This window comes from Apium graveolens, chromosome 6 (genome assembly GCF_009905375.1).
Source record: "Apium graveolens cultivar Ventura chromosome 6, ASM990537v1, whole genome shotgun sequence".
In the NCBI taxonomy this organism is placed as follows: Eukaryota; Viridiplantae; Streptophyta; class Magnoliopsida; order Apiales; family Apiaceae; genus Apium; species Apium graveolens.
Window position 1 is genome coordinate 83,277,139 of NC_133652.1, and position 72,089 is coordinate 83,349,227.

At 38.1% G+C, this 72,089-nt stretch overlaps 2 non-coding genes across 2 annotated transcripts; both read left to right on the top strand.

Annotated features, from left to right (window-relative positions):
- The first annotated feature begins 18,036 nt into the window (after positions 1 to 18,036).
- On the top strand, positions 18,037 to 18,143 carry LOC141669374 (small nucleolar RNA R71). Its single transcript, XR_012553660.1, has one exon. It is a non-coding gene; the product is annotated as a small nucleolar RNA R71 (small nucleolar RNA).
- Positions 18,144 to 30,863: 12,720 nt separating this feature from the next.
- Positions 30,864 to 30,970, top strand: LOC141669572 (small nucleolar RNA R71). The gene has a single exon (XR_012553845.1). It is a non-coding gene; the product is annotated as a small nucleolar RNA R71 (small nucleolar RNA).
- The last annotated feature ends 41,119 nt before the right edge of the window (positions 30,971 to 72,089 follow it).

Sequence of the window (72,089 nt, forward strand, 5' to 3'; positions counted from 1 at the left end):
GAGACATCCGTTGAAGCTTTGTTTCTCATCCGTTGAAGGTCTTTAAGATATCCGTTGATACCACTTCATTTATACAAAATTACAAGGCATGAAATATTTACAATTGGCCTTCCTATTTGCATATCTTCTAGTAGTCAACATGACTTATATTTTCTCTCAACTTCTAAGAATTATATCTTAAATACAGAGACTGAAATGTGCTACAACACTAGACTTATTTCTAAGAAAAGTTGCACCATCAACGGATAGCCAAAGTGGTCTTATCCGTTGAGGCTACAAACACTAAACTTCTACTTAAGTGTTTTGTTAAACATATCATCAAACTAATGCACATATATTCCTAACAATCTCCCCCTATTTATGTCTATAAGAATTGTAGACATAAATTCAGGGTTAACTTGATGATAACAAAACACTTAACAAATATATGAATTGAAACTAAGTAGAAATTTAAAAGTGCTGCAAAAGTGTATGTACTAGGAGGTAATTGAAGATTTACAGAATTTCCAAGGGTGCTCCTCTAGTCTGAGCAAATCATCTTTTTCTTCTTTGTTCCCTTGTTTTCTTTCCTAGCCCTTTGTCATTTTCCTCAATTTGGAGTTGGAGTTGTCTGTAGAATTCAGCTTCATCTTCATCACTGATATCCAACTTAGATTGCATTTCCTTGAGAGTTTCATTGCTGGCAATCTTGAGTTGGTCTTCAAGTCTGAAAAATCTTCTGACTCCTTTATCATCTCTAAATTCCATCAACCAATGAGGTGATCTGTGGATTGTAATTCCCCTTTCTTGAATGAGTAAAGTTCTGGGCAAAGCATTGGGCTCCCTCCAAGTTTTCCTTATATTGGCAATCTTGTTGAGAATTTCAGTCTTGGCAGTCCTGGTAAAGCCAGAATCCTTTTGTATGGCTGAAAAGACTCTGATCAAGGTAGAGTAGCCTTTATTCAGAATCCTGTAGAGAGGCCATGTTCTTTCCCCAGCTCCTTTGTATCTGAACACCAATCTCTCTGGTAGCTGTCTGTAGGCAGCTATTCCCCTTACATCCTCCAGCTCATCCAGATAGAGTTCAATGTCTGAAATTTCTTTTATGTCACAGATGTGAACATAATCATCTTTAGAAATTGGTGGCTTAGGCTTAGGTTTTTATTTTTGAGTGAATTTCTTAGAGGTTAGGGGAGGTGTAGATTTGGATTTTCTTTTCTGTTTCTTTGGTAGTGGAAGAGTGGTTAAAAAGGTAGGCAATTTGATGGTGTCCCAATCAATAGGTTCCTCTTTTAGGATGATTAGTTCACCATGGATGTTTATAGTGGGATCAGCAACATAAGGTTCAGGTATGGAAGGTAGTGGTTTAGATATTGATTTAGTTTCTTCAGTGTTATCTTCACTCCTTCTATGTGCCTTGGCCTTTCTTCTGTTTCCCTTCTGCCATTCCTCTCTTTCCTCCATACTCTCACCAAATATACTCCCAAAAACCTCATCTAGGTTTGCAATCTTGTCTTCACCCCTGACTTCAATTCCTTTCTCTCCTTCAACTTGACTTGACTTTAGCTGTTGTTCAAGCTTTGCTTGTGCTCTTTTGTCAGCCTTGAGTTTTTCAGCTTCTTTCTTCAACCTTTTGGTTTCTTCCCTCTTGGCCTTTGGAAATTTGGGATGTCCTTGCATCACACAGATACTCTTTCCCTCTCTAAAGATAATGGCCATTTTCATTCTTTCAACTATGTCCTTGGTCTCCTTGTGCTTTTTGATGTTAGCACCCAAAACTTTGTCTTCATCAGGCTTTGGAAGAGGAAAGTCCACTTCTTTCATCTGAGCAAAGTCTAGGGGGTTCTTTGTGGAGTCCTTGTTGGATCTAGTGTTGGGCTTGAGAACTATAGGTTTTAGATTCTTGAAAGAAGTCTCTCCAACCTTATTCCTCCTTTCTGGCTTGTGCTCCATAATGATTGGTTCAACCTTTGTGCTATGTTTCACATATATTGATTTATCTTGTGTTGAGCCAAACATTTGTTGCACCCTTTCATCAATTCTCCTCCTTTGCTCTTTAACTTGAATTTCAGCTGCTGCTAGCTGGATTAGGTCAATTCCATCAGGCTTTCCTTTGATTTGCATAATTGGAGAAGTAGTGATGGCAGGAACTAGCACTTTAGATATCTGGATTTTTGTAGATGGCTCTCCTTCCCCTTCCCTTTTTCTCTCCCACTTTTTGTTATCAGCAAGGAGAGGGGTCAAGCCTTGTGCCTTTGCCAGCTGCATAAGTAGACTTGTTTGAGATTGTTGGATGTGAAGAATGCTGGCCACAGAATTTTCAATAACTTGGACTCTGTCTTCTAACTTAGCCAGCCTCTTTTCAGTATTTGAATCCTTTTTCAATCTCAACAATAAGTCCTTCATTGTACCATAGGGCATGACTGAATCCAATTTTTCAGAATTGTAGGATTTCAAGTCAGCAATATCCTTCTTGAGTTCATCCACAGTCAGATTCTGTCTTACTTGCTGCAACTTCATGAGATGCAGTGAGTCCAGGTGAGCTGTAAGGATTGCCTTGGTACCAGCATGTGAAGTTTTCTGAATGGCCTGTTGGATAGTACTGATTTGTTTGACTAAGGAGACATTGAATTGCCCTGATGTAGACTCCTTTGTCAAGGCCCATTCAGGTAAATTTGGAATAGAACTAGGGCCTTCATCTCCCCCTAAGTTCATGCTTCCATCAAAAGAGACAGAGTCATCATCATCAGAATTTACTCCAAATTCCTCAGATGACTCACCAGCTGTAGAAGGCATCTTGTTAATAGCAGCTTTATCCCTTTGAAGAGATTCTGTTGTATGTACTAGATGTAGTGTCTTTTCTGCCTCCTCATTGCCCTGAGCAGCCAACAACTGATAGGCTAACACAGGATGAGTAAAAGTGTCAGCATCCAAGGAAATGTTATCAATTACAGCTTTGTAATGTTGCTGAAATTGTCTTTCCTTTTCAGCATCATCCACAATCATTGACTCATTAGCAATGGCTAGATCCACCCTTATATCTGTTGTACCTGCCTTTCTCTCTTTTTCTCTATATTCTTGCATCAGGGGCTCCCCCTGGCTCACACTCCTCACTTCCTCACCTTCACCTACTAAGGTGGTACTCCTCTCACTTACTTTTGCCATGCTGGAAGAAATAGCATGCATATTTGAGCTCTCAATCTCTCCTTTTGCCTGGGTGCAACCCAACCTCTCACTCAAATTGTCACTCCCTTCCCTCAGTCCTAAAAGTGATTGTACAGTAATCATGTCTTTTACACTTGGAATTGTTTCAGTTGTGTGTGTAGAGACTATCAACGGATATGGAATAGCCGTTGAAGGTGACACTGATGGTATCAACGGATAACTGCTGTTAAGCTTATCCGTTGAAGAACAACCACTTGTCAACGGATGAGTGATATCCGTTGAAGAAGGAAAAGAAGTAGAAATTGAAAGTGATATAACTGTTGAATCTGTGTGGATTGATTTGAGTTTTGGTGACACAGAGACTTCAATTACATCTGAAAGAATGTGCGGGTGATCCAACAAATCATCTAAAAGATGATGATCACCTGTATTTGAGTGGGGCTCCTCCCTGAGTTGTAAAGAGGGAGAATCAGGAATTGATGGGAATAACATGTCCACATCCAGAGATGGTGATGAAGTGTGTAGTGATTGATGTGTGTTAATTGTGAGAGAATGGGGCTGTCACTCCACATTTGTTGGAGCCACATCAAACTGAGTTTGAGAAGGCATAGATACAGATGGATGTATCTGTGCAGTGTGTGCACCCTGTGTAGAAGATTGGGTTCTAGCCCTCTTTCTTCTAATAAAAGCTTTTGTTGGTGAGTGTTTGGCTTCTGTGTCCCTCCCTCGTTTGATCTGTGTTCCTGGTTGGGAACTATTTTCAATAGTTACATCCTTTTGGGAGAATGCAGCTAGGGATGTGCTAGTAACCTTTTCAACCACCACAGCTTTTTGAGAAACTGTGGCTTGGCTAGCTTGGGAAACACTTATCTCTCCTTCCTTATCCTGGGGGTTTCTTTGATGTTCACCCCTCCCCTCACCACTCACACCCTGTTCACTCCCCTCAGGGTTAAGGGTAGGTGTTACAACTATTTTCTTTTGAGAAACAACAGAGGTGGTTTTCTTTGTCTTTGATTTTGAAAGTTTAGTTTTGGTGACCTTGGTAGGAATCTGTTGGGGCATTGTCACAGATTCCATGGGCACACTAGAAGATAAAGAAATAGAGGGGTTGGAAGAAGTAGGAGTTGTAGAAACAATTACCTCACTTACCTGAGGTGCATCCATGATTGGTAAATATACCAATGGTACACTGCTGTTGAGATCCATTCTCAATAAATCTGCAAGAACTCTTTTCTCTTGTGCCCAGCACTTGAGTTTGTTATTCTCATTGGTTATGACCAAACCTTCAGCAACATGGTTAGCCAATAACATAAAGAATCTAGCATAATAGATGTTATTAGGTCTATTAGCTTTGTTACCTAATCTAGTACCAAATTCTAGCATAACATAATTGCTAAAGTTAAAATACCTATCAGAAACAAGCATATAGAGCATATTAACAAGAGATGAAGTTATGGCATCAAAATTACTAATTTTCCCAGAGAAAACCTTGATAAAGGCATCCCCAAGAAAACTCCATTCTTTCCTAAGGCCTTTTCTTTTAATACTCCCTAAACTAGCAGAGTTAAGAGAATAACCTATGGAATCTAACATGCTGGATACATCATTATCAGTGTGTGGTGTCATGGCATTGTTCTCAGGCAATTTAAAACATGCTAGTAAATCATCACAGTTAACACAGTGATTTTTACCTTTGAGAGTGAAAGAGATGGTCATATCTATGGAGTTGAACTCAGCAGTTGTCCAAATCTCCTCAACTACTTCACAGTAAATCATTGGGGCTTCCAGCATTGCATAGCTAAGTTTACAGTTTTTGATGAAGTCCATCATTTTGTGATAACCTGAGTGGGCTTCATTCTTTGCTACCAAAGCTATGAAATTGTTCTTCTCATAGATGAACCCAGATTGAGACATAATTTTTACTACTGGTGCCATTGTTGTAAGTAGAAATTGCAGAGAATAACTTGAAGGTTTTGCAGAGAGTAAATGGTAAAAGCTTTGAAGTTTCAAGAAAGCGTAAAGTAAAAATGAAAAATCAGAAGGGCTTTTATACTTTCTCAAATTAAAAAGCATAAATAAAAGATTAAACAATAAATATATGAAAGTGAGTTTCAGCCGTTTAAGAATAAACTATAAGTATTCTAAAAACTACCTTTAAAACAAATACATACAGTTGTATGTATGAGTATCAACGGTTAAGAAAATAGAATCAACGGCTGTAAGACACCTGAATCGACTGATGTGACATTTCAACGAATAAAGTAAATTGTCATCCGTTGAAAAGTACTACAGTTTTATCCGTTGACGGATAAAAATTCCAGAAATGTATATGTCTTTCAACGGATAATGAACATCCGTTGATGGAACAATTTTGACTTTCAATGGATAGGAAATACCCGTTGATGGAATAATCTGTGTTAAAAAGTCAAATTTGTTCTAGCAACTAATACATTTCAGGCTTCAAACCAAATTGCAATTAGGACATAAATTTTATGAGTAATTAAGCATACCTAGCTCACTTACCAATCTTGTGAATGTTGATTCATCAAGTGGCTTGGTAAATATGTCAGCAATTTGTTGTTCACTTGGAACAAAATGTAGTTCCACTGTACCATTCATGACATGCTCTCTGATGAAGTGGTACTTGATATCAATATGCTTGGTCCTTGAGTGCTGCACAGGATTCTCTGTTATGGCTATGGCACTTGTGTTGTCACAAAAGATAGGAATTCTATCAACATGAAGTCCATAATCAAGGAGTTGATTCCTCATCCATAACACTTGAGAGCAGCAACTTCCAGCAGCAATGTATTCAGCCTCAGCTGTAGAAGTAGAGACTGAATTTTGCTTTTTGCTAAACCATGATACAAGCTTGTTTCCCAGGAATTGGCAGGAGCCTGTTGTACTTTTCCTGTCTATTTTGCAACCTGCATAGTCTGCATCTGAATAACCAATTAGATCAAAGCCAGATTCTCTAGGATACCAAATACCTAAATTTGGTGTACCCTTGAGATATCTGAAAATCCTCTTGATAGCAATCAAGTGAGACTCCCTAGGATCAGCTTGAAATCTAGCACACAGACATGTAGCAAACATTATATCTGGTCTACTGGCAGTTAAATATAAAAGTGAACCAACCATGCCTCTATAACTTGTAATGTCCACAGATCTTTCAGTCTTATTCAATTCAAGTTTGGTGGCAGTGGCCATGGGAGTTTTTGCAGATGAACATTCCATTAAGTCAAACCTTTTTAGAAGATCATGAATATATTTAGTTTGACTAATGAAAATTCCATCACTAACTTGTTTAACTTGTAAACCAAGAAAATAGGTTAGTTCTCCCATCAGGCTCATTTCATACTTACTTTGCATTAGCTTAGCAAACTTTTTGCAAAGTTTATTATCTATAGAACCAAATATTATGTCATCTACATAAATTTGAACAAGTATACTAGAGCCATTAATATTCCTAAAGAAGAGAGTTTTATCAACAGTACCTCTAGTGAAGTGATTCTCTAAAAGGAATTTTGATAGGGTTTCATACCAGGCTCTAGGTGCTTGCTTCAGTCCATAGAGTGCTTTCAACAGATAATACACATAGTTTGGAAAATTTGGATCTTCAAACCCTGGAGGTTGACTTACATAGACTTCTTCCTTCAATTTCCCATTTAGAAATGCACTCTTGACATCCATTTGATAGACTTTGAAATTGGCATGGGCTGCATAGGCTAGAAAAATTCTGATGGCTTCAAGTCTTGCAACAGGAGCATATGTTTCATCAAAATCTATTCCCTCTTGTTGAGAATAGCCTTTAGCAACCAATCTGGCTTTATTCCTTATGACAATGCCATTTTCATCCATCTTGTTTCTGAATACCCATTTTGTGTCAATAGGACTCTTGTTCTTTGGTTTGGGTACCAGCTTCCAAACTTTGTTTCTCTCAAATTGGTTCAGCTCTTCCTGCATAGCTAATATCCAATCTGGATCCAATAAAGCTTCTTCCACTTTCTTAGGTTCCTCCTGAGATAGAAAACTACTATACAGACATTCATCTTGAGTAACTTTTCTTGTTTGCACTTTAGATGATGCATCACCAATGATCAGTTCAAAGGGATGATTCTTGGTCCATTTCCTTTGAGGTGGAAGATGTGCTCTAGATGAGGTGGCCTCAGTATTGTCATGATGTGAGACAGAGTGTTGATTAGTTGAAACTCCCCCTGAGTTGTTGGTTCTTTGCAGGGAATTTGGAGTTCTATCAACTGATGATGTAAATCGATTATCCGTTGATGAACTATGATCAACGGATGCTTCATTTTGTACTTCAACGGATGATGCACTATGTCTTTCAACGGATACTGCATTGCCTCTATCAACGGATGCAGAATTTTGTGCATTATCCAAGGGCATATTTTGAATCCCTTTTGAAGTGTCATCTCCATCAATCTCCTCTTCACTATCATCATAATATATCTCAAAGTTGTCAAATTTGAGTCTCTCATTGTGTCCCTCATCTGTTAGTCCATCAATCTTTTTATCATCAAACATAACATGCACAGATTCCATAACAATGTTGGTTCTTAGATTGTAGACCCTATAAGATTTTCCAGCTGAGTAACCAACAAATATCCCTTCATCAGCCTTTGCATCAAACTTCCCTTTATGGTCAGATTGATTTCTCAGTATAAAGCATTTACATCCAAAGACATGAAGAAAGTTTAGAGTTGGTTTTCTTCTCTTGAACAACTGATAAGGAGTCATGCCTTTAGTTTGATTGATCAAAGAAATATTCTGAGTGTAGCAGGCACAATTAACAGCTTCAGCCCAGAAATATGTTGGTAACTTTGATTCTTCAAGCATTGTTCTGGCAGCCTCAATCAAAGATCTGTTCTTTCTTTCAACTACCCCATTTTGCTGAGGTGTTCTTGGAGCTGAGAACTCATGCATGATTCCATTTTCTTCACAGAACAGCCTTATCGACAAATTCTTGAACTCAGTTCCATTGTCACTCCTGATATTCCTAACCTTCAAGTCAGGATGATTATTGACTTGCCCGATGTGATTGATAATGATTTCACTTGCTTCATCCTTTGATCCAAGAAAATAGACCCATGAAAACTTTGAGAAATCATCTACAATCACTAAGCAATATCTTTTTCTTGCAATTGACAATACATTGACTGGTCCAAACAAATCCATATGTAGCAGCTGTAATGGTTCATCAATTGTTGTTTCAAGCTTCTTTTTGAATGATGCTTTCCTTTGTTTGCCTTTCTGACAAGCATCACACAAACCATCTCTTGAGAATTCAACAAGAGGAATTCCTCTAACTAAGTCCTTTTTGACTAGATCATTCATTGTCTTGAAATTCAAATGGGATAGCTTCTTGTGCCATAGCCAACTTTCAACTGGACTTGCTTTGCTGAAGAGACAAGTAATAGATTCTGCATCTGAAGAGTTGAAGTCAGCTAAGTACACATTTCCTTTTCTAACTCCAGTTAGAATCACTATGTTGTCTTTCTTACTGGTGACAACACAGACTTCTGAATTGAAGGAAATTGTATTCCCTCTATCACATAGTTGACTGATGCTCAGTAAGTTGTGCTTGAGACCATCAACTAATGCAACTTCATCAATGATGACATTCCCTGTTGAAATCAAGCCATATCCTATAGTAAACCCTTTGCTGTCATCTCCAAAGGTTATGCTAGGGCCAGCTCTCTCCTTAAACTCAGTGAGCAGGGAGAAATCTCCTGTCATGTGTCTTGAACAGCCACTGTCCAAGTACCATAGATTTCTTCTTTTTTCCTGCACACCATAAAATCAATCAAGTTGATTTTGGTACCCAAGTTTCCTTGGGTCCATTCTTGTTAGCCTTTCGGTTAGGGCGAAATCATGCACTAATATTCACGCAAGTATACGCGTTCGCAAGTAATATATAATACTTTCTAGTTCGTTCCCTCAGAGACTCAGACTAATTTATTGTCTAATTTAACTCACTCACCAATGTATGACTACTTCTCAATGTTAAGATAATAACACTTAAAATTGTTGATTAAATATTAACTATAATTAACTACTTAATTAACCACTTAACTAACACTTCAATTTATCAATAATAAAACACTCATGAGATCACAACTTCATTATTACTTCCTTCTATAACCATTGTTTTTACCTTTAGCATATGACAGTGATGATATTAATCGAATAACATGAAACTGATAAAAGCCAACTTTCATTGTACTAATACCATTCTACCAAACATCCACAATTAAGATAGAAGTTGAATAGTCATCAATTATGTTGAGTTCCTATATGTCTACAGAAATTGACAACACAACGATTTAAGCACAAGTTATTCCTTTCTGATTACATAGGGCAAATAAAACTGTTAGAGTTACCCACTAATCATGCACAGCGTACATGAACCTATGCTAGCATGGCAAGTTCTAAATCTCAAGATCCACCGTCGCTTCACAAGAGATTAACACCCTATCTTATATGTTCGCGACGCACATAAGACGAATACGCACAACCAATACTAGATATCATGCAATCATCACATACTAAAGTATTAAACAATTAACTAAAGAATTCCATAATAAATCCGTCGCAACCCCATGATCACGATTAGCCCATAATAGAACTTATCGCCATCATGGGTTCATATGAAATCATGATAAACAAACACAAGAAAATAATAACTAACTGATTATATTAAAACAGAGTACGTCACAAGAGTAAATAAGTCAAAGCAAGAAAACTAGCATCCAACGTTACAACGAAACAAGAATCACAAGAATATATGCTTCCTCTTCGCTGCTGTGTGCTAAATCGGTCTTCTTCCTTATCTCCTTCGCTTCTTGCAAAACACAATCTAAAACATAATCTCCTCTTAATACTCTATGAAAAACGTCTCAAATCTACCTATATAATAGTCCCATAAAACTCAGATTACATAGAAGTTGGAAGCCAAACAGAAGTAGAAGTCTAAAATAATATATCTTTTTCCCCGACCCTGCGCGGCCGCTCAGCATTTCTGCGCGGGCGCGCAAGGCTGCTGCGCAGCCGCTCAGCATTGCTGCGTGGGCGCGCAGGACCCTACTGGAAAATTTCCAGGTTTGCTCCGCTTCTTCGCCGTAATCTGCCCGTTCTTTTCCTCTCTCAATGGTGAACACATGCCAAGGCTTATTCTTGATGATTCCTCCTCCGAAATGCAACTAATACCCTGAAATGCATAAACACTAGAAAAACGCATCAAATACACAAAATACTTGATTTCAAGACACCAATTTAAGCCATTTTAAGACGTTCTAAGTGGTATAAAATGCCACTTATCACACCCCCAAACTTAAATTGATGCTTGTCCTCAAGCGTCACAGACTCAAAAACAAATAAAAATATGCATGAATGCAATCTATATGAAAATGCAATGATCCCCCTTACTACAATTAACCAACCAAATTGTCACGTCTCAACGAATGCAGTTAGACACTAAAGATCAATAAACTCATGCAAACGGACATACCGCCAGAAACGTGGTGTGTGCAAATGCTTAACAGATATGCTTTGGAACTAGACCAATTACTATGACTAGACTATCCTCAAGGCAATCCTACGATTATACAAAGAATAAAAATTCTAGGCACAAAGTGATATACAACACTACAAGAACTCTGGAGCTTACTACGGAATCGTGCTTTTTATTTACAACTCAAATGCTTATTTGACCGTGCAATGAGTGAGATCCACAAAAGACTTATACAATGGTATCCATGTAACGAGCGTTAGGTTAGTGGATCCCAGACTCTAAAAGCCTTAGGTCACTAGGCACAAAGTCCCCTAAGAACTTAATAACTCGAATACCAAAGATCCCACTCTTGATCAATTATGCAAATTTTTTTTTTAATAACTCTGAGCAAGTGCGTTTCGCTCCATCTTGCTCAACCCTAGACTACTCGCATAACATGCGAGCCGGCTACTAGCCATTTGACGCCTAGCCACAACTAGCAACAAATTCCATTTTTACTCCATTTTTTTTCTTTTTCATGCCTTTACCACTAAGAACCTATTATCAAATTCTAAGCATAATAAATAGATTATCCTCGAAAATAATCAGATCATAACAACAATCTAGTCCTTAAGCATTCTCTAAGACTTAGTGACAATACAAGTGCTTCTAGCATGCATATCAACCTACACAACTTAATATCACTTTAATGCTATCACTACACTCGCATCAATATCACAATTCAGTCGATAAATCATTGCAAAAGGGATCATGGTATATGCATGAGCTATATGATATGACAAACAAATAATGCTATATATATAAAAAAAACTATATGGCAAAAATTATGCAACTATATGAACTAGCTATCATGAATATGCAGCTATATGACACCCACAAAATATTCCTTAACTACCACCCCCAAACTTAAAATCTTCACTGTCCCCAGTGAAGGTAGTAGAAAGGAACACAGGGTATACCTACTCGGAGTCATCATCATCATGACCCTCAGTGGGTGGAGTATCAGGCGGCGGGTATGCAGAGTCCTCACCAAAAACTGGCCACTGGATATCAGCTCCAAGGCCTCGAAAAGCAGTCCCTAACGCAAGAGTGAGCTCCTGAGCAAACCTGCTCTGCGTCTCATACATGGCATCCATTCGCCGTGAAAGCCTCCTATACTGGGCATCACCCATCCCAGCACCCTCCTGAGCTCTCGAAGAACTAGCCTCACCACGCCCTGGCCTGGCCATAGTAGCACCTCGTGCTGGACGCCCTCCTGGAAGACGATAACCCAGCCCATGCTCCTCAGGCTCACCACCAGTCCACTCCTGCATCCCATTCAGAGTGCCAGAATCTATCGGAGCTGCTGGCAACTGCAACTGCTCATGAGCCGGCCAGTTCACTCCTACTGCTCGGCATAGCTTTGTAACCGTGGATGCATAAGGGATGTTCATATGCTTTGCTCCCCTCAAAAACTTCAGAATTCCTTGGTAGATAAACTCACCAAGGTCCACATAGTATTCCTCATTCAGAATTCCCCACAACAACTGTGCTCTCTCAACTGTGACCTCGTGTGCATGTGAAGAAGGTAAAATATTAGCACATATAAATGCATTCCATGTACGGGCATACCTGTTCATGGCGATCGCCGGAAAGTGACGATACTCATTATTGGCTGGACTGTGGTTCCAAACTGTGCCCGGTCGACAGAGAGTCGCACAAATCAAATCCAAGTCAAAGTCCTCAGCAGTCTTTTCATTCCAGTTCTCCTCCTCGGGCTTCCTCTCTCGCTGTCCAATCACACGGCGAATCGCCGCAGGATGATAATCAACTGTCAGCCCACGAACTACAGAAAACCCATTCTTTTCAGCCTTCGCGTTCGCGTAGAACTCGCGAACAACACTCATCGGTACTGCTTCGGGTGACTCACAAAAAGCTATCCACCCCTTCTCTGCAATCATGGGCAACAACTCACCATCCCTCCCTGATGGTAAAAACCCCCTCTCCTTCAGAATCGGCTTCCCCAACAGCCTAGTGTACTCCTCCTCCGCGGCTCTGTCAGTTAACCGAGGCCTTGCAGCAGTACCCCTTGATGAATCAGCAGTAGGAACTGTGCTGCTGCTGTCAATAGTGCGTGCTCTCTTGGGGGCCATTGATTTATGAATAAAAGTGTGTAAGAACTGATTTTTGATGTTTATGAGAGGGTTTAAGTGTAGGACGTTTGTGGGAGATATGTAGGATAGGTGTATGTATATATAGGGTGTGTAGTAGGTTAAATTAGATTAGGAGTGGGGTTGAGGGATAAAATCATGGGGTAATGGGAAAAGAATTCGTGCGTTTATGGGCTGTGATGGTTTTTTTGTGTGTTTTTTTTTTTCTGAACTGTAAAAAAAATTCTGGAACTCGACCCCTGCGCGGCCGCTCAGCATTTCTGTGCGGGCGCGCAGCAAGCTGCGCGGCCGCTCAGCATAGCTGCGCGGGCGCGCAGAGGGTCTCTAGAAAAAAAAATTTTTCAGCCCCTGTTTTCTGATTTTTTTGTGTTTTTGGATAGGTTATTAACTTCTAAGGGTTCCTGTAACAACAATTCATGGGTTGCCTCCCACGCAGTGCTTCTTTTTCGTCATTAGCTTGACGTTCCGTACCTTTCTCACGTAGTCAACAACATGGCACTAACCACCTCTCGGTTTGCCATGTCCCCATAGTAGTGTTTGAACCACTGACCGTTAACCTTGAATGCTTGGTCCGAATCATTCTCAAAAATTTCCACCGCTCCATGTTGAAACACAGTTTTGACAATAAAAGGTCCAGACCACCTTGATTTCAACTTCCCAGGAAAAAGTCGGAGCCGAGAGTTGAATAACAGAACTTGTTGCCCTGGCACAAATAACTTAGGATGTAGCTTCCTATCGTGCCACCTCTTCACCTTTTCCTTATACATTTTGTTATTCTCGTACGCTTGAAGTCGAAATTCATCAAGTTCATTAAGCTAAAGCATTCTTTTCTTACCAGCTGAATCCAAATCCAGGTTCAATTTCTTCAATGCCCAGTAGGCCTTATGCTCAAGCTCCGCCGGTAGATGATATCCCTTACCGTACACCAAATGAAACGGTGACATCCCAAGTGGAGTTTTGTATGCTGTTCTGTAAGCCCAAACAGCTTCATCGAGCTTTAAAGACCAATCCTTCCTTGACGGACAAACAACCTTCTCTAGAATGCGCTTTATCTCTCTGTTAGACACTTCCGCTTGACCATTTGTTTGCGGATGATAGGCAGTAGCTACTCGATGATTCACATTATAACGCTGCATCATAGAAGTGAACTTACGGTTGCAAAAATGCGATCCTTTATCACTTATGATTACCCGAGGTGTTCCAAACCTTGTGAAAATTTACTTATGAAGAAAATTTAGCACTGCCTTTGCATCATTTGTCGGTAAAGCTTTAACTTCGACCCATTTTGAGACATAATCGACTGCCAGCAAGATGTACTGATTATTGCAAGACGAGATAAAAGGCCCCATGAAATCGATTCCCCATACATCAAAGACCTCGACTTCAAGCATCACATTTAATGGCATCTCATCCTTCCTTGACAAATTTCCCACTCTTTGGCAACGATCACACCTTAAAACAAACTGATGAGCATCCTTGAACAAAGTAGGCCAGAAAAAACCTGCTTGCAGAATACGAGCTGCCGTCTTCTCACCTCCATAGTGTCCACCATAAACCGTGGAATGGCAGTCTCGTAATATCCCCTCCGTCTCACAGAACGGGATACATCTCTTGATGATCTGGTCAGCTCCCTGTCTAAACAAATATGGTTCATCCCACATATACCACTTCACCTCATGAAGAAACTTCTTCTTTTGAGCGGATGTCAAATTAGGAGGGCATTATATTGATGACAAGATAGTTTACAATATCTGCAAACCATGGTTCTTCCTCCTGAATTGCAAACAACTGCTCATCCGGAAAAGATTCATTGATTAACGTCCTATCTTGTGAAGTAGAATCGGGATTCTCCAACCTAGAGAGATGGTCAGCTACTTGATTCTCAGTACCTTTTCTATCTTTGATCTCTAACTCAAATTCTTGAAGTAAAAGCACCCAACGAATGAGTCTCGGCTTCGAATCCTTCTTAGAAACCAGATAGCGGATAGCTGCATGATCAGTGAATACTGTCACTTTCGTACCAAGCAGATAAGATCGAAATTTCTCAAAGCCAAAGACTATAGCCAAAAGCTCCTTCTCAGTAGTGGTGTAGTTCAATTGGGCCCCATTTAAAGTTTTACTCGCATAGTAGACCACATGGAAGAGATTTTTCTTGCGCTGTCCCAGAACTGCACCTACCGCATAATCACTCGCATCACACATCATCTCAAACGGTTCTGTCCAATCTGGTGCTGTAATAACTGGTGCCGTGATCAAACTCTCCTTGAGAGTCTCGAATGCTGCCAAACATTCATCATCAAATTTAAAAGGCACATCTTTCTCAAGTAAATTGCACAATGGCTTAGATATCTTTGAAAAGTCCTTGATGAATCACCGATAAAAACCCGCATGACCGAGAAAACTATGGATTCCTTTGACCGAATTAGGTGGGGGAAGATTTTCAATGACTCCCACCTTGGCCTTGTCCACCTCCAGACCTTTTCTAGAGACCTTATGCCCAAGGATAATGCCTTCACGTACCATAAAATGACATTTCTCCCAATTAAGCACCAAATTAGTTTCCACGCATCTTTTGAGTACGGCGCGCAGATTATTCAAGCATTCATCATATGAGTGTCCAAAGACGGAGAAGTCATCCATGAACACTTCGATGTTATTTCCAATCATGTCAGAGAATATAGCCATCATACATCTCTGAAAGGTGGCCGGGGCGCCACATAACCCAAACGAAACTCTACGAAAAGCAAATGTGCCAAATGGACAAGTGAAGGTAGTCTTTTCCTGATCCTCTGGTGCAATACAAATCTGATTATACCCGGAATAACCATCCAGAAGACAAAAATACTCATGTCCCGCCAATCTGTCAAGCATTTGATCAATGAATGGGAGAGGGAAGTGATCCTTTCTTGTGGCTTTGTTCAATTTCCTATAATCCATGCATACTCTCCATCCTGTAACTGTTCGAGTAGGGATGAGCTCATTCTTTTCATTTGCGACCACAGTGATACCTCCTTTCTTAGGAACACATTGTACAGGGCTCACCCACGAGCTGTCAGAAATAGGATAAATGATGCCTGCATCTAGCCATTTCAGAATTTCTTTCTTCACCACCTCCTTCATGATGGGATTCAGTCTTCGCTTCTGTTCCACAGTTGGCTTACTACCTTCCTCTAACAGAATTTTATGCATACAATATGAAGGACTTATCCCCTTGATGTCTGCTATGGTCCATCCTATAGCCGATTTGAATTCTCTCAAAATCCTTAAGAGCTTATCTTCCTCACTACCTGAAAGGTCAGCTGAAATAATAACAGGTAACGTAGATGAATCACCTAAAAAAGCATACCTCAAGTGTTCAGGTAATGGTTTAAGCTCCAAGGTAGGTGCTTCCTCTATTGATGGTTTGAGCTTCCCTTCAGCATTCTTAAGGTCAGAAGTACCAAGAGATTCAAATGGTATGTCGAGCTTTCGCTTCCATGGAGAAGCGTCAGATATTGTAATTGCTCGTTGCTATCTTCATCATCACTATCAAATTCCCCCACTAAGGCCTTTTCCAATGCATCAGACATTAGCATGTGATCGAGTTCCGACGTAACCGCAGAATCAATCACATCCACTTTTAAGCACTCCTCATCTTCTGTAGGGAATTTCATTGCCTTGAATACGTTGAAGGTCACATCCTGATCTTGGACCCGCATAGTAAGTTCCCCTTTTTGCACATCTATCAAGGTACGGCCAGTCGCCAAGAAAGGCCTCCCCAAGATTATGGGAATCTTCTTATCTTCCTCAAAATCCAGAATAACAAAATCTGCAGGAAAGAAGAGCTTATCCACCTTGACAAGCACATCCTCAACTATGCCCCTTGGGTAAGTAATGGAACGGTCAGCCAATTGTAGCGACATGTATGTGGGTTTTGGATCAGGCAGATCCAGCTTTTTAAAGATCGACAAGGGCATCAGATTAATGCTTGCTCCCAAATCACAAAGGCACTTGTCAAAAGTTAGATTGCCAATGGTGCAAGGAATGGTGAAGCTTCCTGGATCTTTCAGTTTTGGTGGTAACTTTTGCTGCAGAACAGCGCTGCATTCTTCCGTGAGTGCAACGGTTTCAAGGTCATCCAGTTTCACCTTCCTTGAAAGAATAGTCTTCATAAACTTCGCATAACTAGGCATTTGTTCCAGAGCCTCAGCGAAAGGTATATTGATGTGAAGTTTCTTGAACACCTCCAAAAACTTCCCGAACTGTCTATCCAGCTTTTGTTGCTGCAATCTCTTAGGAAAAGGTGGTGGAGGATAGAGCTGTTTCTCCCCTGTATTAGCCTCAGGCAGAGTGTGTTCAACAGTAGTCTTCCTTGGTTCCGCCGCTTTCTCCTTTTGCTTAGATTCTTCATCTCTAACTTCAGCTTCGACTTCTTTTGCCTTTTCAGCATCAGCTACTTTTCTAGACCTTAAGGTAATAGCCTTGACTTGCTCTTTGGCTTCCTTCCTGCCTGATACTTCCGTGTCACTGAGAAGAGTACCAGGTTGACGATTGAGCACTGTATTGGCTAATTGACCGATTTGATTTTCCAAGGTCTTGATAGAAACCGCCTGACTCTTGCACAACAGCTTAAGTTCCTCAAAATCAGCACTAGTAGGTGCAGCTGCACTTCCCTGTTGAGAATATGATTGCCTTGTAGCATACTGCTGTGGTTGCTGGAATCCAGGTGGGTTAAACTGTTTACTTACTCCTTGCTGATATGGTGGCTGAATAGCATTCTGATTATTCCCCCAGCTGAAATTTGGATGATTTCTGTTGTTAGAATGATAAGTCGCTGGCACAGGCTGCTGTTGTCGCTGATAATTATTCACATACTGAACAGATTCAGTGACAAGAGAACACTGATCCGTAGCATGAGAACCTGCACAAAGCTCACAAACCATAGCTATTTGATTAACTCCATACGTAGCCAGAGAATCAACCTTCATTGATAGCGCTTGGAGCTGGGCTGCAATAGCGGTGGCTGCATCAACTTCCAGAATACCTGCTACCTTTCCTGACGTCATCCTCTGAGTTGGGTTTTGATGCTCATTTGCAGCCATCGTCTCGATAAGATTATACGCCTCAGTATAGCTTTTAGCCCATAAGGCGCCTCCAGCTGCTGCATCAAGCATTGGCCGAGATTGGGCCCCCAAACCATTATAAAAACTAGTGATTACCATCCAATCCGGCATTCCATGATGTGGACATTTTCTCAACATTTCCTTGTAGCGTTCCCAAGCCTCGCACATAAATTCTGTAGGTTGCTGCGCAAATTGAGTAAGAGCACTCCTCATAGCAGCAGTCTTTGCCATTGGATAAAACTTCACCAGAAACTTTTGCGCAAGATCTTGCCACGTAGTGATTGACCCAGCTGGTTCAGAATGTAACCAGTCTTTAGCTTTATCCCTCAGTGAGAATGGGAAAAGCCTCAACTTGATAGCCTCATCAGTCACGCCATTATACTTAAAAGTGTTGCAGATCTCGACAAAATTCCTTATGTGCATGTTGGGGTCTTCAGTTGCCGCTCCTCCAAAAGAAACAGAATTCTGCACCATCTGAATAGTGCCCGGCTTGATCTCAAAGGTGTTAGCTTGAATAGCCGGATGAAGGATGCTTGACTGAATGTCATCAATTTTAGGCCGAGAAAAATCCATAAGAGCTGGATCAGCTTGAACAATACGATCTCCCATGTTTACTGGTTCTTTCTGCTCAGTTCCTGAATCCGAATCCTCAAAATCTAACTTCTCCGGTGTATCAAGAACTTCATCTTTCTCCTCAGCTGTATCTAAGGTCCTCTTGCGAGCACGAGAACGAGTTTGCATAAACGTTTGCTAAAGTACCTGTAACACAACCGAAAAGAGTAATTAACTACTACGTCCTAATCACTGAGTCCTAATGACCAATGATGGTAAGTACATAAACTAAACAAATACGCCGAGTCCCCGGCAGCGGCGCCAAAAACTTGTTAGGGCGAAATCACGCACTAATATTCACGCAAGTATACGCGTTCGCAAGTAATATAGAATACTTTCTAGTTCGTTCCCTCAGAGACTCAGACTAATTTATTGTCTAATTTAACTCACTCACCAATGTATGACTACTTCTCAATGTTAAGATAATAACACTTAAAATTGTTGATTAAATATTAACTATAATTAACTACTTAATTAACCACTTAACTAACACTTCAATTTATCAATAATAAAACACTCATGAGATCACAACTTCATTATTACTTCCTTCTATAACCATTGTTATTACCTTTAGCATGTGACAGTGATGATATTAATCGAATAACACGAAACTGATAAAAGCCAACTTTCATTGTACTAATACCATTCTACCAAACATCCACAATTAAGATAGAAGTTGAATAGTCATCAATTATGTTGAGTTCCTATATGTCTACAGAAATTGACAACACAACGATTTAAGCACAAGTTATTCCTTTTTGATTAAATAGGGCAAATAAAACTGTTAGAGTTACCCACTAATCATGCACAGCGTACATGAACCTATGCTAGCATGGCAAGTTCTAAATCTCAAGATCCACCGTCGCTTCACAAGAGATTAACACCCTATCTTATATGTTCGCGACGCACATAAGACGAATACGCACAACCAATACTAGATATCATGCAATCATCACATACTAAAGTATTAAACAATTAACTAAAGAATTCCATAATAAATCCGTCGCAACCTCATGATCACGATTAGCCCATAATAGAACTTATCGCCATCATGGGTTCATATGAAATCATGATAAACAAACAAAAGAAAATAATAACTAACTGATTATATTAAAACAGAGTACGTCACAAGAGTAAATAAGTCAAAGCAAGAAAACTAGCATCCAACGTTACAACGAAACAAGAATCACAAGAATATATGCTTCATCTTCGCTGCTGTGTGCTAAATCGGTCTTCTTCCTTATCTCCTTCGCTTCTTGCAAAACACAATCTAAAACATAATCTCCTCTTAATACTCTATGAAAAACGTCTCAAATCTACCTATATAATAGTCTCATAAAACTCAGATTACATAGAAGTTGGAAGCCAAACAGAAGTAGAAGTCTAAAATAATATATCTTTTTCCCCGACCCTGCGCGGCCGCTCAGCATTTCTGCGCGGGCGCGCAAGGCTGCTGCGCGGCCGCTCAGCATTGCTGCGCGGGCGCGCAGGACCCTACTGGAAAATTTCCAGGTTTGCTCCGCTTCTTCGCCGTAATCTGCCCGTTCTTTTCCTCTCTCAATGGTGAACACATGCCAAGGCTTATTCTTGATGATTCCTCCTCCGAAATGCAACTAATACCCTGAAATGCATAAACACTAGAAAAACGCATCAAATACACAAAATACTTGATTTCAAGACACCAATTTAAGCCATTTTAAGACGTTCTAAGTGGTATAAAATGCCACTTATCACACCCCCAAACTTAAATCGATGCTTGTCCTCAAGCGTCACAGACTCAAAAACAAATAAAAATATGCATGAATGCAATCTATATGAAAATGCAACGATCCCCCTTACTACAATTAACCAACCAAATTGCCACGTCTCAACGAATGCAGTTAGACACTAAAGATCAATAAACTCATGCAAACGGACATACCGCCAGAAACGTGGTGTGTGCAAATGCTTAACAGATATGCTTTGGAACTAGACCAATTACTATGACTAGACTATCCTCAAGGCAATCCTACGATTATACAAAGAATAAAAATTCTAGGCACAAAGTGATATACAATACTACAAGAACTCTGGAGCTTACTACGGAATCGTGCTTTTTATTTACAACTCAAATGCTTATTTGACCGTGCAATGAGTGAGGTCCACAAAAGACTTATACAATGGTATCCATGTAACGAGCGTTACGTTAGCGGATCCCAGACTCTAAAAGCCTTAGGTCACTAGGCACAAAGTCCCCTAAGAACTTAATAACTCGAATACCAAAGATCCCACTCTTGATCAATTATGCAAATTTTTTTTTTTTTTAATAACTCTGAGCAAGTGCGTTTCGCTCCATCTTGCTCAACCCTAGACTACTCGCATAACATGCGAGCCGGCTACTAGCCATTTGACGCCTAGCCACAACTAGCAACAAATTCTATTTTTACTCCATTTTTTTTCTTTTTCATGCCTTTACCACTAAGAACCTATTATCAAATTCTAAGCATAATAAATAGATTATCCTCGAAAATAATCAAATCATAACAACAATCTAGTCCTTAAGCATTCTCTAAGACTTAGTGACAATACAAGTGCTTCTAGCATGCATATCAACCTACACAACTTAATATCACTTTAATGCTATCACTACACTCGCATCAAATCTACCTATATAATAGTCCCATAAAACTCAGATTACATAGAAGTTGGAAGCCAAACAGAAGTAGAAGTCTAAAATAATATATCTTTTTCCCCGACCCTGCGCGACCGCTCAGCATTTCTGCGCGGGCGCGCAAGGCTGCTGCGCGGCCGCTCAGCATTGCTGCGCGGGTGCGCAGGACCCTACTGGAAAATTTCCAGGTTTGCTCCGCTTCTTCGCCGTAATCTTCCCGTTCTTTTCCTCTCTCAATTGTGAACACATGCCAAGGCTTATTCTTGATGATTCCTCCTCCGAAATGCAACTAATACCCTGAAATGCATAAACACTAGAAAAACGCATCAAATACACAAAATACTTGATTTCAAGACACCAATTTAAGCCATTTTAAGACGTTCTAAGTGGTATAAAATGCCACTTATCACTTTCTCCTAGACTTCATTCCTCCTGCATCTTTAGACTTAGGTAACTTTGAGTCAACCTTGATCTTAGATGTAGTTGGTTGAGGTGTAGGGTTAGTCACAGAATCATTTAGCACATTTGGAATTTGATAAGGCATGGATTGTGCAAGCATGTTATTCCATATTGGCATATTGTATGGCATTTGATGCATACTAAATGCAGCAAGATAAGGATTGTTAAAATATGGCATGTTTGCAAAATGTGCATAAGGATTCTGTTGAGACATAACAGGCATAGCATGCAGAGGTGATGCAGACATATTAGGCATGGAAGAGGGCACATGTATGGGAGTTTTCTTAATAGATTTGCAATTAGCAGATAGATGATTAACACTACTACAATGCACACAGCTTTTTCTAGGAGCATACTTATCAGGTGTGTAATTGTTATGTTTGTTAACCCCTACCTTCCCATTTCTATTAGATTTCCTTTTAGTTTCCTTTTTATCCTCAACCACTTTGAGCCTATTCTTTAACTGTTCTAAGGTCATGTGTCCTATATTCACCTTACTGAAATCTTTGGATGTGCTTGCTTCTTCTTTGACAAAGTTCTTGGAAGTTGAACCAAACTTTTTGTTGAGTTTCTTTAGATTTTCACTTTTAGAAACATCTGCCTGTTTTAATTGAGGAACCTTCAACGGATGCTCCTTTTCTTCCTTCAACGGATAACTTTCATCATCCATTGATTCCACATCCGTTGACAGCCCATCAATTAATTCCAGTTTCTTTTTGTTTTTATCCCAGGCAGTCTCACAGAATGATTCAATTCCTTGGACCTTGGAAATTTGAGCACTAACATCCCTAGATGTCTTCCAGGCTTTAATCACCTCTTGCTCTCTCTCTAATTGATTGGAAAGTATTTCTACTTTCTTAACAGATTCAGCTAGTTCATTTTCAACAGATATACAATGTAGCTTAGTTTTCTCTAGGTCAATCAACTTATCTTCTAACACAGCATTTCTATTACTTAAAAACAGATTGTTCTCTTTAATCCTACTATTTTCTTTAGCAAGAGATTTAAGAGACACACGCAAATGATACAATTCAGTAGACATGTCATTAAAAGCATCATTGCACTCTTCTTTAGTAAGCTGTGTTAAATCAGTAGTGATTACCTGGTTGCTTGATGAACTAACTTCATTTTCCTCAGAATCAGCCATGAGAGCCAAGTTGACATATTCCACATCTTCATCCTCTTCTTCTCCATCAGCTGCCCAGTCTTTTTCTTGAGTAATGAAAGCCCTCTCCTTTTGCTTGAGTAGATCAAAATATTTCTTTTTGTAATCTACTTGGTCAAATTTCTTCTTTTCAGAAGTTGGCTTTCTGCACTCACTTGCAAAGTGTCCACTTATACCACAATTGAAACACTTGAATTTGGATTTGTCCACCATGTTCTTATGAGGTTTAGTGGCTCTAGTGTTTTTCCTAAATTTCATCTTTGCAAATCTTCTGGACAGAAATGCAAGATGCTCATCAATACCATCAGAGTCATCTTGGCTGGAGTTGTCTTCATTCTCAGCAACTTGCTCCTTACCCTTGCTTGATTCTGATTTGCTTGTGCCATCTTTGGAGTTTGATGAAGATCTCACAGTTTCTTGTCTACATTCTTTTTCATTTTCAGCTACCAAGGCAACTGAACCTCCTTTCTTTCTTCCCTTCTCCAATACCTCATCCTGTTCCAGCTCTAGTTCATAAGTCTTCAAGATTCCATATAATCTTTCAAGAGTGAAGTCCTTATAATCTTGAGAGTTTCTCAAGGAGACAGTCATGGGTTTCCATTCCTTTGGCAAGGATCTTAAAAATTTAAGATTTGAATCCTTCACCTGGTACACTCTACCATACAGCTTCAGTCCATTCAACAGCTTTTGGAATCTATTGAATGTGTCATTTAAAGATTCATTTTCTTCAAAATGAAAATACTCATACTGTTGAATGAGAAGCTGCATTTTGTTTTCTTTTACTTGTTCTGTACCTTCACACAGTAGCTGAACTGTGTCCCAAACCTCTTTGGCAGTTGTGCAATTTATCACATTATCAAACATATCCTTGTCAAGACCATTAAACAAAATGTTCATAGCCTTCTTATCCTTGTGGACTTCTTCTGTGTCTTCCATTGTCCATTCTGCTCTAGGTTTTAGAATGGATTGACCAACAGCAATTGTGGCCGTAGCAACTGTGGCTACTTTGTGGGGAATGTGAGGACCATTCTCAATCCAGTTTACATAACCTTCATCTTGGGAGAGTAGATGAAGGTGCATTTTCACCTTCCAATGGTGATAACTGTCTTTGTCAAGAACTGGGATTTTTACTCCAATATCCTTCTTACTCATCTTTGTTAGTTTCCAAGATCTTTAAACTCTTTGTGTGTCAAGAGCTTGCTCTGATACCAATTGTTATTCCTAGTGGACTAACAATGAGATTTACAGAAGGGGGGTTGAATGTAAATCTCAAAACTTTTTCAAGTTTTGAGCAGTTTTAAAGGCTTTGTGTTCAAGATAAACAAGTGTGTGAATTGCTTTAAGCTCATACAGACAGATATATATTCAAGCACTAATGTAAAGAACACAACAGACCTTAAAATCTTTTCTGGTGGATTGTTGTTCCACCAGAGATGGTATTTCAGAAAATCTGTGATTCTAGATGTTGATCACAGTTGCGTCCTAGTACAAACTAGATAATTTTTCTCTCAAGATTTTTCTAAACAGCACTGGAAAAATTCTTATCTAATTACTAGCTGCTGCTTGGTTTTTATATCACCAAGTGTACAAGTGAAGACAAAGATAAAAATACAATCATAAAAATAAGTTCTCCACTTGTTTCTTCTCCATTTCACTCAAGTACTTTGTTGACTATTGCCTCTTTGTACTAGAGTAGAACGGCTGCTTTTTCTGATGTTCCTGAAATTAGGCTTCCACATTTCAGTTATCTCTGTCAACCCATGTGCCTCTGTCTGCTGTTACAACTACCACTTATCAACTGCTATTTAACAGAACATCCGTTGAAGCCTTCATCCGTTGATGGCTTTATCCGTTGATGTGTTAGCAGTTGAAGCTCTATCCGTTGAAGCTTTGTTTCTCATCCGTTGAAGCTTTGTTTCTCATCCGTTGAAGGTCTTTAAGATATCCGTTGATACCACTTCATTTATACAAAATTACAAGGCATGAAATATTTACAATTGGCCTTCCTATTTGCATATCTTCTAGTAGTCAACATGACTTATATTTTCTCTCAACTTCTAAGAATTATATCTTAAATACAGAGACTGAAATGTGCTACAACACTAGACTTATTTCTAAGAAAAGCTGCACCATCAACGGATAGCCAAAGTGGTCTTATCCGTTGAGGCTACAAACACTAAACTTCTACTTAAGTGTTTTGTTAAACATATCATCAAAATAATGCACATATATTCCTAACACTCCTCATTCAGAATCCCCCACAACAACCTGGCTCTCTCAACTATAACCTCATGTGCATGCGAAAAAGGAAGAATATTAGCACAAATAAATACATTCCAAGCACGAGCATACATGTTCATTGTGACAGCAGGGAAAGATAAATAATCGTTGGATCCCCTCTTAAACTTCCACATCGTGCCCGGCTGACAGAGAGTAGCAATAATCAAGTCTGAGTAAAAATCCTCAGGGGCCTTTTCATTCCAATTCTCCTCCTGTGGTTTCCTTTGTCGCTGCCCAATAACCCAGCGAATCGCCTCGGGCTGATAATCAACAGTAAGCCCACGAATAACAGAAAACCCATTATTGTCGGCCTTAGTGTTTGCATAGAACTCGTGAACAACACTCATCGGTACAGCCTCGGGTGACTTGCAGAAAGTCATCCATCCCTTCTCTGCAATCATCGGTAACAACTCACCATCCCTCCCTGATGGCAAGAACCCCATCTTCTTCATAATCGGCTTAGTTAACAGCTTAGCATACTCTTCTTTAACAGTCCTATCCAATAATCGGGGCCTCGTAACAGTGCTCCTCGATGAATCAGTAGCAGTCGGATTGGTGTTGCTGCTACCCATAGTTCTCGATCTCTTTGGTGCCATGAAAACTGAAAATAAGGGCTTGAGAGTTTATGTTTGGTGTGTAGGAGAGAGTTTGAGAGTTGAAAGTATATGAGATGTGTAATATGAGGTTGTATGTATATATAGGGTAGGCTTAGGGTTAATAATTAATTTGGAGTGGGATTGTGGCTAATTTTTAGGAAGAAAATCATGGGTAATGGGGATTATGGGCTGTGGTTTTTTTTACTATTTTTTATAGCCTGAAAATAAATTTTTCAAAAATCAGGTCTGCAGGCGGTCGCTGGCACCACCAGGTGGGCGCCTGCCTGCCTGCTAGGTCTCTGGAAAAAAAAATTCCTGCCACATTTTTCTGATTTTTTTGGGTTTTTGAATAAAATACTAAATTCTAAGGGTTCCTATGGTCTCATATCTTGGGTTGCCTCCCAAAAAGCGCTTCTTTTACGTCATTAGCTTGACAATGCAATTAAGTTGACAATAAAACGGCACTAACCACTTCACTGTTTGTCGTATCCCCATAATAGTGCTTCAATATCTGACCATTTACTTTGAATGCTATGCCCGGATCTTCCTCAAAAATCTCCACCGCTCCATGTGGAAACACAGTTTTGACGATGAATGGTCCAGACCACCTTGATTTCAACTTTCCAGGAAAAAGTCAGAGACAAGAGTTGAATTGAAGAACTTGTTGCCCCGACACAAATGACTTAGGAGATAGCTTCCTGTCATGCCACCTTTTTACTTTTTCCTTGTACATTTTGTTGTTTTCGTATGCTTGAAGTCGAAATTCATCAAGTTCATTTAACTGAAGCATTCGCTTCTTCCCAGCTGCATCTAGATCAACGTTTAACTTCTTCAATGCCCAATAAGCCTTATGTTTAAGCTCCGCAGGTAAATGACATCCCTTACCATAGACAAGTTGAAACGAGGACATCCCAAGTGGAGTCTTGTATGTTGTTCTATAAGCCCAAACAGCTTCATCGAGCTTCAAAGACCAATCTTTCCTTGATGGACAAATGACTTTCTCTAGAATGCGCTTGATCTCTCTATTCGACACTTCAGCTTGACCATTAGTTTGCGGATGATAGGCAGTGGCAATGCGATGATTCACATTATAGCGTTGCATCATAGAAGTGAACTTACGATTGCAGAAATGCGACCCTTCATCACTTATGATAACTCGTGGCATTCCAAATCTTGTGAATATTTGCTTATGAAGAAAATTCAGCACTACCTTTGCATCATTAGTCGGTAGAGCCTTGACTTCTATCCATTTCGAGACATAATCGACTGTCAGTAAGATGTACTGATTATTGCAGGACGAGATAAATGGTCCCATGAAATCGATTCCTTGAACATCGAAGACCTAAACTTTAAGCATCACATTTAAAGGCATCTCATCCTTTCTGGTAAGATTCCCAACTCTTTGGCAATGATCACACCTTAAAATGAACTGATGTGCATCCTTAAACAACGTAGGCCATAAAAAACCTGCTTGAAGAATATCAGCTGTTGTCTTTTCACCACCATAATGTCCACCATAAACTGTGGAATGACAGTCTCGTAATATCCCCTCTGTCTCACAGAATGTGATACATCTCCTGATGATCTGGTCAGCTCCTTGTCTAAACAAATATGGTTCATCCCACATGTACCACTTCACCTCATGCAAAAACTTTTTTTTGAGCCGCATTCATATTAGGAGGCATTATATTGCTAACAAGATAGTTCACAATGTCTGCGAACCATGGCTCTTCCTCTTGAATTGCGAACAACTGTTCATCCGGAAAAGATTCGTTGATCAATATCTTATCATGTGAAGTAGAATGAGGATTCTCCAATCTAGAGAGATGGTCAGCTACTTGATTTTCCGTACCTTTTCGATCCTTGATCTCTAACTCAAATTCCTGTAGCAAGAGCACCCAACGAATAAGTCTAGGCTTCGAATCCTTCTTTGAGACTAGATAGTGGATGGCAGCATGATCAGTAAACATTGTCACCTTTGTCCCAAGTAGATAAGATCGAAATTTTTCAAAACCAAAAATTATTTTCAAGAGCTCCTTCTCAATAGTGGTGTAGTTCAGTTGAGCTCTATTTAGTATCTTACTAGCATAGTAGACCACATGAAAGATATTAGACTTTTGCTGCCCAAGAACTGCTCCCACTGCATAATCACTTGCATCACACATCATCTCAAAAGTTTCTCTCCAATCAGGTGCCGTAATAACTGGTGTAGTGATCAAACGTTTCTTGAGAATCTCGAATGTTGTCAAGCATTCATCATCAAATTTGAAGGGCACATCTTTCTCGAGCAAGTTGCACAATGGCTTAGATATCTTAGAGAAGTCCTTGATGAAACGCCAATAAAAACTCGTATGACCAAGAAAACTACGGATTCCTTTCACAAAAAATAGGTGGCGGAAGATTTTCAATGACTCCCACCTTGGCTTTATCCACCTCAAGACCCTTACTAGAGACATTATGCCCAAGAATGATGCCTTGTTGCACCATGAAGTGACATTTTTCCCAATTGAGCACCAGATTGGTTTCCATACACCTTTTGAGCACCAAACGGAGATTATTCAAGCATTCATCATAACAATGTCCAAAGACGGAGAAGTTGTCCATGAACACTTCGACATTATTTCCAATCATATCAGAGAATATAGCCATCATGCATCTCTGAAAAGTGGCAGGTGCACCATATAAGCCAAAAGAAACTCTACGGAAAGCAAACGTGCCGAATGGACAAGTGAAAGTAGTTTTCTCTTAATCTTCTAGTGCAATGCAAATCTGATTGTATCCCGAATAGCCATCCAGAAGACAATAATACTCATGTCCAGCCAACCTATCAAGCATTTGATCAATAAATAGAAGAGGGGAGTGATCCTTCCTTGTGGCTTTATTCAACTTTCTGTAGTCCATGCATACCCTCCATCATGTGACTATTCGAGTGGGGATGAGCTCGTTCTTCTCATTTGCTACCACAGTAATACCTCATTTCTTAGGTACACATTGCATGTGGCTCACCCAAGAACTATCAAAAATAGGATATATAATTACTGCATCTAGCCACTTTAGAATATCTTTCTTCACCACTTCTTTCATAATAGGATTAAGCCTTCGTTGTTGCTCAACCGTTGGCTTACTACCTTCCCCTAGCAGAATTTTATGCATGCAATACGAAGGGCTGATCCCTTTTATATCTTCTATAGTCCATCCGATGGCCGATTTGAATTTTCTCAAAATCCTCAAGAGTTTGTCCTCATCACTACCTTAAAGGTCAGATGCAATAATAACAGGCAAAGTAGATGCATCACCTAAAAAAGCATACCTCAAGTGTTCAGGCAATGGTTTAAGCTCCAAAGTAGGTACTTCCTCAATAGATGGTTTGAGCTTTCCCTCAGCATTTTTGAGATCAGTATTACCAACAGATTCAAATGGCATGTCTAGCTTACATTTCCAAGGAGAAGCATTTAGATATTATAACTGCTCATTTCCTTCCTCATCATCACTGTCAAATTCCCCCAATAAGGCTTTTTCTAAGGCATCAGACCTTAGCACATGATCAAGTTCTGAAGTAACTGCAGAATCAATCAAATCCACCTTGAAGCACTTCTCATCTTCTGTAGGGAATTTCATTGCATTGAACACATTGAATGTCACATCCTAATCTTGCACCCTCATAGTAAGTTCACCTTTTTGCACATCTATCAAGGTACGACCTGAGCCAAGAAAGGTCTTCCCAAGATTATGGGAATCTTCTTATCTTCCTCGAAATCCAGAATGACAAAGTCTGCAGGAAAGATGAGCTTGTCCACCTTTACTAGCACGTCCTCCGTGATGCCTCGTGGGTATGTAATAGAATGATCAGCCAATTGTAGAGACATGTAGGTGGGCTTCAGATCAGGAAAATTCAGCTTTTTGAAGATAGACAACGGCATCAGATTGATGCTTGCTCCCAAATCACAAAGGCACTTGTCGAATGACAACTTGCCAATGGTGCAAGGAATGGTGAAGCTACCTAGATCATTAAGCTTTGGAGGTAACTTTTGTTGCAGCACGACACTGCACTCTTCCGTTAGAGCAACGATATCAAGATCATCCAGTTTCACCTTCCTTGAAAGAATACCTTTCATGAATTTTGCATAACTAGGCATTTGCTCCAGAGCCTCAGCGAAAGGTATGTTGATGTGAAGTTTCTTGAACACCTCCAGAAACATACCAAATTGCTTGTCCAGCTTTTTTTTTTGCAATCTCTTAGGAAAAGGTGGTCGAGGATAGAGCTATTTCTCCCATGTATTACCCTCAGGCAGAGTGTGTTTAACAATAGTCTTTCTTAGTTCCCCCTCTTTATACTTTTGCTTTTCATCTTCATCTACAACTTTAGCTTCTCCATCTTTTGCTTTTTCAGCATCAACAACTATTCCAGACCTTAAGATGACAGCTTTGACTTGCTCCTTATCTTCCTTCCTGCCTGGCACTTCAGTATAGCTGTGAAGTGTGCCAGGTTGACGATTGAGCAAGGCATTGGCTATTTGTCCAATTTGATTTTCTAAGGTCTTGATAGAAACAGCCTGACTTTTACACAACAGTTTTAACTCCTCAAACTCAGCACTAGAAGGTGGAGCAACACCTCCTTGTTGAGGATATGATTGCCTTTGAGCATATTGCTGAGGTTGCTGGAATCCAGGTGGATTAAACTGTTTACTTGCAGCTTGCTGATATGGTTGCTGAACAGCATTCTGATTATTGCTCCAGCTGAAATTGGGAAGATTTCTGTTATTAGGATGATAAGTAGCGGGCATAGGCTGCTGCAATCTCTGTAAATTATTCACATACTGAACAGATTCATTAACAAGAAAACAATGATCTGTAGCATGAGAGCCTGCACAAAGCTCACAGACAATAGCTATTTGATTGACTCCATAGTTGGCTAAAGAATCGACCTTCATAGACAGCGCTTGGAGCTGTGTTACAATAGCTGTACTACATCAACTTCCAGAATACCTTCTAACTTCCCAGGCATCATCCCTTGAGTTGGGTTTTGATACTCGTTTGCAGCCATAATTTCAAATAGATTATAGGCTTCAGTATAGCTTTTGGCCCATAAAGCGCCTCCAGAAGCTGCATCGAGCATGGGCCTAGATTGGGCCCCCAAACCATTATAGAACCCAGTGATCACCATCCAGTCAGGCATACCATGATGTGGACACTTTCTCAACATCTCCTTGTAGCACTCCCAAGCTTCGCACATAGATTCCCCTTGTTGCTGCGCAAACTGAGTAAGAGCACTCCTCATAGCTGCAGTCTTGGCCATTGGATAGAACTTCACTAGAAACTTTTACGCGAGATCTTCCCAAGTAGTGATGGATCCAGCTGGTAAAGAATGTAACTAGTCCTTAGCTTTGTCCCTCAGAGAGAATGGGAAAAGCCTCAGCTTGATAGCCTCATTAGTAACACCATTATATTTGAAAGTACTACAGATCTCGACAAAATTCCTGATATGCATGTTGGGATCTTCAGTCGCAGCACCTCCGAAAGAAACAGAATTCTGCACCATCTGAATAGTGCAAGGCTTGATTTCGAAAGTATTGCCTGAATAGCTGGATGAATGATGCTTGACTGAATGTCATCAATTTTAGGCCGAGAAAAGTCCATAAGAGCTGGATCAGCTTGAACTATACGATCACCCATTATTACAGGTTCTTTCTTTTCACTCTCTTTATCCGAATCTTCAAAAACTATCTTCTCCGGAAAGTCAAGAGGTTTATCTGTCTCCTCAGCCGTATCTAAATTTCTCTTGCGGGTGCGAGAAAGTGTTTGCATAAACGCTCGCTAGAGTACCTGAAACAAAACCTGAAGCAGTAAGTAACAAGTATTAATCAATGAATCCTAATGACCACTGATAGCAAGTATATAAACTAAACAAATTAACACCGAGTCCCCGGAAGCGGCGCCAAAAACTTGTTAGGCACAAAGCATGCGCTAAATAAATCACGCAAGTATACGCATTCGCAAGTAATATAGAATGATTTCTAGTTCGTTCCCACAGAGACTCTGATTAATTATATTTAATTAACACTTACTCACCAATGTATGATTACTCTTCAATGTCAAGACAATAACAATTAAAGTTGATTAACTAATATTAACTACGAGAATAACACACTTAAATTAACAATATTAAACACACATGAGATCATAACTTCATTACTACTTCATTCAATAGTTATTGTTATTACCCTTAGCATGTAATGGCGATGATATTAATCGAACAACACGAAACTGTTAAATGCCAACTTTCGTTGTATGAATACCATTCTACCAAGCATCCACAATTAAGATAGAAGTTGAATAGGCATCAATTATATTGAGACCCTATATGTCTACAGAATTTGACAACATAACGATTTAAGCGCAAGTTATTTATTATGATTACACAGGGCAAGTAAAACGGTTAGAGTTACCCACTAATCATGCATACAATACATGAACCTATGCTAGCATGACAAGTTCTAAATCTCAAGATTCACTGTCGCTTCACAAGAGATTAATAATCTTTCTTACATGTTCGCGATGCACATAAGACGAATAAGCACAACCTATGCTACATATCATACAATCACCACACACCAAGGTATTAAACAATTAACTAAAGAAATCCATAGTAAATCCGCTATGATCCCATGATCACGATTAGCCCTTAATAGAACTCATCGTCACCATGGGTTCATATGAAAACATGATTATAACACAACGATATAAACTCATAATAATACTTAATAAAAACAGAGCACGTCACAAGGGTATTAAGGTTCAAAGAGTAAAGAAAACTAGCATCCACTGTTACAACGAATTAAAAGAATCACAAGATAAACGTATGCTTCCTCTTCTTCATTGTTGCGTGCTAAAACGGTCTTCTTAATCTTCTCTCCTTGTTGCTTGTTGTTGAAAACATCTCCCCAATAGGTTTATATAAGAGTCCACAAGAAACAGCGCCAACAGAAGCCCATTAGAACTCGAATTATAAATTCCAGAATCTGATTTTCCGCACGCAGGCGGCCGCCTCCTCCTTCCAGGCGGGCGCTGCTACCAGGCGGTCGCCTGCTCCGTCCAGGCGGGCGCCTGCAAGCCTTTTAGAATTTTCCTAAGTTTGCTTCTTATTTTGCTGATTTCTTCGCACAACTCCCCGCAACTGATTCCAAGCCCTTCCCTTAGCTTATTTTGGTGAAATTCTCATATCTAAACAAGTTATACCCTGAAATGCAAAAACACTCAAAAACGCGTTAAATACACAAAATACTCGAGTTCAAGACACCAATTTAAGCCATTATAAGATGCTCTAAGCGGTATAAAATGCCATTTATCAGTCATCTTCTCGGACATCCATGTCTTCTAAGGGAGGACCTGCCCCATGTTCCATCAGGCCTAAGTGCTGCAACATAGCAACTGCGGGCCATCTTCTGATCTCCCCTTGCTTCTACAGCACCATTTCTAGTTGGGAACTTCAGTAATATGTGGTAGGTTGAGGGCACAGCCTTAAAAGCATGGATCCCTGTTTTACCCATGATTGCGTTGTGAGTAGTGGCTGCCATGACAACCTGAAAGTTCAACATCTGCGTGGCCTCCCTGGGCTCTTCGCCGATAGTTACGGTAAGTTGTATTGCTCCTTCGACTTTGCATTCCACATGGTTAAACCCGTAGATGGGTGCGTCAGATGGAGTTAGCTAAGAATCATTGTAGCCATCCTTATGAATGTGTCATGGAAAAGAATGTCCACAGAAGATCCATTGTCCACTAGGACCCTCATAACAAGACAATTTCCAATTATCGGAGTGATAACCAGAGGATCATCCTGAGGAAATTTCAAACCTTCAAGGTCTGGGTCACCAAATTCAAGCGTCATCTCAGACTGGGAACGCTTAGATGGCTCTCCGACTATGCTCATCACTTCTCTTGCATAAGCTTTTCGGGAGTTCCTTATAATACCAGCTGATGTAGGTCCTCCTGAGATCATATTAAATACTGGCCCTCGGGGCTGTGGGTTGCGATCTATGTCGTTACCCCTTCGATCGTCATCTCTTCGATCATTATCTCTCTTTTGGCCCCCGGCCTCTTCACCCTTGGTGAAACGTCCAAACTTTCCCCTTCGGATCAGATACTCAATCTCATCCTTAAGTTGCCTACAAATTATCAGTATCATGACCGATATCTTTGTGAAACCTGTCGTACTGACTCTTGTCTCTTTTTTCGGGGTCTCCCCTTAGTGGCTTCGGCCATTTGAAGTCCTTATCCTTTTCAATTACCATAAGGATTTGGCTCTTTGGAGCATTTAACCTTGCATATTTAGCGAACCTTGGTTGTTGTTCGTCTTAAAGTATCATAGAAGGGGGGTTGAATACGATACCAACAATCTTTTTTGATTCGTTTCAAGTTCTTCGTTAAAAGTACGGAATAAAAATAACATAAAATAATTTGAGGAATATATCATTTTATTAATATAAACCTTGAGGTTGCTACAATCTAATCAAGGTATTGATGAGCTACAATAAATTCAGCAGCATAACAGTAGGTTTACAAGAGTAATAAATGTGAAGCTTTAATGGAGCTCCCGTAAACTTTCTGTGTTTGCTGAAGAATATTACCAACTGAATTACATTCATTCAGCTTCTATTGTAGATTTTAAAATTTAATGGACAGGTGGTAGTCTTGTGTCCACACATTCTATTTAAATCTAGTGTAATAAAATCATTGAATACACAACACTTTTATTGAGACTAAGCTCTGTGGCGACCAGGTAGCCACTGTGCCTTCTTCTGTGGCGACTAAGCTCTGTGGTGACCAGGTAGCCCCTGTGCTTTCTTCTGTGGCGACTAAGTTCTATGGTGACAGTTCTGTGGCAACTAAGTTCTGTGGCGACATTTCTGTGGCGACTAACATCTGTGGCGATAGTTCTGTAGCGACTAAGTTCTGTGGTGACCGGATAGACACTATCTACTTATATGGTAACTAGAGCTTCTATGGCAACCAATTAGTAACAGGTTGCTTCTGTGGCGACCAAGTAGTAACAGGTTGCTTCTATGGTGACTACAGCTTCCATGGTGACCATAGTGGAAGACTGTTCTGACTTAGAGTATTCTTGCTTTTGCCAAATCATTCTTCATTATATCAACATTTTCTTCTGTAACTGAATCATAACTCCTTCTTGAATACTAATGTTTGGTGCACTGTTCTGGTTCACAAACAACTAGCATTGAGAGAATTCCAATTCAATTTAACTTGAGTTTTTGAGCTGATATAGATTGATGTTTATCCATTGCTTCTTTCAGTAAACCCTTGATCTGTAACACTTGGAATCAATTCATGTAACTGATGCTTAAAGTCCCTTGTTCTTATTCTTCATGGCTGCTTGAACATTACAATGAACTTCTTCTCATGATCTGTTAGAGGACTTAAAGAGTCAATTGCATCTTTTGGTTCTTTGTGTTTATCATGTCTTCATCTGTAGGGTTCTTGTGCTTCACAGTTTAATATTGTTTATCTGTTTCTATTTTCATGTTGAGTTATAAATCCTCTATTACATGTTAGATTACATTATGCTTTACAATCTCCCCCTATTTAATTGTTAGAGTTCAACAAGCAAATCCCCAAGGATAACTCAATAGATAATAAGAAAAAGTACAATCTCAAAATAGATAAAGATATTAAAGACATTCTGGATTACATATTCAATTCCAGATTCTTTAAGATACAAATTACAAAGAAGTGTTCCTCTAGCCAGAACATATATTTTATGTCTTCTTTGTTCTTGTTCTCTTCTGCTTCCTGCTTCCTTCTCCTTCCTGAGGCTGATCAGATTTTCTCTTAGAGGCTTTCTTCTCGGGGTCTGAAGGTTTTGGAGGAGACTCTTTCAGCTCATTCAATCCATCTTGCATACAATCACGAGCTTATATCTCAAGTGCATTGACTGGAGGTGGATTATTCAGTTCATGAAGCATTATCTCAAGATATTTGACTTTGGTGCACTTAGGAACAAGAACAAACAATAGTGATGATTTTCTGGACATTACGAAGACTGTTATCCTTTTAGGATGTCCTCGTACTCTCTTGGTGTCATTGATTGATTCTTCTTCCATCACTTCATCAAGTATCTTAATGATAGGAATCAAATCAACCTTGTATTCTTTACATGTGGATAGTTTGACATCCATCAAGGCTTGATGTATTGATTCTGATTCACTTGTTCTGAAGTCTTTGATTCTGATCTTACTTTTGTTGATTCTAAAGACTAACTCCCCTTCACTGTCAGTGCTGATTATGGGTTCATTGTCTTTTAGAAGATTAATCTCTGCTTCCACGTTGATGAACACCATCTCATGATACGCTCTCGTAACCTTCTTCATATCCTTCTCTGTGTCTCTGATCATCTTATCATTGAGCCTATAAGCATATAGAACTTCAGCAGCTTTGAAGTCTGCTTCTGATCTCTTAACACCCGGAGCTTCCAGTTTAGCTCTTTTTCTCCTAAGTTGACTTTCCAGGAAAGTAAGTTGTAGATTATGAATGGTTCTTATGTGTTGGTCAGACATGGTGATGTTTTACATCCTACCACCTGCAAATACTTTGATCACGAATGGATACATAAATTCTTGAGGAGATACATCCATCATCATTCTCCAAAGTTTGTCTCTGAATTATTCGTTTTTATTTGATTTCAGCCATGGGATTTTTGATGCTAGAAAAAATAGTTCAATAATGTTCAACTTTTTCAGTACACTGGTAGACACCTTCATCTATAGACCATCTCTGTGATTGATAGTGATTCTTCATCCATTCTTCAGAATGTTTATAGTAGTTCCAGTAATTATTTTGTTCAACTGATCATAGAACTCATGGATGTTATCAGGTTCCTTTCTGTAATGTTCCACAGTTCTTAGCAGATTAGAGTTACCAGGGTCTGAATAGTAATATGTTTCTGGTTTGTCCATTTTCTTCTTTATATCTTCCCATTTGCTTCTTTTCCTGTTAGCTCGAAGATATATTTCTCTCTCTTCTTTGTTCTTCCTTCTTTGAATAGCTCTTTGAATTCTTGATTTTGATCTGTCAATTTCTTCTTGAATCTCTATATAAGAGCGATTTATTTTCTCTGGAAGTCCATAAAATAAAAAGTCGTTTGGGAAAGCCTCTTCATCTCCAAACTTTGCATCCTCATAGATGATCTTTCTTTCTTCTGTAGCCACTTCCTCGAATCTTGGCTCACACCCCATCGGAACATCACTTTCATCTATTTCACCTTCTTCTAGATCGTCTTCAAAGAATAAGGGTTTTGAAGCATATATCTGAGACATCAGATTTCTCTGAGTTGTAATGATTTAGCTCAGATGTCCTGATTGCTTGTTGTGCATATGTTGTGTACTTGATGATTACATAAACAAAACACCTAAGTAGATTTTACTTAGTGAAATAATGTAGCACTCGACGGATAAGAATTATAGTCCCGAAGGATAGCTCATTATAGTCCCGACGGATGATGACTTATTATCCATCGAGTGAGTAACTTATGTAATAATGAGTCTGTAGCACATTTCTGCATACACCTTTGTATAAATTCTGTAGTAGCATATAAGTCATGTTGACTTTAACTAGATATACAGAATAGGTTGATTAATTTTACATAGATGATGTCTTGTAATTCTGCATAAGTGAATTGAAGTCAAGTGCCAAAATAGCTACCGACGGATGATTAACAAAGCCATTGACGGATGATCAAATAGCTATCAAGGGATGTTCAATATATCAGTCGACGGATGATCAATGAAGCCATCAATGGATGATCATAAAGTCGATGGATGATCATGTAATCAACGGATAAAGAATTCAAATATCAGTTGACAGTGACAACTGGTCACATGCGTCGAAGTGTATGCAAATGAAATGAGGAAGCCTATTAACTGGGTAATAGAGAACAAAGTAACAAAGCATTAGACCCGATAGTTCTTATGATGATCCTGTCTTTTGACTTTGTAATCTTGGTAATATATATAAACTAAGAAGTAGCAAATAGGAATATAGATCTAAGATACAAAAAATGTGAAACATTTGTAAGCAGAATTATTAGCATTTCTCTGTATTTCTCACTAGTTCATATTTGTAAGCAGCTATGAGCATTCCTGCACACAGAGTTCTCTCGATATAATATATATCTCTGGTGGAATTGTTTAAATCCACCGGAAAGTTTTTAAAGACTCTTGTTTTTAATTACTTGTGTTTTGGTTCACTTAAGTTCTTATTCCGCATTGTGCTAATCAATACATTTATATTTATATTTGAGTTTGAACATTTTTATTTTAAGAAAAAGGTTCAAGAATTCCATCCAACCCCCCTTCTATAATTCTTGCTATATTGTTAAGGGACTAACATTGCTCCCCCTGAGATGTTGCACGTTCCTTAGAGAATCTTTCCTTGAGGAGCACCCTTTCATCAATTCTCTCTTCTAGTTCTTCCTCCATCTCATCTCCAAATTCATCATAAGTACCAGTAGTCTGAAAGGCATCTTGAAGTAGATTAACATCAGCGTCTACTTTTTCTTGTTCTACTACCACCCTTTTCTCCCCCTCAGTTGGGTTATCCTTCAGAGCTGATGTTGATTGAGCATGTAAGGTTGAGACAGGGATCTCAAGAGAAATAGGAAGTTGCTTGCTGACTAAGGTCATTGGCCCAGTGCTGGCAAGAGCTGCTTCAGATGAGACCAGGATCGGCGCTTAATTGCCAACTGAGAGCTTTGGCTCAGTATTGGAAATTGCTTTTCCTTTTCCTGTATGAGAGAGAGATCGCTCAATGAATTCCCATAAACTAGCGAATGCTGCTTGTTGATGTTCAAGTTAATCGGAAAGACTGGCGATCTGATGATCCCTGAGAGATAGTTCTGTCTGAAAATGTTGATCTTTAAGAGCCAACTGTTCTTTGAAATAGCTGTCTTTGAAAGCTAGCTGCTCTTTAAGATAGGATTTGGTGACATAGTTTGAGAGATCTATAGGTGTAGTTTGGATGGTAGGTGTCTCACAGGCTTCTCGCAGTGTATCACTCAACACTCTATCACTCGGTTTAGGGTCATGTGTGTCACTCATTCTCACATGTTCACTCCACTCAAAGCTCCGAGTTCCAAGTGTACCTGCAGAAGACACTGGAGCCATCCTTAAGGAGGTCAGCAGTGGTGCAATGGGAGTTCGCAATTCCCGATCCTTGTCTGAGACAAGTTGCCTGTCATCAGGAGATGACTCACCCAAAGTTAGAATCTCTGGGAGAAGCACTGGGGCCGTCATATTTGGCATCTGATCCCAGCTTCCCCTTGTATCTGTGAAGATACATTCCCCTTAGGCTCACTAGTTAAATCTAGTTCATCGCCAATGGGTTGCCGATCCGCCCCTATGTCAGATCCACTATCCGTAGATACATCCAGGTTTATTAGTCCTGGGGAGGTAAGTGTTGTGCTAGGTTTGGCAGCAATTACAGCACTCTCTCCTAACACCTGTGAAGGCAGATGATCCATTGAAGGACCTTTAACAGGATATTCTAACCGTAAAATGGTTGAATGCCCTGTTTCCATCAATACTTCCTCAACAAATAGAACTCTTCTAATCGACTTATTTAATGCTTCAAGAGCTTGGATATTGGATAGTGTGTTTGACTCGTTATAGGATGTCATGGCCGACGGGAGAATTTCAATAGATCTACCTTGTTGACAAGATAGATCTGGTAACTATTTAGTTGCCTTTTTAGCCAGAGAATCCTTTTGAGAAGATACCTAGAGGTTTACAGTTGTCTCAGGAAATTCACTTCTTTGCTTCAAAGGAGACAGAGCTGTGGGTTCTCTCAAAGTATCGTCCTTATTTCCTGAATCTAGTGTAGTTTCTCCCTTTATATGTATGGGTTCCTTATACTCCAGGGTTTGGGCTAGGAGAGTTGAAGTTATTTGATTGGGCTCTAGAGGGTGTTTATGAATTTGTGGTATGCCAAATAAGTAGCTTTGTGTGATGTGGGTCAAGATGTAATTGATCTATACTAATGAAATCAGAGCATGCTTCATATGTATTACTGATAGCAGATGTACCCATACCTGAGAAGGATGGTCTGTAGATAGATGTATTAGAGTGAGTAGACTCAGCAGCTTAGGGAGGTTGTCTAGCAGCTTCAGGTTAAGGTTGTGGAGAATTTTCAAGTTCAGCTTCTTGTTCTGGTTCAACTTCATCCTCTACTTGATCACCATGTTCAGGCTCAGGTTGATCTGCTTCTTCATTTACATTCTCTTCAGGTGCATGAGCAATGTTTTCCTGTTGTGCATTATCAGCTTGAGGTTCACCTTCATTTCCTTCATCTTCATATTGAGCATTGATAGTAGCAAAGACATCTGTCATATGCTCTGTTAGGAAAGGAGCGTGTGCATTTGGATAGTTTCCTTTCTTGTACAATTTAGTCACTATCAACGGGGACAAGATAGGAGAATCTTCCAGGATGTCACTTGGAGTTGATGCCTTTTGTGCTTCTGATAGTTTTCCATTGAGCATAATCTGAAGAACCTTGCGTATAAGATAAAGTTTTGATGCTGAGATTGGTTCTCTGAAATGTGCTTCATGAATAAACGCCCAAAGTTGATGTGAAGATTATTTGCGACAACCCCAATAATTTGATTGAAATTAGTCAGGCCATGGAATCCACCAGTCTTGGGAGCCAACCAGTGAGATAATATGTTGACAAACATATTCCATTCCTTTGGAAGATGATTCTTGTTGAAGTGTTTAGGAAAATCATCATTCTCTGTCAATGTGCTTCCTATTCCTCTGAAGAAGCTGAGTAATTCCCAGTCTTCTGGTATGGCATTAAAACTATTACGATGTAACTGAAGATGTTCATTTAAATCGTCTTCTGTGATTCTGATGGTATCATCACCAATAACAAAGGAAAAGGCCAGCTGTTCACCATCAGAGGAGTTTGTTAATGTTCTATGCACATGCCTGAGAAGCTCAACATTCAATTTCACATTAGTAGATAATGCGAAGCGCACAATGGAGTGTTCATTTAGAAAACGAATCCATGTCTCAAAATAAACCATTTTAATTGGATCACGTTCAATAATAGAAACAAAATTTGTTTTTGGAATCTGAATATTATTCGCCGTTTAATTAAAAATGAGAATAAAATTTGTATTTTAAACAAATAAATGTGCTCTTCGAATTATAAGATAAATTAAATTGACCAAAATATTTGAACAAACTAATTAAAGAAGTATTAACCAAACAAGGCCTTAAGAAGAAATTAGATTAAAATTAAACCAATTAACAAATTAGCCAAACAAAGCATTAAACAATCAATAACTAAGTAATTCGATCTCCAAATATACTCGGTGAAAGTAGATGATTTTGGTATCAATCGAATCCTTGTGATCTGGGCTTTCAAAAACTACATAAATTATAAAATTTGGCAGAGTTTTGTTACTGATTTGAAGGAAAAAAATTTCTTCCTCTCCTGCGATTTGTGCTGTGTGTGTATATAACTGAATAAAAGAACGATCTGTGTATATATATACTCGCAACACAAAACAAATCTCACAAGGCAAGTGTTGTGTGGCGACTAGAGGCTCTTGTGGCGACCAGAGAGCAGAGTATGCTCTCTTTGGCGACCACAGGAGGGACTTAAGTACTCTGTGACATTCTATGGCGACCACAGTAGAATGACTTAGAGATTTTCTAAGTCTATTCTCTATGGCGACCAAAGTAGAGTCACTTAGAATATTTCTAAGTCTAAAACCTCTGTGTGGAGACTAACACCTTTTGTGCTCCTGTAAATTATTTTAAACATCTTTTAAATATTTGATCATTAAAAAGAATGTTAAAAATAATAAATCACAATTATTTTTCACTACTCCTACAAATATTATCATTACAGTGATAACGTTATATTTTTGTGAAAAATGATTATGCTGCAAACTTTTAATATTAATTTTAATGAACCCCTTTAAATATTAATTATTTAAAGTCCACTGAAATTAAATTAAATAGCTTTATCAATATGAATGTGCAAAAATATATATATATATATATATATATTATATGCAAGCACATAAATGATTGAATTACGAGAAATAATTAATGGCATGTAAATTCAGATGTCCTTAAAATATAGAAATTAAGTAACAAGTGAATTTAATCAAGATAAATTACAGTTTCTGACTTCTAAAATTAATTAGAAAGATTTAACATCCCAAGCCCACTAACCAACTTAGATAAAGTGTTTTCATCAAGTGGTTTTGTGAAAATGTCTGCAATTTGATCCTCTGTGGGTATAAAGTGTAACTCCACAGTGCCATTTGTGACATGCTCTCTGATAAAGTGATACCTGATATCAATTTGCTTTATTCTTGAGTGCTAAACTGGGTTGTTTGAGATTGCTATTGCACTTGTATTGTCATAGAATATTGGGATCTTTGATACCAACAGACCATAATCCCGGAGTTGGTTCCTCATCCACAAGATTTGAGCACAACAGCTTCCAGCAGCTATGTATTCAGCTTTAGCAGTTGATGTAGATACTGAGTACTGCTTCTTGTTATGCCAGGATACCAATCTTCTCCCAAAAAACTGACAGCTTCCTGATGTACTTTTCCGGTCAATCTAACGACCTGCAAAATCTGAATCTGTATAGCCAACTAAGTCAAAACCTGTACATTTAGGGTACCAAATTCCAAGATTTGGAGTTCCCTTAAGGTATCTAAATATTCGTTTAACAGCTATAAGATGAGACTCTTTTGGTTCAGCTTGAAATCTAGCACATAAGCATGTTGCAAACATAATATCTGGTCTACTTGCTGTGAGATAAAGTAATGAGCCTATCATACCTCTGTACCTTGTGATGTCAACTTTCTTACCAGTTTTGTCCTGATCAAGCTTAGAGGTTGTTGGCATGGGAGTCTTTGCTGGAGTTGAATCATCCAGATTATACTTCTTAAGAAGTTCTCTGATATACTTGGATTGACAAATGAATATACCATCTTTCCTTTGACTCACTTATAATCCAAGAAAGTAGTTCAACTCTCCCATCATGCTCATCTCGTACTTACTTTGCATTAGCTTAGAGAATCTCTTGCAAAAATTATCGTTAGTAGAACCAAATATAATATCGTCAACATATACTTGAACTAATATCATATCAGATTTATGCAATTTATGAAATAGAGTTTTATCTATGACACCTCTAGTAAAACCATTATCAAGTAAAAACTCAGAGAGAGTGTCATACTATGTCCTTGGAGCTTGCTTAAGACCATAAAGGGCTTTGAATAGAAAGTATACAAAATCAGCCAGATTTGGATCTTCAAAACCTGGAGGTTGTTCCACATACACTTCTTCTTCTAGCTCCCCATTCAGGAATGCACTCTTCACGTCTATTTGATAAACTTTGAATTCTGAATATATTGTGAATGCCAGAAACATCCTGATTGCCTCAAGTCTAGCCATTGGTGCATAGGTTTTATCATAATCTATACCCTCTTCTTGAGAGTAACCTTTAGCTACCAGTCTGGCCTTGTTTCTCGTTACAATGCCATCTTCATCTAGCTTGTTCCTGAATACCCATTTAGTGTCTATCACTGACTTGTCCTTTAGTCGGGGTACCATTTTCCATACCTTCTGCCTCTCAAACGGATTGAGTTCTTCTTGCATAGAAATAACCCAATCTGGATCTTCCAGTACCTCATCCACTTTCTTAGGTTCCATTTCTGAAAGAAACCCTGAAAAGTGACATTCATTCTGAGTGGCATGTCTAGTTCTTACTCCTGTGTCAGGATCACCAATGATCACCTCAAGGGATGGTCTCTATTCCAAACTCTTTGACGAGGCAGATATGATCTTGATGTTTCCCCTTGTTCAGTCTGATGTTGAGTGTGAACTGTAGATCCTCTTCCTACTCCCCCTGAGTTGCTGCCACCATGACTAGATGATTCTGATCTTGGTGTAGTGGTTCTTGAAGGTGTTCCTGTATGATTATCATAATCATTGTTTCCACCATTACCACCACTTGATCCTGAATCAGCATTTCCATGTATTGTAGATGTATTTCTAGCAATCTCAGGTTCTATTATCTCCAAAGGATCATCTAATAGATTTTCAAATTCTAGAGATTCAGAATCATTTTCTCTTTGCAGGCTTGCCAACTTAGTGTCGTCGAATGTTATATTAAGGCTTTCAATAAACTTCTGATTAGTAATCATATAAACCATGTAAGCTTTAGATTCCAGAGAGTATCCAAGATATATGCCTTCTTCTGCCTTAGCATCAAACTTTCCTAGATGCTCATTTCCTTCCTTCAGCACAAAGCATTTAGCACCAAACACATGAAAGTATTTCAGTGTTTGTTTCTTGTCAGCTATTATCTCATAAGGAGTCTTGTCATGATCTTTATTAATCAGGGTACGATTTTGAGTGTAACACGCTGTGTTGACAACTTCAGCCCAGAAATAAGAAGGAAGTCTTAATTCATTTAGCATAGTCCTTGCTGCTTCAACCAAGGTACGATTCTTCCTTTCTACTACCCCGTTTTGTTGTGGAGTTCTTAGAGTTGAATACTGTCTCAAAATACCTTTCTCTGTACAGAATTCATTTAGAAATGCATTCTTGAATTTTGTCCCATTATCTGATCTGATCTTCCTGACAGGTAATTTCCCTTCCAACTCAATTTTCTTTATATGATCCACTATTAGCTGAGGTGCTTCATCATTGGATTGTAAGAACAACACCCATGTGTACTTAGAAAAGTCATCGACCATCACTAAAGCATATCTTTTCCTTGATAGGGACAACACATTTACTGGACCAAATAAATCCATGTGAATCAACTGAAGAGGTTTAGTTATGCTTTTCATTTCCTTCCTTCTGTGTGATGCTTTCTTTGATTTCCCTTTTTCACATGCTTCACAGAATCCATCTTCACAGAATTCCATCTGTGGTAGTCCTCTCACTAATTCCCTCTTGGCCAGAGAATTCATTGTCTTGAAGTTCAAGTGCGAGAGCTTCTTATGCCATAACCAACTTTGTTCTGATGAAGCTTTGCTGTAGAAACATCTGATTACTCCATCACAGGTAGACTTCAAGTCAGCTACGTACATATTACCTTTCCTTACTCCCTGTAAAGCAAGCTTCTCATCTTTTATGTGAGAGATCAAACATATTTCTGATCTGAAATCAATATTGTATCCTTTATCATAAAAATGACTTATGCTCAGAAGATTGTGCTTCAATCCTTCCATAAGAGAGATGTTTTCAATAATGACATTGCCAATTTCCAAATTTCCATATCCCTAAGTAAATCCTTTGTTGTCATCTCCAAAGGTAACTATAGGGCCAGCTTTTTCAACCACTCCTGTGAGCATGGACTTTTCTCCTGTCATGTGCCTAGAACACCCACTGTCCAGAATTCACATGATCTTTTCCTTTCTTACCTTACCCTGCAAACACATATTGATTAAGAAGACTTTGGTACCCAAGATTTCTTAGAACCTGAAGGTTTAGGGGTAGAAAGAGTATCAATAAATGAAACCTTGACAGGCTTAGCTTTCACTTTGACTGACTTCTTCTCAGTGCTAGTCTTATCAGAGATGTTAGACTTAGAGACAGGAGGTACTACAGTCTGAGCCTGTGTGTGCTCATTACCTATGCTTGTCTTAGTGTCAGTGCAAGTGCTAGCAGTAGCATGAAAAGCTTTAAAATATTCAGACATGGTAACAAATGCACATGGCATACATCCAACTACACCACAGGGTTCATGAAAGCTAGGCATGTTAGGCATGGCAGGCATACTGGAGGATGCAACAGATTCTACTTTAGCTTTAGTGCATGCATGTGTAAGGTGTGCAACAGAATTGCAATTATTACATAACTTCCTAGATGCAGATGAGGAAGATGTAAAGTCAGATTTCTTATTTACACCTACCTTTCCATTTATGTTCTTCTTAGTCTAAACCTTAGCACCCTCACCAGTCTTAGAGTTAACTATGGGGTCTGGTTTTTTAGGTGTGTGAGGTTCCTTACTATCCACCTTATTACCTGGATTAGCTATGGATTTAGCTTTACTAGCTGGAACCTTAGGAGTCTTAGGGATTCCTCTTCCTTCTTTCTATCTTTAGCAATCAATTCCTCATTGATTAGCAAACTTACTTCATCTAAAGGTTCTGAAACAGACTCAGTGAATAACGGAGATACAGCATCCTTAATAACATATAGAACCTTTTCTGAGACAAACATGTTTATCTCAGATGTACCACAATGTTTCTTACGGTTCAGCTTAGAATAGTCAAGTCCTATTGAAGTCTTAGATTTAAATCTTTGACTATCTATTATCTCCTTCTGAGTCAAAGCTGCATTCTTAAACGCCTGTAACTTCTTTTCTAAGTCAGTAATTTGGGTTCTAAGAATGGCTTCTATGTCTGCATTGCATTTAACCTTAACCTTATTCTCTAGATATTGATTCTTTTGCTTAAGATCTTCTAGTCCAACTATAAGCAATTCTATTTCTTTATTCCTAGAGATTAAACTCTCAGATTTAAGAACTAACTTATCATTTTTAGGTTTATATGCAAGCATGCTTGTATGAACATTATACAATTCTAAAGTAAGTTTATGCACAGTAGATTTGTATTCAGACACAGTCATATATATAGTGGTAAGTTCAGGAACCTATGATGATTGCGATGATTCCTCTGCAGAGTCTTCCATAAGAGCCAGATTCACGTACTCTTCCTCTTCATCTGAATCAGTATCATCCCAGCTTTTTCCTTCAATAATGTATGCTCTTCCCTTTTTCCTTTACCACATAAGCATTCATCTTTCATTTCAGCTTTTCATTCTTTCTTTTCAAATCTTTATAAGTTTCCTTCTTTTCATAGGAGTCATTTGATTTTGCTGCCTTGGGTTTTCTGCAATCAGATGCAAAGTGCCCTAACTCATTGCAGTTGTAGCATCTTGTTTTGCTCCTATCTATCCAGCTTGATTTGTAACCTCCTCTGGAGCTTGACCCTGATGAGTAGCTTCCTTTTCTGAAATTTCCCTGATGAATCCATTGGTTTATAGTTGGGCTTTCTTCTGAGTCTAACATGACTAAATTTTGCAGCCATATATGCCATAGATTTGTCCTCCAACTGTTCAAGTTCTTCTTGATTATAGTATTCACTTTCATCCTCTGGCTCACCATGAGCAATTTCAGCTACGACAATTTCTTTGATTGTTGAGGAGGGTGCAACCTTATTTTCTTAAGTTTTAGGTTCATGAACAATAAGTGCAGTGGTTTTTGTAAGTTTCATACTCTTACTTTCAAGAGAACCAGGTCCATAGATAATAGCTCTCTGCTCTTGCTCCAGCTCATGTGTTCTTAGCATACCATAGATCACATCCAGGGTCATAGTAATGAAATCTACTTTTTCCCTGATTGATGTGTTCTTTTGTTCCAGGTGAAGTGGGAGCATTAGCATAAACTTTCTGTTGGACTCACGTATAGGATAAACTTTCCCTTGTAGCTTTAATTCACTTAACAGTCTAGTATATCTCTCAAAGAGCGAAGACAGTGCTTCTCTGGGTAGAAGCTTGAATGCCTCATACTGAGTTATCAGAATATCCATCCTGTTTTCTTAGACTTCTTCTATACCTTCCATTAAAAGCTCAATGGTTTCCCACATAACTTTCGCACTGTTACTTCCTAGAAGTTGATGACTCATATCTTTATCGGTCGATTCCATAATTATGAGTTGAAGGCTTGTGTACAGATTTATCAACTCCTTGTCAGTTTCCGTATATTTAGACGGATCCCTGGGAGTGGATGAGGAAGGAATTCTTACACCAGCTGTGCTTGTGGATTCAGCAACTACTTCCATCGGAACATAAGGGCCATTCAGTAATATCCCAATATAAAGTGGATTTGAGGCTTTCATAAACTACATCATCTTTTTCTTCCATAGGTTGTAATTATCTCTATCGAATGAGGGAACCTTTAGACTTCCAATTCTTTGGTTGTTCATCATCTTGGCAGAATTAAATTATTTAAAGTTCAAAAATTTTAAGAAATGAAAATTTTTGAAGATTAAAAAATTCAAGAAATTTTTCAAGAACTTGTTTCTTTCTCCGGATCTTGATTTGTATGTTAATCAACAGGCTCTGATACCAATTGTTAGTCCTAAACTATCGTAGAAGGGGGGGTTGAATACGATACCTACAATCTTTTTCGATTCGTTTCAAGTTCTTCATTAAAAGTACGGAATCAAAATGACACAAAACAATTCAAGGAATATATCATGTTATTAATATAAACCTTGAGGTTGCTACAATCTAATCAAGGTATTGTAGCTACAATAAATTCAGCAGCATAACAGTATATTTATAAGAGTAATAAATATGAAGCTTTAATGGAGCTCCCGTAAACTTTCTGTGTTTGCTGAAGAAGATTGCCAACTAAATTACATTCATTCAACTTCTATTGTAGACTTTCAAATTCAATGGACAGGTGGCAGTCTTGTGTCCATACATTCCATTTAAATCTGCTGTAATAAAATTAATAAATACACAACTCTTCAATGGCGACTAAGCTCTGTGGTGACCAGGTAGCCACTGTGCCTTCTTCTGTGGCGACTAAGCTCTGTGGCGACTAGGTAGCCCCTGTGCTTTCTTCTGTGATGACTAAGTTCTGTGGCGACTAAGTTATGTGGTGACAGTTATGTGGTGACAGTTATGTGGTGACAGTTCTATGGCGACAGTTCTGTGGTGACTAGATAGACATTGTCTACTTCTATGGCGACTAGAGCTTCTATGGCGACCAAGTAGTAACAGGTTGCTTTTGTGGTGACCAAGTAGTAATAGGTTGCTTCTGTGGCGACTAGAGCTTCTATGGCGACCATAGTGGAAGACTGTTCTGAATTAGAGTATTCTTGCTTTTTCCAAATCATTCTTCATTGTATCAACATTTTCTTCTGTAACTGAATCAAAACTCCTTCTTGAATACTGATGTTTAGTGCACTGTTCTGGTTCACAAATAACTAGCATTGAGAGAATTCCAATTCAATTTAACTTGAGTTTCTGAGCTGATACATATTCATGTTTATCCATTGTTTCTTTCACTAAACCCTTGATCTGTAACACTTGGAATCAATTCATGTAACTGATGCTTAAAGTCCCTTGTTCTTATTTTTTATGGCTGCTTGAAGATTAAAATTAACTTCTTCCCATGATCTGTTAGAGGACTTTAAGAGTTAATTGCATCTTTTGGTTCTTTGTATTTATCATGTCTTCATCTGTAGGGTTCCTGTGCTTCACAGTTTAATATTGTTTATCTGTTTTTGTTTTCATGTTGAGTTATAAATCCTCAATTACATGTTACATTACATTATGTTTTACAGTTGTTGATTCTCCTTAGAAGAGGAGGAGTCAGAGTTTTTACCAATTTGTGGATACTTTTCCTTGGCATCGTACTCCTGATCCGTCTTCCGCTTCTTGTTCCCAGTAGGCTCATTATTCACAGCTATCTTCTTCATACTCTCCTCCACCTTAATATATTTCCCGGCTCTATCCTGGAGCTGCAGCATGCTTTCGGGAGGGCGCTTAGCCAAGGACACCTTGAAGAACTCGTCTCTAGTCCCTTGCTACAGGGATATCATAGCTACTTTATCATCAAGATCAGGGACCTTCAAAGCCTCCTTCGTAAATCGATTCAGATACTCTCTCAGGGACTCCTTTGCTCCTTGGACTATATCCATGAGTGATGCTAAACTCTTCCCGTGCACTCTACCACTTATGAACTGCTTAATAAAAGCTTGACTCAAGTCCTTAAAGGATCCAATAGAGCTTGGGGGAAGATGGATACACCACCTTTGAGCCATGACCGATAGGGTTTGAGGGAAGGCCCGACACTTAATAGCGTCATTCACGGGCTGTAGCAACAGGGCGTTAGAGAACGTCCTAACATGATTAGCAGGATCTCCAATACCATCGTATGCTTTGATTGTGGGCATCTTGAACTTTCTTGAGATGTGGGTATTTATTATCTCATCAGTGAATGGTGGGTTTGGATCATCAGGATCTCCTAGGGGCATAAGATCACTTGGATCAGCCCTTGGGGCAGCTACCCTTCTTGTATTGGACCATCCAGGTCTATGATTGGAGGAGGATTTCTTCGCCTTGGAGCGAGTGGGGGTCTTGGGGTCAGATGTGTCACCAGGTCTCGCTTCATCCTTTGAATCTCTGTTTCACGAGCCCTGATCCTCTTTTGAACATCTTGGGGATTCATCCCTTGAGTGCTCTTGGAACGTTATTCAATTTCAGCCATCGACTCTTTTTCAACACGCCTCCTTCTTGGAGCAACATCATCATCCGATGATTCTGAGTCTCTTTCAGTATAAGGTCCAGAGAATTCTTGATCCTACGGAATATGAGCCAAGCCACGTATGTATTGGGGCATCTGCCCTTGTGCTTCACTCCTACCAGAGTGCCCACTCCCTCCAACTTCGGGGTATAGAGGCATCCCGTAAGGGGGGTTAGTAGCCACAATTGTCGAGTATTCATACCTAAGGGGTTGAGAGTTCACAGGTGCATGCAACTACTGAAGTTGGGGATTTGTCCCTTGAGGAGCCGGGGATTCGTCTGTTGTGGCTGAGCCTCAGTTGCCCCTGCTAGGGTTCCTCCTTGGGTGGAGGCATAAGTTGATTATGGTGGTATGTTCACCACTGATGTGATTGTTCGCGATGAGACAGGAGTGTCTGTCCCACTAGTGTTTTTGCTCCGTGTGTTCACCATGGTTGTTGTAAGTTTCCCACCGACGGCACCAAATGTTGTGGAATAAAAACCTGAGTACTTTAGTATTTAATTCTAGGGTTGGTGAGCTTCGAGCTTTAATGGCTGCTCTTGCATTCATGACTATCGATCCTTGCAAGATGCCTACGTATCTCTGTGTTGTAGAGAATCAAGCCAAAAATGTATTTCTAGATTTAGGGGTAGAGCCCTTTATATAGAGGTGAGTCTAGGGTTAGACTTCTGTTGGGAGACTTGGCGGACAATTCTCCAATTTAGATGGTGATTAGGAGTCCCCCTTGGGGAAGGAGATCCAAAACCTTCTATGTAGGACTTCGAATTCGTTTAGAACACATGTCTCTGCTCTTCCATCCGTATTTGGCCTAGTCCGTGAATAGCTCGTGTTCGTGGACTTGAACGACCTCCGCTGGTGGGCATTGGTTGTTTAGGTCGTCATAGGGCTGTTGTGAAGCTTTGGACCAGACAGGTCTGCTATGAACCTTAGACCAGACAGGTCTGCATTGGACTTTTCGGACAAGAAGCCCAAGTGCAATTAATGCGACATTTAATGTGTCTTTAGAATGTATTTTCTATCCATATCAAAACCTTTATGTTGTCAAATTCTATAGACATATAGGGTCTCAACATACATGGTGTCTATTCAGCTTCTATCTCTTTTGTGGATGTCTGGTAGTAGGGTATTCGTACAACGACAGTTGGCGTTTACTAGTTTCATGTTATCTGATTAGTTGTCATCACCATTGCATGCTAAGGTTAATAACAATGACTTTGAATGAAGTAGTGATGAAGTTAGAATCCCATGTTTGTCTCACATAAGTAATTCAACCTCAATTCTCTTAGTTAATGTTATTTAGTATAAGCTCTTAGTTATAAACAATCCAATTTTTTATTTGTCTTAGCATTGAATGATAACCATACCATTGTTGCATAAGTGCCTATATTGAATGTAACGCCTCCAAATCCGGGATCAGGAATCTGGGTCGTCACGCAATCCTTCAATCATGTGTAACCTGCATTAACTCAATAATCCAATAATTTATATCACGGACCCCCAATCTCACACTCACAAGTCATAGCCTTAGAAACGACGTACAACAAGTATCATCTATTATTAAAACTCAAATGTACTTTATAGGATCTCAAACAACTCTACATGAAGTTATAATAATTACGACTAATATCTTATTCCTATCTGATACTCTGGCACACCTGAGACAAAGCTGCCAGGGATTCTCCCCATGACTGCAAGCGACTAAGTCCCACATTGTCATACTGGTTATCTGTTGTGTTGTGTCATTCAAAAGAAAGCAAGAGTGAGCTATAATGCCCAGCATAATAATGTACAGTATGAAAATGACTGTATGATAAACTCACGTAAAACATCATATTTGATAGTTACGTTTTATTCAAAAATAGTTTCCATTGGTGATACACACCTTTTACGAAAATAATCCTTTGGTGGATTTTATTAACCTGCGAATACCTTAATAGTAAACCCAGCACCTACGCTTGGGTTACGGTATTGCATCACAATTCCAATTGGAAGAATAGGACACTCGTTGGAGCCACTGCATACGATGATCAGTCGTAATACGATAATAGTAACCTTTTCTATTAGTAGAAGGACGACACATTCGCATCCCGGTTATCACCCTTGCCGTATACGGGCTATGTGTCCTCATTTCGGGTATACACACACTTCACAGGTCCTTAGGTACATATTGTACCTTCTCCTACGGTACCAGTAGTCTATCCAATACACGAAGTACTTGGATCCTACCCCTCCCTTGTCCTTTAGGAAATCCTATCATATCTCGAGAACTCGAACCACATCAAAGTTCCCCCAAGCGTTTTGCTTGTTGATAGGCATAGCTTTACTTCATATATATATATATGTACTTCCGAAAGTTTTCGGAGGAAGTACTAAGGATGTGAGTTGACCGTTGTCAACTAGTAATTAGATAAGGGGGAGTTTCTTTTGAAACTATATTCAAAATATTTAAAATAAGTCAAGATAATATTCTCCGACATTCTGAAATTATCCGAATGATTTTCCGAATATCAGAAAGTATTTTAAATCAGGTTCTATGATTTTTTAAATCATAAATAAACCCTTTAATAAATAATAAATAGTTAAATGATAATCGATAAATAATTAAACCTCGAATAGTTAGACTTTTAAAAGAATATTGAAACAATATTCCTCAACTTATTTATGTTTAAGTAGTTAAAGTAATCTTTGGTAGATATAAGTAATCGAGTTTAAAACAAATAATTGTTGGAGTATACTTCTCCTATTTAAAATGAATATCCGAAATAATATTCATTGTTCGAGTGATTAAATATAGTTGAGGGAATATGATCTTTGGAAATCGTTTTAATTAAATTCGAGGTATTTAATAATTCACAAGTGGACATCGAGTCCTTTGGAATAAAATAAATACGGACTTTCGATCGTCCAAAACATCCCCGGGACGATTCCCGGGTTTTTACTATAATATACATACCGACCGACTCTCGGTCTATAATATACATGTCACGCTACTTTCTAGCGTTAACATTTCTCAAATATAACAACTCCGGAATACTTCCGGGTTTTTATAACCTTACACCGACCAATCCTCGGTCTAAATATATCGTTTCAAATCTGGTACTTTACTATATCAAAATCATCATATCTTACGATTCAATATATAACAATTTATAAATTGCCATAAAATATTTATCATGCATATATTGCAGTATTTAAAAGCAGTCACAACACAACAGTTCTAAAAAGGTAGGATTTGAAAATTTTCCTGGGTATCTCGAGGTGAGGGATGCTCTAGGTTCCGCTCGGAAATCTATAACCATAAACGCAATTCATTTCGTTAGGTCCCGTTCTAATTTACCGCGACTCGCACTCATGCGCTATTTATTATGCACCCTCTCGACTTATACTACCCTTATTATCCCTTTAAGCCCTTATTCACATCATGGTCGCTTCATTTTTCTAAGTATTTTAGGTTCATTCTTATTATCATCGTCGGCTCCGCTTAAGGATTCTACGGTTTCTAATCGCGCGGTCTCGGCTCCGATATTTTTATAAAATTGAAAAATAATTATTTTTACTTGAAATTTTTATGGAAGATAATAAAATCAATTTCTTACTCTCTTTAAAAATTTCATGATTTATGAACACTTTTAATTCGATCCTTTATATTTTCAAGGTTCGTAATTTGTAGCAGTTTTTATCGCGTAAATCACTTTTAGTAAATCGACCATAACTTTTGATCCGTAAATCGGAATAATGCGATTCAAGCGCCTAAACGATCCTTATAAAATTTTCTATCATAAACAAGTGTTACATTCCAAGAAACTACAGTTTACAACTTTGGGACTTTCTGCAGAAACTTAAAGTTACGATTCGTTGGTTTTAACGGAGTTACGTTTACGATCGGGGTTTCATTTACGCCCTAACTCTTAACACAACCACCAAAAATCATAATTTCATCATCAACACACAAAATCCTCTCAAGAACATCATGCCATTGAGGCAACAACAACCAACCTTAAATCTACTTAACTTAAACATCAAGATTTCATCAATACCACTTCTTAAACTAGGTTTACTACCACATACTAAATGGATCTAAAAAAATGAATCTTAAATAAAGTTGGGCCAAAGATTTTTACCTTTCTTGAAAGCTTGAGATGTGTTCTTGAGGATGGTGGAGGCTTGGAAGTGCTTGGTATGATTTTTGGAACCTGAAACCACCATTGAAATCAAGAAACCAAAGAGGAGTTACTATTCAGACTATTCACTAGTGACTTTCTTGATTTTATTTCACCCATCAAACCTTGATAAAAAGAGATGAAAGAATTTTCTTACCTTAGTTTTATTTTTAGGAAGCTTGAGAATTAATGGGATGATTTTACCATGGCTATATTTTGAGATTTGAATTTGGATTTCTCCCTTTTCTTTAAGGGGCCGAATGGAAGCAATGTGAAAGGGGGTATTTATGCTTGCTTCTCTTAGTTGCTTCTCTTGGTTGCTTCTAGGAAATGGGGTGTGATATATTCCACTTGATTTTTATTCTCCTAGATTGAATCCTAGGTTTATTCTTGTTGCAAATCTTGGGGACAAAATCCAAGTAGCTTGCTAGGTTACAAGCTAACTACATGGGTTAGCTTCCTTAGCACACTATTTTGCTAGCTAGCTTGATCATCCTATGGTTAGCTTACTATTTGATAAAGTAACCATGGTTACTTTCTTACCATAATTTAGTTAGTGTGTTACGTTTATTTAATCGTTTACGCATTCGCTCGGTCGCTTAAATATTTTCATAATACTTACTCGTAAATGTTTCGCGACATAATTCCTTTCGTATTTATTCCTTATATTTCGAATTATCATACTTGAATATAAATCCGTAGGGTTTTAATCTTCTAATTATATTGTGATTCCCGTAATCCTCGGTGAGTCGTAAATACGGTCGTTTTTCAAAGTTCGTTTTCTTCGAAAACTAATAGCGTTTACATACACTCATTTGGTACGTATAATCGTAATATTAACTTCGAAACTCATTTTCTCATGTACTACATAGTGTGGGCTAAAAAGTTTTTCCCCGTCCATTAGGGTTACTATTCATTAAACATTTTACAATGTCTCAAAAATTCAAGTTATTATACTACTATTCATAAAGGTCTTTTACCGATGTCAAAAATTTGGGTTCTTACAGTCTTCCCCCCTTAAAAGGATTTCGTCCTGGAATCAGTTCAGAAACAGGTAGGGATATGCTTCTCGCATGACAACCTCGAGTCCTCATGTTGACCTTACAGTATTTGATCTTTTCATAAAATTTCCACTCATCCATCCAATATATTTTCGGGTACTTGTCCTTGTAGTCTTATGACCTCTACACGTTACTCGACATACGCTAAGTCTGGCTAAGAGTTTATTAGCTCATTTTCCATCATATGTTTGGTTTTGACGGTTGAATTTCCTAACCTCGATTCGTGGTACTCGTTATAAACTTGGTGACCGTTCGACGATGGTGCTAATTTATAAGTCAACTTTCTTAGTCCTTTAATTCTTCAACTGCTCCAATAAATCTTGGGTTCAATATTTCTTTCCCTTTCAAATCTCATCACTCCCTCCTCAGGAGGTACTTTCAACAATATTTGGTCCGCTACTTCGTACTTTCTGTCTTTATAGTCCTGGTCCGCATATCTCTATTGTTCATCCTGGGATGCCATTAGCCGGGTTCTGATAAGTTCTAGAAATTCCTTTGGTCTGTTGACTCAACGATGGTCCAAGTATCTTCCGCTTACCAACTCCTTCCCAATCCTAAGGGAGAACGATTATTTCTTCCGTACATGCTTTATAGCCGTTCCAATGCCCGCACGATAACTCGTTATTATCGGTGATTCGATTAACGTCAACTGGTCACTTAATCTCCCTTAAAATTGATAATATGGATAATTAGCGCATCTTCTAGTGTTTGGAATCATCCTTCTACTTATTCATTTCCCCCTACATTGCTCCTACTAGTGCTAGAGTTTCATTCCGTAATGTTTTCCCATTTTGGTGCATCCTCTCTGTCGATTAAGTCATATAAGAAGTTATTGTTGCATTTCTACACGCTCGTCTCCTGCTACACGCTTAGCGCCAGATTTAACATTTCTTCCCGTAGTAACGTAAAGCACGTCATCATCCTGTTGCCATCTTGAAGGAAGCACCATTTCATTTGCAATTGATTGACAGGTTTTAGGATCGTGCAACGTTCAGCTTCCGTCATCGGTCGGACTTCTTTAATCATTCCCCGTATAATATCTATAGTACTACGACACCTTCTGGGTCGTACTTGTTATTCTCGCTAGCGCCTTAGACGTATTCACGTTTATTGGTATCTACTACTAGTGGCCTTTACAGGGCGTGTACGATCTTCTTTTCCTTCTATCAGTTCTGACAATGACATCCTTCATTCTTTCACGTTGCCCTTCGTAAGGGATATCGGCGACTATTTTTCGTATGCTAGCGTGGTAAGTACATCTACACAAATTATCTGTCAACAATAGGCGATTCCCCAAACCTTTCCAAATAAAAGGTAAGCCGCTAGACGTATCTTCAATGATCAGGATAGTCCTCTCGTTCTACTTGTCGATTTGAGAACTCTAAGTCGTGCCTCTGTCCATCCTTTTTCGTAAAATATCTTGGGAAATAGTCCCATTATAAAATTAAATCTTGGGTCCTTGTGCGGTGCAGTCGTCACAGGGTCTCTCTGTCCCAATTATCTCTTCCGCGTTCATAAAAATTTTATAGAGTGGACATCTATCGTTTGCATAATAAATAAGCGGTCTTATTTAATCTATCACTCAAAATCCTCAAATAGCACGACGGCTAACTTGGTTCTTGATAATCCTCCTTCAAAATTTATTATAATTAACTCTTAATCCTATTTGGGTCATCTACAAGTCGAAATCGCCAAAATTTTAACCCTCGCCCTTCCGTTTTCATTTTCAACTATGTCGAATACTTACTTACCTACTCAATGGCATCCCTTTTCATATTCTGTCATGACTAATATCCGTTTACATTTTTAGGCACCTTTAACTCTTCTTGTTAAGTAATAAAGCGTTCCTTTCATGCGATCCTTCTTATCAATTATTCCGAGTTTTGTCATCCTCCACATATATTTTCCTACCTAAAGTGTCGGCCACCACTTTGGCCTTTCCTTGATGATACTAGATTCCTCAATCATGGCCTTTGATCATTTTGACTATATCCTCTATCTCGTGTTCAGTGTAAAAAAAAATTCCAAAATTTTCTCATAAGTAAACTCCTTGTCCCTTTCAGTCCGAACCTTATCACAATTATTCTAGATTATTATTAGAAAGCCTTATGTCATGGTCCTTAAGCTGCGTAGACATATCATTAGACTTCACGCAACATCCTATTTTTATCATCGAGTAATTCTAGCATTGGATTGCTACTAACCTTACCTTCAATTCTTGAAAATCTTATTCCTCAAATTCATACCTGCTTGGTTTTTTTCCCTGAAATTATTAGCACATCTCCCTATACTGTTTCATAGAAGTGTACCTCACTAATCATGTCGTATCCCTATTTTCGTTCTTCTATAACCATCTTAAAGATACTTATGATAATAACTAAACATGGTATTCTTCTCTTTAAAACAACTTACTCATCACGATGCTCCGATTGCACCATCATAGCACGTAGCTTTCATTCTCATATTACAACAACCGGTTCTCAACTATTCCTCTCTTTGTTGGGAAGGCAATTAGCCTTGGAAAAATGATTTTCACGATATCGATGAAATTTAAACAATCTTAAGAAGATTTCAAAATCTAACATCTGAACAAATAATGAGCTCTGAATAAAAGAGTCACAATACTCAGAAAATTTATAACTTGGAAGGAAGAATACAACAAGTATTATCCTTCCATGTCCTTAGAATTTTATAATGTGATATTATAGAGAATATCCATTGAAAGCAACGGTTGCGGAATAATAACATCATACGAATGATACTTGTAAGATTTTCCCATTGAAAGAGTACTTTTCTTTTTGAATAACTAAGGAAATTTGAAATAACATTCTCAACCAAAGGTTAATCATTGAGGTTTCAAAATGATGCTATTTTGAAAGAAGAAATTTTATCCAATGATTAATAAATAAGGAAGTATATTGTTCTTCAATCACTTTCTGATTTTAATTGGATATTTATATAAACGAAAGAATAAAATTTTTGATGAACAAAATATTTCATAAAATTGAATATGAATTCTCGTTTGAGTGGGCGACCTAGTTAGGTCTCAATTAAATCAATCTTTGAAAATTTCATCAATAATTAAATTTTTGCATTTATAATGCACTCTCTAAAATAAAAAAAATTGATTGGAAGTGGATCTTAGAAAAATAATAACTAGTCCATATCAAGCAATCTTATCAACCGGTTAAGAAAATGGCCAGCACAATTGGTTTGGCCCATAGCAACTAGCTAGGACGATTAGCTAGGCTTTCGTCGTATTAATTAAAATTTTGACTAGTTAGGAATATTAACTAGTCATTCATGAGAACATATGCAACTAGGCATATTTCAGTTTGTTTGTAAAAAAATCTCAACATCGTAACCACTGAAGAAATTGTGGCTACCTGGATGACGATTTTGAAATAAAGAGTTTTTAAATTTACGCCGTGAAAGACAATTATAACTCTGAACTGAGTGGTCTTGGCATCAGAACAATCGATAGCCTCTTATCAAATATTTCTTTCCAAATAAAGGGTACATTCATAGGTGCCCTAGTTCATATACTTTATCAGATCTTTAAATTGAATTCGGAATACCAATATCAAATTGATACCTTTACTATGATTTAAAAGTTCAATATATAATTTCATCCCGAGTAGAAGAAAAGGATTCCCGAGGAATATATGGATATTAGATCATCCATGTTTTTAACAATTTGTTAGATATTTACAATCTCGACTGAGATGAGTACGTATGAAAGAAGAATCAAATGAAGATACATATTATGAATATTTATCGATGAATTGAGGGAAAATTTATATATATAAATATCTTGGATAATTGAAATGAAGTATAAATATCTCTGAGTTGAACAAGAAGATCATAATCTATGAATGAGAGTTCATGGATTAAGTAAAAGAATTGAACAAGTCCTGATGCGGAGAAAGACTATTCAAGATGATCACATCAGAAGTTCAAAGTAGGGAACAAAAAGGATTGCCTGATATGACTTATCAAGGCAATATGAATGATAAACAATTTGGAGGGAGTAACGTGACAATGAGTAGGTGCCAAAATATTTCATTGATTATCCTAACTCTCGTCATTATCCATCTGAGGATGATCTCACCTCTTCTTCTTCGTAATTCCATGTTTCAAATAGTTTCTCTTTCAATATCATTTTAAAATCGCTTACTAACTTGACTTTCGCACGTATATATGTCTTCCTGTGTTTTACCTCGAAAACCTTACTCAGAAATATTCCAAAAACATCTTTAAAGTCGATAGTTGCCTGCTACACGCATCCGTTACTAACTATAAGTGGCCAGTTCCCCTGGGAACAGATCAAAGAGATCTCTTAGGGATCTCAAAGAAGTCCATAAGTTTAGTGGCATGTGTGTGTAATTGAACATACATTACCGAATATATTAGAGGTCTACGTGTATATATACGTAGCCACTGACATCATATCTATCGAAGAATTCCGCTCTAGACTCACTAGTCTATCTTTTTTTTAAAAGGTTCTAAGATCGAACCATCGCTCGTTGTAATCTTACGCCATTTAATTATAGACATGCCATCAATTCTTGACGCTCTTGATCTCTGAGCTAAACCATCATAACCCTTCATGTTAAGCGCACTAATAATATCATGTAATGTACTGATCTTACGATTATATTCTTATAGTACATTCAAATCTTCCTTAACAGAATTAAAATCCTTAAGGGCATATTGGGCACTATTTCTGCTGAATTGTTATTAATACGATATTCAAATCCTCATTGGTTAAAGGACATTGTCAACTAGTCTGGGCCAATAACCTCAACTGTATACTAATAATTAGACTTCATGATCCTCACATGTGATGCCCCTTCACGGGCAACCTATAAGAACTACGAGTAACCAGACTCGTGTTATCCCAATGAACATATGGTGTTGGTAATACCGTCTTTACCACCATTGCCCTGGAGACTCAGCTCCAAGTTCTACATCCACATCCTTGCCAAATCAAATATGATTCTAATTTTTCTCCTCATCATTCTGATAATCTCCAATGGTCCAATTACTCATGTTTTAATACCTCAAATATACACTTATCCTCACCTACCCATTGGGCTACATCCGGTAGTCCAATGATGAACTCTATATGAGCTCTTACGCAATCTCGCATCTAGAAAAAATTCTAACACTCTCATCTCTAAGTACTATAACTTAATGCTCTGATACCATTTCTGTAACGCCCTCAAATCCGGGGTCAGGAATCTGGGTCGTCACGCAATCCTTCAATCATGTGTAACCTGCATTAACTCAATAATCCAATAATTCCATATCACGGACCCCCAATCTCACACTCACAAGTCATAGCCTTAGAAACGACGTACAACAAGTATCATCTGTTATTAAAACTCAAATATACTTTACAAGATCTCAAACAATTATTCATAACCTCTACATGAAGTTACAATAATTACGACTGATATCTTATTTCTATCTGATACTCTAGCACACTTGAGACAAAGCTACCACGGAGTCTCCCCATGACTGCAAGCGACTAAGTCCTACACCGGCATACTGGTTATCTGTTGTGTTGTGTCATTCAAAAGAAAGCAAGAGTGAGCTATAATGCCCAACATAATAATGTACAGTATGAAAATGACTGTATGATAAACTCACATAAAACATCATATTTGATAGTTACGTTCTATTCAAAAATAGTTTCCCTTGGTGATACACACCTTTTACGAAAATAATCCTTTGGTCGATTTTATTAACCTGCGAATACCTTAATAGTAAGCCCAGCACCTAGGCTTGGGTTACGGTATTGCATCACAATTCCAATTGAAAGAATAGGACACTCGTTGGAGCCACCGCATACGATGATCAGTCGTAATACGATAATAGTAACCTTTTCTACTAGTAGAAGGACGACACCTTCGCATCCCGATTATCACCCTTGCCGCATACGGGCTATGTGTCCCCATTTCGGGTATACACACACTTCGCAGGTCCTTAGGTACATATTGTACCATCTTCTACGGTACCAGTAGTCTATCCAATACACGAAGTACTTGGATCCTACCCCTCCCTTGTCCTTTAGGAAATCCTATCATATCTCGAGAACTCGAACCACATCGAAGTTCCCCTAAGCGTTTTGCTTGTTGATAGGCATAGCTTTACTTCATATATATATGTACTTCCGAAAGTTTTCGGAGGAAGTACTAAGGATGTGAGTTGACCGTTATCAACAGATAATTAGATAAGGGGGAGTTTCTTTTGAAACTATATTCAAAATATTTAAAATAAGTCGAGATAAATTCTCCGACGTTCTGAAATTATCCGAATGATTTTCCGAAAATCAAAAAGTATTTTAAGTCAGGTTCTATGATTTTTTAAATCATAAATAAACCCTTTAATAAATAATAAGTAGTTAAATGATAATCGCTAAATAATTAAACCTCGAATAGTTAGACATTTAAAAGAATATTGAAACAATATTCCTCAACTTATTTATGTTTAAGTAGTTAAAGTAATCTTTGGTAGATATAAGTAATCGAGTTTAAAACAAATAATTGTTGGAGTATACTTCTCCTATTTAAAATGAATATCCGAAATAATATTCATTGTTCGAGTGATTAAATATAGTTGAGGGAATATGATCTTTGGAAATCATTTTAATTAAATTCGAGGTATTTAATAATTCACAAGTGGACATCGAGTCCTTTGGAATAAAATAAATACGGACTTTCGATCACCCAAAACATCCCCGGGACGATTCCCGGGTATTTACTATAATATACATACCGACCGACTCTCGGTCTATAATATACATGTCACGCTACTTTCTAGCGTTAACATTTCTCAAATATAACAACTCCGGAATACTTCCGGGTTTTTATAACCTTACACCGACCAATCCTCGGTCTAAATATATCGTTTCAAATCTGGTAATTTACTATACCAAAATCATCATATCTTATGATTCAATATATAACAATTTATAAATTACCGTAAAACATTTATCATGCATATATTGCAGTATTTAAAAGCAGTCACAATATAACAGTTCTAAAAAGGTAGGGTTTGTAAACTTGTCTGGGTATCTCGAGGTGGAGGATGCTCTAGGTTCCGCTCGAAAATCTATAACCATAAACACAATTCATTTCGTTAGGTCCCGTTCTAATTTACGGCGACTCGCACTCATGCGCTATTTATTATATACCCTCTAAACTTATACTACCCTTATTATCCCTTTAAGTTTTTATTCACATCATGGTCGCTTCATTTTTCTAAGTATTTTAGGTTCATTCTTATTATCGCCGTCGGCTCCGCTTAAGGATTCTACCGTTTCTAATCGCGCGGTCTCCGCTCCGATATTTTTATAAAATTGAAAAATAATTAATTTTTCTTGAAATTTTTATGGCAGCTAATAAAATATATTTCTTACTCTCTGTAAAAATTTCATGATTTATGAAAACTTTAAGTTGATCCTTTATATTTTCAAAATTCGTAATTCGTAGTTGTTTTTGTCGCGTAAATCACTTTTAGTAAAACGACCATAACTTTTGATCCGTAAATCAGAATCATGCGATTCAAGCGCCTAAATGATCCTTATAATATTTTCTATCATAAAAAAGGGTTATTTTTCAAGAAACTGGTGTTTACAACTTTGGGAATTTCTGCAGAAACTTAAAGTTACGATTCATTGGTTTTAACGGAGTTACATTTACGATCGGGGTTTCGTTTACGCCCTAACTCTTAACACAACCACCAACAATCATCGTTTCATCATCAAAACACAAAATCCTCTCAATAACATCATCTCCTTGAAGCAACAACAACCAACCTTAAATCTACTTAACTTAAACATCAAGATTTCATCAATACCACTTCTTAAACTAGGTTTACTACCACATACTAAATGGATCTAAAAAAATGAATCTTAAATAAAGTTGGGACAAAGATTTTTACCTTTCTTGAAAGCTTGAGATGTGTTCTTGAGGATGGTGGAGACTTGGAAGTGCTTGGTATGATTTTTGGAACCTAAAACCACCATTGAAATCAAGAAACCAAAGAGAAGTTACTATTCACACTATTCACTAGTGACTTTCTTAATTTTATTTCACCCATCAAACCTTGATAAAAAGAGATGAAAAAATTTTCTTACCTTAGTTTGATTGTTAGGAAGCTTGAGAATTAATGGGATGATTTTACCATGGCTATATTTTGAGATTTGAATTTGGATTTCTCCATTTTCTTCAAGGGGCGGAATGGAAGCAATGTGAAGGGGGTATTTATGCTTGCTTCTCTCGGTTGATTCTCTTGGTTGCTTCTAGGAAATGGGGTGTGATATCTTCCACTTGATTTTTATTCTCCTAGGTTGAATCCTAGGTTTATTCTTGTTGCAAATCTTGGGGACAAAATCCAAGTAGCTTGCTAGGTTATAAGCTAACTACATGGGTTAGCTTCCTTAGCACACTATTTTGCTAGCTAGCTTGATCATCCTATGGTTAGCTTACTATTTGATAAATTAACCATGGTTAATTTTGTACCATGGTTTAGTTAGTGCATTACGTTTATTTAATCATTTACGTGTTCGCTCGATCGCTTAAATGTTTTCGTAATACTTACTCGTAAATGATTCGCGACGTAATTTCTTTCGTATTTATTCCTTATATTTCGAATTATCATACTTGAATATAAATCCGTAGGGTTTTAATCTTGTAATTATATTGTGATTCCCATAATCCTCGGTGAGTCGTAAATACGGTCGTTTTTCAAAGTTCGTTTTCTTCGAAAACTAATAGTATTTACATACACTCACTTGGTACGTATAATCGTAATATCAACTCTGAAACTCATTTTCTCATGTACTACATAGTGTGGGCTAAAAAGTTTTTCCCCATCCGTCAGGGTTACTATTCATTAAACATTTTACAAGGTCTCAAAAATTGAAGTTATTATATTAGTATTCATAAAGGTCTTTTACCGATGTCAAAAATTTGGGTTCTAACATTGAAGTTAACCCAAACAGTCTTTGTGGTAACGAATCTGATTTACATCTTATACTACTTGTGAACGCGTATACTTGTGTGTAATTTTAGCACGTGTTTTCTTCCTAACAGCTAGAAAATATGGAAGAAAACCTGGAATCACAAGTGGTCTGGAAAGCTTAAATATTGATCCATCTATAGGTAATGCTTTGATTCTAAGGAAGCATGCAAATCTGACAGAAATTGGAGACAATATGATGCTTGAAGACTTACAGAAGATCATATCAGTTCAAATTGTTATTGATCTTATTGGAGAAAAACTGATCTAATTTCTAGAGTCTGGGAAAAGGTTGAGGTTGACACAAGAACAATTGAGAGATAAATCATGGCAGGAATTAGTACTTGTTGCTATAATTCTTAATGTAACTAATCCTGTAATTGCCGGATGGTCTGCATTTATAAAAAACCTGATACAGTTGAAGCAGAGAGGAATGCCTTACAAATCAAATTATATTTTCAAAGTACATTGGTCAAACTGAGTATGTTGTTGATATGCATGTTGGAGGAGCTAAGATAGAAATGAGTCTAGGAATGGAAGTCTTAACCTTTAATCCTGATGGAAAGAAGATTGGGTTTCTGGAACTGGATGATCCATCACTTGGAAATTCAAAACTACATGACCTCAGGACAACTATCTATCAAAATGATGAATCAACAGATGAGCTGAAAGAACACAAATAGAGGATGCAATGGTACTTGGATGTTATGGAAGAAAATCTACTAGGGAAGTTCCTTGAAGAAGCTACTAACTGTGTTAGAGTTCAAGAATGAAGAATAAAGTCTGATAGTCACTGTCTGTAGAAATTGAATATGTTTATTTGATTTCTGTATTTAGATAGTTTTTGACATCATCAATTAGAACTTGTACATAATTACATAATGAACAAGTTGGGGGAGATTGTTAGATATAATTGATGATATCAGGATATAAACTATCATGACTTAATATTTACTGAAGGTGATGTCATTAGTACTTGTATATCAGTACTTGATGATCAGCAGTTGATATCATCAGGATTTAGTCACTTCAGTAGACATTCGAAAAGGAAAATGATTGCAGAATTCAAGGCGATGAAGAACTTTATTTCAGAAGCAATCATACATGGATATGTATTAGGTTTCCTTATTGTAATAGAATATGATTCTTTATTGATTGTGTAATTGTGCACTATATAAGCACATATTAGGTTTACAATTTATAAGTTAACGAATTATTATATCGTTCCGATAACCTAGCAGCTCTCAAGGATAATTGTTCATCCTTTGAGAGAGTACTTGTGTAATAATTTTTATCAGATTAATATAAAAACTGTTGATTATGTTAAAGCTTTATCGAATTGTTTGCATAAACTGTATTCACCCCTCTATAGTTGATTACGGACCTAATAAAAATTCTAATCAAGAAATAATTTCATCTGAGTTTGATGGCACAAACTCAGGGGGAAAAGAAGATGGTGGTTCTACAAGTCATGCCAACAATAAGGAAAATGTAGATAATTCTAGTCAACAAGATCACACCAGGAAATGGGATAGGAGTCACACAAGAGATGTTATAATTGGTGATCCAACAGTTGGAGTGAGGCCTAGAAGTGCAACTACAAATAAATACATGCATGCATGCTTTCTTTCACAAATTGAGCCTAAGAAAATTGAGGGTAGTCTACTTGATACTGACTGGATATCTGCCATGCAAGAAGAGCTAAATCAATTTGAGAGAAATAAATTTTGTGAATTGGTTCCTGCACCAAAGAACAGAAGTATCATTGGAACAAAGTGGGTGTACAGGAACAAGATGGATAAAAATGGAATTGTGACAAGGAACAAAGCAAGACTAGTTGCTAAAGGCTACTCACAAGAAGGAGGAATTGACTATGATGAAATGTTTACTCCAGTTGCAAGACTTGAAATAATAAGAATCTTCCTTGCATTTGGTGCACACTCAAATTATAAGTCGTATCAAATGGATGTGAAAAGTGTATTCCTCAATGGTGAATTAGAAGAGGAAGTCTATATACAACAGCCACATGGCTTTGAAGATCCAAAATTTCCAAACTTTGTGTATAAATTGTTAAAGGCTCTCTATGGATTAAAGCAAGCACCTAGAGCATGGTATGACACGCTATCAGAAGTATTGATCAAACATGGATTCACAAGAGGCACAATTGATAAGTCTCTATTCTACAAGCAGCATGGTGGTGATATTATCCTAGTTCAAATTTATGTGGATGATATCATTTTTGGTTCTACTAATGAAAAGTTGTGTCAAAGATTTTCAAGACTCGTGCAGGGTGAATATGAGATGAGCATTATAGGAGAGCTCAGTTACTTCCTTGGCCTTCAAGTTAGTCAAATAAGTGATGGCATCTTCATCTATCAAACCAAATATGTTAAAGAACTATTGAAGAAGTTTGGAATGGTTGACTGCTCACCTGAATCTACACCAATGTCTACAGCTACCAAGTTGGATGAAGATAAGAAAGGAAAAAGTGTAGACATGTCTGGATATAGAGGGATGGTTGGATCTTTTCTATACTTAACTGCTAGTAGCCCGGACATCTTGTTTTCCACATGTCTGTTTGCTAGATCTCAAGCAAATCCAAAAAAATCACATTTTATGCAGTAAAAAAAAATTTCAGATATTTGAAGGGAACAACAAACTTGGGATTATGGTATCCTAAGGGAACTTGTAATAACTCGAATTTTTGAGACCTTGTAAAACGTTTAATGAATAGTAACCCTGACGGACGGGAAAAACTTTTGAGCCCACACTATGTAGTGCATGAGAAAATGAGTTTCAGAGTTGATATTACGATTATACGTATTAAATGAGTATATGTAAACGCTATTAGTTTTCGAAGAAAACGAACTTTGAAAAACGACCGTATTTACGACTTATTGAGGATTACGAGAATCACAATATAATTACAAAATTAAAATCCTACGGATTTATATTCAAGTAGTATAAATAAAAATATAAGGAATAAATATGAAAGGAATTATTTCGCAAACCAATTACGAGTAAGTATTACGGAGAATGTTTAAGTAATCGAGCGAGCGCGTAAACGATTAAATAAACGTAACGTACTAACTAAACCATGGTAAGGAAGTAACCATGGTTACTTCATTAAAATAGAGCTAACCATAGGATGACCAAGCTAGCTAACAAAATAGTGTGCTAAGGAAGCTAACCTTGTAGTTTAGCTTGTAACCTAGTAAGCTATTAGGATTTGTCCCTAAGACAGCAACCAAGAATCAACCTAGAATGCTATACTAGGAGAATAAAATCAATTGCAAAGATATCACCTCATCTTCCTAGAAGCAACCTAACAAAGCATCCAAGAGAAGTATAAATACCCCCCTTATCACTTTGATCCATTCGGCAATATTGAAGAAAAAGGGGAAATCCAATTCAAAAACTCCAAGTTCTAGCTTTTGTAAAATCACCCAATTAATTCTCAAGCCTCCTAGCAACTAAACTAAGGTAAGAAAATTCTTTCATCTCTTTTTATCAAGGTTTGATGGGTGGAATAAATTCAAGAAACTCACTAGTGAATAGTGTGAATAGTAACTTCTCTTTGGTTTCTTGATTTCAATGGTGGTTTTAGGTTCCAAATATCATACCAAGCACTTCCAAGCCTCTACCATCCTCAAGACCACATCTCAAGATTTCAAGAAAGGTAAAAATCTTTGGCCCAACTTTATTTAAGATTCATTTTTAAGATCCATTTAGTATGTGGTAGTAAACCTAGTATAATGAGTGTTATTGGTGAAATCTTGATGATTAAGTTAAATAGATTTAAGGTTGGTTGTTGTTATCTCAATAACATGATGTTCTTGAGAGGAGTTTGTGTGTTGATGATGATATGATGATTGTTGGTGGTTGTGTTAAGATTTAGGGCGTAAACGAAATCCCGATCGTAAACATAACTTCGTTAAAACCAACGAATCGTAACTTTAAGTTTCTGCAGAAAGTCCCGAAATTTTAAACTGTAGTTTCTTGAAAAATAACCTTTGTTTAGGATAGAAAATGTTATAAGGATCGTTTAGGTACTTGAATCGCTTAATTCCGATTTACGGATTAAAAGTTATGGTCGTTTTACTAAAGTGGTTTACGCGACAAAAACTGCTACGAATTACGAACTTGGAAAATATAAAAGATAGACTTAAATGTGTTCATAAATCGTGAAATTTTACAGAGAGTAACATGTTGAGCTTCCTAACTTCCATAAAAATTTAAAGTGAAAATAATGATTTCCCAATTTTATAAAAATATCGGAGCCGAGACCGCGCGAGTAGAAACCGTGAGAATCCATAAGCGAAGCCGACGGCGATAATAAGAATGAACCTAAGATACTTAGGAAAATGAAGTGACCATAATGTGAATATGACTTAAAGGAATGATAAGGGTAGTATAAGTTGAGAGGGTGCATAATAAGTAGCGCATCAGTGCGGGTTGCCGTAATAAGTATATATCGTGAAATGTTATTTCGCTTTAAGGTGTGACGTATTATATAAGACCGAGAGTCGGTCGAGATTTAAGATAAAACCTGGGAATCATTCAGGCGATATTATAGGACGGTTATAAGTCCATAGTAGTACGTAGGGACTCATCGTCCACTTACAAAATATTAAAACACCTCAAACTTTTATTAAAACGATTTCCCAATGATCATATTCCCTCAACTATATTTTATGATTCGAATAATAAATACTATATATTTATTCCTTATTATGGGAATAGTATACTCCAACATTTATTCATTTCAAACCCGATTAATCACTATAGATTATTAATTATGGAGACACAAACTAGTTGAGAAATATTATTTTAAATATTCTTTTAAAGAGTAAACCCATTCGAGGTTTAATTATTTATTGATTATCATTTAATTATTTATTATTTATTAAAGGGTTTATTATTGATTTAAAAATCATAGACCCTGATTTAAAATTATACTTTCTGATTTCGAAATATCATTCGAATAATTTTAGATCGTCGGTTAATATTATCCCGACTTATTTAATATGTTTAATATAGTTTCATGGAGAAACTTTTCCCCCTTATTAATTATCTGTTGACAACGGTCAACTCACATCCTTAGTACTTCCTCCGAAATTCTCGAAAGTACGTATATACATATATATATATATACTTATATCTTAGAGAGATAAGTTATTTCTATCAACAAGTAAAACGTTTGGATGTGGTTCGAGTTCTCGAGATTGATAGAATTCTTTTAAAGGACAAGGGAGGGGTAGACTCTGGTACTATGTGTGCTAGATGGACTACCAAAGGTACCACAGGCGAAGCTACTCAGTGTACTCAGGAACTTGTGAAGTATGTGTATACCCGAAAATGGGACACGTAGCCCGAATGCGGCAAGGGTGATAACCGGGATACGAATGTGTCGTCCTTCTACTAGTTGAAAAGGTTACTATTATTATATTATGACTGATCATCGTATACGGTGGCTCCAACAAGTGTCCTAATTTTTCCAATTGGAATTGAGATGCAATACCGTAACCCAAGCCTAGGTGTTGGGATTACTATTAAGGTATTCGCGGGATATTAAAATCCCTTAAAGAATTGTTTTCATAAGAAGGTGTGTATCACCAAGGAAAACTATTTTCGAATAAAACATAATTATCTTATATGATGTTATCATACAGTCATTTTCATACTGTACATTATTATGCTGGGCATTATAGCTCACACTTGTTTTCTTAAATTGACACAACACAACAATGAATCAAGATGCCTGCCATGAGAGCCACAGCCAGGAAACGGGTAGAAAATGGCCAGCTGTTCCGTAGATTATTTGGTGTCGTACCACAGGTAGTCAGAATAAGTTGGATTAGTTTTCAGTTGTTTATAGTTCGGATTACTTATAAGTATGACTTATGTATAGTAAAGAAACAAGAAACGTATATTTGTCCGGCGGACTAGCCTTACATAAAGGTCACTCTCCGGTAAGATTAATTACTTTTGGGTTGTAATAAACATCACTTGATGGTTAACAATTTCTCTAGTTATGATGGTTCATTTCTAAGACAATAACCTGTAAGTGTGTGTGTGTGTGTGTGTGATAAGTGTGGGGTCGTGAAGCGTGAGTATCTATATATAGTAGTGTGAGTTGTGTGAGTTTAGATGGTGTAGCTTCCGAGACTCCTGACCCCGGGTTTTGGGGCGCCACAAAAATGCTATCAGAGCCTTAGGTTATCAAATCTTGGAAACGATAAGACATAAAATATGTAAACATAAGAATAATAAAATAATCAATTAGAGCTCAAGTCGAGTTCGTTGTCGGGCTACACGGGTGGTCTTGACCGTTTTACCCTCAAGGGAATTCCAACTCTATGTTAGTAACACCTTGCCTATTGTGTCAGGTACCAGTGGAGCCTAGGAGGGAGGTTGATCATGTTGCTGATGTTATGATTCCTGAGCGTGACCCCATTCCCGAGCCAGAGAGCCCACCCATTGATGATTCAAAGGATGACCCTACTGAGGATGTCCTAGAGGAGGAGACTAACCTTCATGTCCCCATAGCTAATGGCGTAGAATGGAGGGATATAGAGATGTACCCTCACCAGGCTATTCGTTCTCCTATACCACCCCCAAGGATCCAGAGCCCTATGCCTTATACTGATGATGATGAGGAGGCGATACGTGCACAGTTCCATGAGGTTTATGACATATCCTCTAGCGACCCGGATTCACCTCTACCACCACCGGCGACCATGCATGTAGCCGTACACGACTGGATAGTGGGTCATCTTAACACTGAGATCACTGCGGCATCTGCTCGCATTGCGGAGTTACGCCAGGCACTGACAGCTGAGAGAGCCACCCGACTAGGATACCTAGGAGATTTCAAAGCTGCTTCCCCAGCCATATCCCGCAGAGAGATCGATGGGATCGAGCTTCGTACCAGGGTTCAGATGAGGATGACAGCAGTGGGAGGATACATCCTGGTAGTTGATGCAGAGCTGATGATTGCAGGAGCAATGAGGAGGGTGTGTGACCTCACTCGCAGTGATAGTGACTGAGAAACTAGTGACTAGATATGGACCTTAAAGAAGGCTGGGTGACTTGTCACCAATTTTGATAGGATAGCTAGTAGTAGATAGCGTTCCTAGCCCTTCAGGGTACACGGCTTATGTATTTTCATTTCAGTATTCAGAACTAGTAGTGATAGATTGTAATCAAGCATGTATGAACTCAGCTAGTTGTTTCATCCCAAATATATAAGTGGGAGATCTTATTAATATATATCTAAGCAGTTATTAAGAAATGATGTCTATATTATTGCACTTTATAAAAACCTGATAGCTAATAAATGACATGCTTACATACGAATAAAATAATCCAACTGTTATAATTACAACCATGTTGACCAATTTTCAATATCAGAACAATGCCACCCCGTAGAAGAGGAACCAGGGCACAGCCCGCAGAATCTGTTAACCAACAATGAGGTGAACCTGACCCTGTAGTGAATGAGGAAAGTGAAGAAGACCTAGGCTATAATGAATATGATGAGGAAGAATACGTAGAAGAAGAGGCTGAGGATACCCATCAGGGAGGGAACCCCATGAATGAATTTATGGAACTGTTAAGAGCAAATCTTAACCAACAGCCTATTCCACCACAGCCACATGCTGCCCAATAGACTGCAGCTACTGCCTTTGGAGCCTTCAAATCTCTCAAACCCCAGAGTTTCTAGGATCTGCCGACCCCGTTGAAGCACGGGCCTGGCTCAAAGAAATAGAAAAGTCCT